Raw genomic sequence first — 72,089 nt, 5'->3', positions numbered from 1 at the left:
TCTTTGCTTTACAGGGGTTTTGTTAACAAAGGGATGCTCTTTCCAAAATACTCTGTCATAAGCTACTTCACTTAAGCCCCATGTTTCATGTTTCATTTTTTTAGTAAACTGGCACATTTTGGTGTTCAGTTTTTATTTTGATTGTTTCCAGTGACTTTCCTCCTGTATGAAAAATTGGCCTATGAATTTGAGAAAAAACAAACTAGGATGAAAAATGTTAAAAATTATGAAAGCTCTAATTAGAATTAATAGGAAATTTTGAACATACTGGTTGTTCATACAAATCTTACGATGTTTATAAGACCTCCTGAGCAAGGAACCTATAAAAGGGTATTATGGATTGTTATTAGTAATGGTAATGAATTTTAGATGCTATGAATTCTTCTGTGAATTCAACACTGTCTTGGCATACTTGTAAACTACATTGGCTTGGGCTACAAGCACCTGTGATAATAACTAGAGTGCATTAATAGAAAGACACACTAATTATTTCTTCTGAAGATGAAATACTCTCTGACTGAGCCTCACAGTCTCACACGTCTGTTACCTGTGACTGCATAAATACTCATGAAAGGGGAAAATCAAGCTCTTACACACACTGGAGAGCAAATTTTTTCCAGAATAAAGCATTTTTTCTCTTGCTAGGCTTTTACATAGAAGAATATGTGAGGCAGAGTAATGTACCAATATGACGTGCCTGTAATATTACTCCCTAGGCATCAGCTGCAACAGCAGTCCACCATGTCTTGTATGTTGTAACAATTAGCTGTAAGAAATTGATATTAAATAAATAGTTTTCAAAATACTTATATTCCCGTGGTATCTGCCTTTTATCAAAGTACCACCCGATGTCATCACTTCTTCCTTCTGAATTGTTCTGTGTTGCATAGTCTAGCTGGCTGGCCAAGCCTTGCTGATTTATCACCCATTGCTGGTTCGTGCAATGCAATTTACAGCTTTTGTAACAATGTTTGATTTGATACACCTTTTGGCATGAGATTTGCTGTTGTGTCACTGGCATTTTTGCTTTCATCTTCAGAAGCAGTGCATGCCTTCCAGCACGTGGACACATTGCCTTTATGGCCCTTCTGTTTCTCAGAATGGCTTAGTAAGTGTTAACTTTAAGCAGTCTCTATATCGTGTCAGTTCATCCTCATTTTTTTTTAATTTAAAGATTATATATTAGGTTAGATGTTAGGAAGAATTTCTTTACTGAAAGGGTTGTGAGGCACTGGAACGGGCTGCCCAGGGAGGTGGTGGAGTCACCATCCCTGGAAGTCTTCAAAAGACGTTTAGATGTAGAGCTTAGGGATATGGTTTAGTGGGGACTGTTAGTGTTAGGTTAGAGGTTGGACTCGATGATCTTGAGGTCTCTTCCAACCTAGAAATTCTGTGTGTAATATTACATTACATTACATTATATTATATTTATTATATAAATACATGTATCTACTGTCAAGCATTATATCATTTTAACTCAGTCTGTTCATTGTCTCTGCTTATCTCCTATAATGTGCTATTTTATAGCTCATCTTGGCATTCCATCCTCCTATTCTCACTATAAGTATTAAAACATGAGAGGACAATATTCATAGCCAACAAGATTCAGGGTTTTGCATAAAATTCTGCTGCTTTCAATATATTGCACAATTTATTTTGTCTTACAGTCTAGTTTTGATAATAAAAGTTTGTTCCATTGTCTACCAGTTCAGCGACAATTTTTTCCACTATTTTCAATGAGTTTTAGACCTTTAACAGTTTGAAGCAGAGACCTTTGTTCACACCTGTCAAGTACTTTGTAAGAGACATGCATGATCTCTAAAAACAAATGTGCTTATCTCCAGACAGTCTTTTGAGTCTAATGCTTTCTTTTCTTTGAAATATTGCTTTCAAGAAGAGAATTATGAACTGGAGGCAAGGTTCACAGGTAAAGATATGAAAATGAGTCTTTTTTTTTCTTTTTTGATCTTTTGATGAGAGAAGAGCCTAAGGATCCCTGCCAGCAATCTAGTTGACAGCAAAATTATAGAGGCAGTTCAGGAACGCAACATATCTTGACCTTGCTAGAAGTTGTCTAATGTTTTTCTTTTTTATTTTTTCCTGTATGAAAGGATGATTCAAATTCTTAATTCTTTTCTAAATGAGATGTCAAATATATGAACAGATGTGATAAAAAACATAAATTAAGTATATTGTTGTTGTGGAATTTTATTATCTGAAGAACAATGTGAAATGAAAAATGAGAATGACCTTTTATTTCATGATTATTTTGTGACTTTTTTTAACTCTGACTCCCAAAAAATGAGTGTGTTATACTAGAATCACATATATGTGACTACAAGTTGTTTTCTTAACAGTATAGGCATTGTAGAAAATAACCTGCAGTTTTGAAGTGTAATTTTTTTAGCATGTCTGAATAGAAAACCAATTGAGAATATGAAAACGTTGATATTTAGCATATGTGGTTATTTTCTAAGTAGCAATAGTTGTGCAGTAAGTAGCATCATAGCTGTGTCTGAGGTGACAGAAAACTTGTTGTGTGCCACAGTTAAAAAGAACTTGTGAAAGGTGAAATCTGCAGAAGTAATTCCCCCACTGCTATATACCTACAGTTCAGCAAATCTATGGAAAAGGTACTAGCTGTTGGTTGGTTTGTCTTGTGTATTTTTACTGTTCTAGTGTAAAACAGTACTTATGCAAGCAAAAGGACACACTTTTTTACTCCTCTAACAAGTTTGTCTCTAAAGGAAAGAAAGGTTATGCAATGACATAAAAGTAAAGGAGGACCTGCTAGAATTACTGGTAAGAGCTGGTTGGGATCATTCATTGAAGATTGGTAATTTCAAGTGACTCCCAAATGATGGCAGATATTTTAGAGGAATATGAATTTCATTTGGGCATTTAGTCTTGGAGTCTTCTTGGGGTACTGCATGTCTAGATGATATGTCTTCTTGCTGGATTTTGAACTTGTGCCGTATTATATTTTGCCTTTTAATGTAAGCTTTTCACTCAGTGTTCTGCAGTCTTGAATTTGCAAACTGCATCTGTTAATAAGACAAGTAAATATTATGTGAGAAGGATCACACATTTAGGAATGAATTTTAAATAATCTTTCATTTCTCTTTTTCTTTTTCCACTGCATATAAAACACAGTTTACCTTGGTGATTATAGTCACCATAATCTCACTTTACTAGTAACAGAAATTAGGATAGCTTAAACTTCCAGGCCATTCAAAGCAGTACTAGCCTGAATCTAATGAGGATGCTTTGGAAGAAAGTTTACTTTAGCTTTACTTTAACTCAATAAATATTTGCCTTGAAAATCACCACTAGTCAGAAAATAATTCTTGTGTTAAATCTGTGATAACATTAATCACCGATAATCAATCTATTTCTTGCTCAACCTGTGAATTTTTATTGGTGTAGCAAAACAAACAATCTTTTAATCCTTTTTTTTTTTTTTTTCTGGGATTTTTTTCCCATGTTTTCCTACCTGCAGCTGGTGAGGGTTTTGATCTGACCATTCATTATTTCATTAGAATATGGTCATTGAGTTTAACTGGCCTCTGTCCCTCATTTGGCCCCTGTGCCAAAATTCTTTTTTAGAGCATGATGATTTAATTTATCAAAATGGTTTGTACTATAGGAAGTTTTCACAATCTCAATGTTATAGCCTTCAATTTTTTTAATAGAATTACCTTAGAATTTAGTACCAATCAAGCATTAAGCAAAACATTTGTAAAACATGACTTTTCTTGACAAAGATTCTCACATTTAGTAACAATTAACTCTGGAAGTAATTGTATGTAGAGCAAAACCATCTTAATTTCAATGTGTAATTCAGTCTACAGGCTTAGGATCTGACTAGCTTGTTTATAAAACCATGGGCCTGGGAAAATGCCAGGAATTCATCTTCTTCTAAGATCTCTCTTGTATTTTCCATCCCTCTTCTTTCAATTATTAGAGTACTGATTGAAGAAGCAAGCCAAACACTTCTTTCCTTCATTAGCAGTGGAAAGAAAATTGAAGTGTCTCTCCTTAACAGCATATTAAAATGAGGAACAAATTGGAGGCAAATGATCCCTTTATTTCCTGAATCTTGAAAGAACAAACACCAGAAAACAAATGCTGCCTTAGCTAGGGGACAGAGTAAAGTAAGAAGTTCACAGGCACAAGATGTGTTTACTAGAGAAGTAACCCAGACTCCTTTGAGACTCCATCTCAGCCTATCCTTATCACTGCCTGATGGGTTTTGGGAGATGTTTGGCTAGCCTTTACTACATGTGTGGGTGAACGAGAAAACACTTTGTGTTTTAATTTGATCTGAAACCCACCTGTCCTGTGGCAAGAAAGGCAAAATTAAACAAAAACCTTTTTCTACTCTTTTGCTTGTTTGGCAAGGGAAGAAGGTTTGACCACCCAGATCTAAACAGCAGCTGTGCTTGCAGGTACTGGGGGTAGCTGTGAATAGCAGCAGGGGCATGGCAGAGCACGACACATCTCCATGGAAATGCCCAGGCCCAAGGTATACTAAGCATTTGTTTAATCACCTGAATTAACTCCAAGCTCTTTCAACTGTAATTGACATAAATGGTTCCTAGTTTCTCATTTTTAATTCAGCAAATTAAATTGAAAAAAAAAATAATTTGCTAGACCAGCAAAATTTCTTCTGCTTCTGTTTGTGTGTTAGCCTGTTTACTAATTCTAGGGATGAGATATGCTCAGTCATTCAGCTCTTTTGATATTTGTGGAGAATCTCATATGAATGTTAAAGCAGCATTGTATGGTACCTGAATTCCCACAGTGTACTTGATATTGTGGTTGAATATTTCTGATAAAATACCAACAAGCCAAAAACTAAAAATAAAAATTAACATTCTCTTCCCAAAAGCCAGACTGAACAGAGAATAAGCAACAGTAGAACTGTTAACTGTTTTACTCTGAAACATGCCATAGTTTTGCACAAATTGACAACATGTGTTTGTTCTTGATACTGAGGTTAGTTTTGCCATTAGATATGGACATAAAATTGTAGCTGATTTCTTTCAACATCAGCACTACACTTACAGGGTGAACTTGGATACTGTCTTATAGAGTATAACATAGTTTTCATGAGAGAAGTGTGCACTAAAGATGTGTAATCATATTCTCATATCTCTTTCAGTTCCCTTTCTATCTCTGTCCATTTTTTTTCTACTTTTAGTAATTTCATACCAAGAAGATGTTCTGAAATCAAGAATTAAAGAGTTAAATTCCTGTTGTTTTTTTTTTTTTTGTTGTTTTTTTTTTTTTTTTTTTTTTTTAATTTATTTATTTATTTTTTTTTTTAAATTTGGGACCATATCTTAAAGTCCAGGGCTCAGACCAAGCCCTAAGCCATGTAACAGCTTCCAATTTCCCTCTGCAGTCCCAATTCTAACCTGTATCAGGACTTGAACATCAATACCAAAGCACCACTGGGTCAACCCATGAATGTTCAGAGGTTCATAGGAGGCATTCTGCACTTTCTGGCATTGGACTGCTCTTTTTTTCTTTCTCTTTCTCTTCCTGTATCCCTTCTTCTATCTGTTCGAAACTGTTTTCATAATGAAGTCAAATAATGATCTCTAAAGGGATCTTAAGCTACCCCACCTGCCCCCACAGGGCAGGTGGGGTAGCTTAAAGGTGGGCAGGTTTAGTCAGTTTCAGTACTCAGTTAATTTAAGTATGAATGGATGCGGTTTAGTGGTGGACTTGTAGTGTTTGGTGAATAGTTGGATTTAGTAATCTTGAAGATGTTTTCCAACTTCAGTGATTCTATGATTTTAAGTTGACTGATTTCATTTAAACAACCATCAATCCAAAGCTCAGTTTAGCATTTGCTTAATGCTAGGCACATGAATAACATAAGAGTTGTAAATAGCCTACCGGAATATACTGATGTGCTACATAGCTTGTTTACACGTGCTCATTCCATGTAATGCTGACTCCTGTGGTTTTATTTGGCTTATCTATTCCTTGACGCAAATGCTGAGTGTTTTATGTCTATACTTGTATTTTTCGTACTATAATAGACAGAGGCAGAAAAGAAGGTTGTGGGACACAGTTATTTGAATACATACAATACATACATATAAAAATGTAAATGTCTAATTCACTCACTTTGTCAAAAAAAATAAAATAAAATCGTCACCATAGTTACAGAATTACAGTGCTAGTTTAATCCAGATACTGAATTGACAGCACTGGTACCAAAATACACCAATGTATTTTGTTCACAAGCATTTCTAATGGTTTGCTGTTGCTGGATGAAAATATAAAAATAAAATCTCCTGAAGTCTTTCACAACCCCCCCCTCCCCCCCCCCCCCCCCGAGGATTTTGAGTTTTGATGTAAATTAAGGTTTTATAGTACACTATAGTTTGATTTTTTTTTTTCAGGTATTTACTATTTTAACTTTCTAATTGTATAAACTCCTGTACTTAAAATTAATTTTCTGAAGTTTGAAGAGTTGGAATAAACTTGTTTGCAAAGAGAACGAGGGATTATTGCTTATGGTACTTGCAAAATAGTTTTACATCTATGTTCAACCTGCTTCAACCATTGTAAGTTCCCATCTAGAAACAAAATATTACTGTGATTTTTTTTTTCCAGTATTTATCTGATTTGCCTTGATACAGGACTATGTTTTCAATGTTCATTTTTTTTTTTCTCCCCACTGCCTTTTGTCCCTATTAACAGGGAACGTGCCACTAATTTTCTCTTTGCAATGTTGGCTGAAACATAAACCTAAAACCATAAACATTATCAGTTGTAATTGAATAATCTAATCTAATTTTAAGATCTAGTTTAATTGTTCTTAATGAGAAATCCACTCAGCTATTCTTGTGCATTATGAGTATAATTACAAAGCCTTGATCTGAAATTGTATTATCTTTTCCACAGAATTTCTAATCTTTATAATTGTTTTTGTTTGTTTGTTTTCTGATTTCCTCTGTCAGTGTGTTTAAATGATTAACATAGGTGGGAAGAAAAAGACTTATTTCAGCTAGCTTGTGTTAAAAAAAAAAAAAAGTAAACAGACAGATCTGTTCTCACTCCAAGATATTCAGATAAAGCACCCATGGCTGCTCTTCTATGCTAACATAGCTTTATTTGGACTTTATTTGGATTCATTATGTATCTAAAGTAAATTTTTTGACAAGATTCAAGACCCTAACATAGCAAACCATTGTCCTTCCTGCATGCGCTAAAGAGACAGGTACTCGGCTCTGGTGAGGCCGCACCTCGAGTACTGTGTTCAGTTCTGGGCCCCTCGCTACAAGAAGGACATCGAGGTGCTTGAGCGGGTCCAGAGAAGGGCGACGAAGCTGGTGAGGGGCCTGGAGAGCAAGTCCTATGAGGAGCGGCTGAAGGAGCTGGGCTTGTTCAGCCTAGAGAAAAGGAGGCTCAGGGGTGACCTTATCACTCTGTATAAGTATATTAAAGGAGGCTCTAGCGAGATGGGGGTTGGCCTGTTCTCCCATGTGCCTGGTGACAGGACGAGGGGGAATGGGCTAAAGTTGCGCCAGGGGAGTTTTAGGTTAGATGTTAGGAAGAATTTCTTTACTGAAAGGGTTGTTAGACATTGGAACAGGCTGCCCAGGGAGGTGGTTGAGTCACCATCCCTGGAAGTCTTCAAAAGACGTTTAGATGTAGAACTTAGGGATATGGTTTAGTGGGGACTGTTAGTGTTAGGTCAGAGGTTGGACTCGATGATCTTGAGGTCTCTTCCAACCTAGAGATTCTGTGATTCTGTGATTTAATAAAGAGACATGCAATAAGCCTCTTTGCTGCTTAAACAATATCTTTCCTGGTGCCCATCAACTGGAGTTCAGTGACATCATTTCTTTTGAACAATAATTCAAGTGGTTTCTTTAGGACGAAAATGCAGAGGCTGGATACACAGCAGGAGTGTGCTGACCTTCTAGTCATCTTTACTGCCAAATTTAGAGTAGGCCCACTGTGCTTCTGCAGCACATCAAAACTGTGAGTGACTGTTTTGCTCAGAGTTATTCTGTGGTTTAAAGGTTGACCTCCTCCTGTTTGATTTCTTGTGCTGCAGGTGGCTCACAGGGATCTAGTGGTCAATGTCCAGCTCTCACCACAGGCAAACGGAGACAATCTGGTTTTTGTTATGTCTGTTAAACAGAAAGATACAAAGCATAGCTGAATAAAATGAAGGGCAAAGTAGGAAGTGAGGAGGATGGGAGAGAACCATGTACAATGGAAAAAAATATTTCTTTGCTCTGAAATGAAAAGAGGATGTGAATGTTTTGAAAAAATCAGAACACAATACCCTGCCAAAGGAAAGCAGGTTACATCTGAATATTATTTTTCTTTATTGATATCACTAGGCACATGCTTAAAAAACAAATGCATTCATGTAGGAGATGTAATCAAACAACAATGAAAAAAGAATTATCCTGGAACTGTTTTTTTTTTTTTCTTTTAATCAGAGTTATTTTGTAAAGAGGAGGGGGTTGAGCATATTTACCACAGCTAATTTTTGGCTATGTTTCTATAGTATACTCAGTTACTGATTTGTAGTATGTTAATAGTTTTTCTTCCCTGAAGGATAAACTCAGCAGGAGTAGTTCATGTATTCATGCAGTTAATTTTATTATTTGTTTATTTAATTACCCATTTTGTTGGTCTTCAGAGGTGGTTGAGCTATAGCAGGCAGTGACACCCTTCACACATCACGTTAAGCCTTCAAACGTCTTTGACTTTGGCCAATAATTTTGGGGCTGCTGCTTTAGGGTGAGATCTGGAGATAAAATAGTGCTAAATAAAGGCTCTGAATTTCCATTAGGGACAACATGAAAACACTGTTCAGAAACATGGGGGCTGGGATGAACCTTAACTTAGTGGGAACACCTAGAATCCCACTCCCTTTGAGAAGTTTCTGTTTCTGTCTCTTGATTAGAGTCTGCTGTGTACTGGCAGGGCTTCACGTGGATTTGGGTCAGGAAGGCCATGCATAGGCATGTGAAATGCTTCTTCAGAGAGCAAATTTAGGGTTGGCAAGGCAGCATGTCTGGTCTGCATACCTCAGAAAACAACCATGCTATGTTGAGTATTTTACTCAAACCTGATTCCAGGTTTGGAGTCACAGTTATAAATTTGTGAGATGCAAACTGCCTCAGTATACATTGGGAAGTATAACCAGTTAATCCAGCTACAGGATTTCAAATATCTAAAAGCTGATATTATAAACTGATTGTGAGAATAAGTGGTTAAAAAGAGCACAAGGGTTTGAAAAGAGACCATTTTATAAAAAGTTAGACCATGATCTCTGTTTTTTAAGTTTTATTTATTTATTTATTTATGTGCAGTTACAACATCAGGTGTATTAAGATGTCTTCTGATCTTAACAGGCCCCAGAAGTAATCAGAGCGGAGCCTGTCTAATGCAGTTTGGTAAGTACAAGCAGGGGTGGGACCAAAAAAAAACAATAAAAAAACAACCACAAAAAAACAAGCAACTGTGTGCACAGTGGATGTATGTGCACACGTATGCAGATAAACACAAGAACACTGGTTTCAAAGTTTTTGCTGAAGTAACTGTTTCTTCCAGAAGACAAAGAAGCTGTCCCCTCGCCTCTAGTGTGACAGGGATGTGATTAGGTAGAGGGATGAAACTAGATCTGCATAATGTAACACTGAAGTGTTACATTACATATCTACATATGAAACTAATAAGCTCCAATATTATAACCTTTTTTTATTTTGTTTTGTTTTGTCTTTCATCTGAAATTACATGATAGTTTAATCTTTATGGTGTGATTGTTTGTCTTCATGGGTGTAAATCTGATGTGTTGGCTTCTTGGTGGATCTAAGTAAAAGAGATACCTGCTTTGCTCCTTTTCCCACAGATTTATGCCATTGTTCACTGACATGAAGGACAATCACTCTCATTGACACTTTTTTTTCTCTTTATTTTTTGTAACAGTAGAAAATTTATTAGTTGGAAATTAGTTAGAAAAACTTAGTAGTTTCAAATCAAGATGTAAAAGTCTTGTTAAAGGTTAAAGCCAAGTGTCTCTTTCAAAATCATGGCTTTATTTAAATATTTTTTGTTGTTTTATTAAGGAGATGAACATCTCCAAGTTGATGCAAATGGTGCACTTTATTTTGATAACAGAAATCTGATCTTTCCTTTACTTCAGGCTGAGAATAACACGTGTCAGAAACCAGAAACATTCATTTAACTCATCTTTGTGTATAAAGAATAAAACTAGCATATTCTTTGAACATTTGTCAAATACAACCAAAAGAAAACCTGAAAAAAACATGACCACAAACCATACTTACCACCATAATAAATTTATGATATGCATGTATCTATAGCTATAAAATCCAAGACAGGAAATAGAATAAAAATAATTTTAATTTGTTTGTTTGTTTGTTTGTTTTCCTCTAACAAAGATGCTCTAATGAACCTTCTTACATAAATGTGTCTCCCTGCTTAAGAACTAAAGATTTTCCCCCAGCTCTGAGGACTAAAGCATTACCTACCTCTCAGTGAGCATCTTGATAGTGCTTTCAAAATTATATAGCAATATGAAAGAAATTAAACTTCCATGTTTATGGTTTATAGGATGTGATTCTAGGGAGAACAGTTTTGTTAGGCTAGAATGCTGTTTTTGCAGGATAAAAGATGGCTACTCAATTGATTATTTTCCCAAATACACTGAATTTTATTTACATTGCCATTTTCCATTCCCACAGATATACCAATCTGCGACCAAGTGGGGAACCTAAGCTAAAAACAACATTCCCCCTTCCCCCCCCCCCCCCCAATAATTCAAGAATGAAGAGGGATGAAGGAGGCTCCCTGTGTGTATGACAGTGCATTGGATAATATTCTGATCCAAATAAATATTCTCTCCAACTTCAACAGAATCAGTTCTCAAGAGTATTTTAACCTTAGGCTATATATATATAATATTATATATATATAAAATATATATATATATATATTATTTTCTGTAGTAGAGGGATATATAATTACTTTTGTTTGCCATAGAGAACAGTACACAATATTTTTAGTAGCAGGTTAATAATTTAAAAATTAACATTTTTGTTAATTTTTTTAGTACATTTTAGTACATTTAATTAATTTAATTAAATTAATTTTTTTAGTACATTTTAGTACATTTAGTACATTGAGTACATTACTCAAACCCAACTTATTCCTACCAGAATCAATGTTGCTGGCTGACAAGAAGTATATGATTATTTGAGTGTAATGGTTAGCAAAAAGGATATTTTAAGAGGATATTTTAAGGGGAAAAGCAAACAGACAAACAAAAAAGCACCAAACCAAAGCAATAAAAACAAACATTTTCTGTTAAAAATGCTCAACTAAAACATGTTTTTAAAATGCTTAATGGTTTTAAAAGAAAAAGAATAAAATTTTTAATTGACCTTATCCATTATTATTGCATGAGGCTCTAACAAGTATTAACAGTTGATCAGTATTATTAGTTTTGTTGCTTTATTTGAGCTGAAAAATATTTTTATTTTTTTAAAGGCTTTTGAATTAAAATAGAAACATCGCTGATATTTCTATTTTAATCACAGTAGCTGAACTTTGATTTTTAGTTACTAAAATATAAAAATAATAAAAAATATATTGTTATAAGTGTGAAACAGTTTATTCACAGCCTGCCCCATTTAGTTTATACTTACTGAAAACTGTGCACTTTTGAAAAATGCAATTAGACTAATGGAACAATGAGAAATTATGTGATTCTGTGTTTTTTATATCTAGCTGTTGATTCTGGAAAAGGACTCCATGATGGGATCCTCACTGCTGCTGCTTTCATTGGCTTCTCTTAAACTTTTAATCATTAACCCTAAGTACTCTTGCTTATGCTTATATTTTAGAGGAATTTGTGACACTCCCTTTCACATCATGCACAAATGACAAAATATTGTTTAACAGAGCTTTTTAATTGAGCAGTTCATGAGTAAAAAAGAAAAACAACAACAACAACAAAAACTATTCATTAACTCTGAACTTAGATATTAAAGGTTGGAGAATTTCAGGAACTTCCTGTCAATGACTGCTTTAATTGTAGTGTAATTAACATATTAAATGTGAAAAGCATGAGCCTAGGGAAAAGAATTTAGGTTAATCTTTTTATAATAAAGGTTAATATACTTACTATTACCAACAGCTGCACGCAGTCCAGATTAGGAAAAGAATTTATTAAACATAAAAAGAAAACAAAGCAAAGCCAAAAACACATTAAACCAAACCATCTACCCAACCAACTAACCAAAAAATAACAGACAAATTTGATGGTGTTCTACTAAACACAGACCCTATAAAATGTATCTTCAAGAACGTAAGCCACACTATGATGCAGAATAATTAACCACAACTAAGAAATAGTGGAAAACTTGAAAGATATAAAGTGTTCATACAGAACCTATACTTCAGAGAAAAAAGAGAACTCTCAGAACCAAGTACTAATAGAACTAATCTCAACATTTCAAGAAGTAGATTTCCTGAAGCAAATACTTTAAAAGTTGATCTCTAAGTACCTGGAGGTCAAGAACAGATTTTTCTAGTACTGATAATGTTCAGCTAACATATTTCTTGTGACACATTATCAGCAATTCTGGCTAGGGCAGGTGTAACAGATGACAGTTTAATATAATAATTTATATAATTCAGTAATCAGTAATTTAATAAGCTGTAAAATCTTTCACATATTTTCACAAGCAAGCTATGGAAATACAGTTTAAATGAAACAACTGACTGATGGGTAATCAACTCATTGGAAAACTTGATTTAGTTGGTGGCTGTCTGTGGATTTGGAAGGGTAATAAGAGTGAATTTCGTCCTCAGTCCAGCCCTTGGTCAAAGTCAAGATATCAGTCAGAATTCATCACTAAAAGCAGTCCACAAACAAATGTATTTGTGCAACAAAAATATTGTCGTAAAGAATAAGTGCATTGTGAATGCAGTTTACAGGATTACTCATTTACCTGTTTTACCATCACAGCATAGAGAAAGTAAAAGTTTTCCCAACCAGTTATATCCAGACATTATTCAGCAATGCAGCCACATTTTATTTCAGCTCAATTTCAGTGTGATTTGAACTTGTTATACTTACCTCACCTCTGCTTGCTCCCAATAGTATATGCCTGTTCAATGCAGGTAAAATTATGTCCCTTTTGGTTTAGTACAGCAAAGAACATGCAAATCTTCTGTTATATAATGTCTGGAAGATGAACTAATCCAGGCAGAGGAAGAGTGTAACATGAAGACACTTGGATGTTTCTGTAATTCATAAAATTATTTCAATTTTTGGATATCTTCAGTACAGCTTGGAATGCAGAATTAAGACCTATATTTTCTGTTCTATATTTTCCTGTCATAGCATTGGCTAGACAGAAAGCTTATTGTTAATTTTTTTCTTTTCAGGGCTCTGAGAAAACTCAGAACAAAACTGCCCACCAAGCAGTGACTACATATGGTGCTATAAATTAAAAAAATAACATTAATGTTGTCACTTTCTCCCTGTGTAATCTTGTTAACTTGATGCACTTCATCTCTATCAGAAGGGTTAGAAATTGGCTTAATTAATTCAAATGTTAATAACCACACTGAACAATTTGCTGGTGGAACATAGCTATTACATATCATATTTTATCTTACAGCTATCACTACATCTTTTTTTTACAACTTGCAACAAATAACTCTGGTACCTTGTGTTCTAGCTTTTTAATTCTGTATTATCTGCCTTTTTGTGTGCTATAGTGTTGTTCATCTAAACTATTAGAATATTCAGTATATATCACAATTGGACTGTTTTCTCTAAGGTAAGAGTTTGGATGGATCAATACTTACTTCAAAATAGTGTCCAAGTTAAATGATAATCGTCATTTCCTTGAAAGAGCTGGAACTGTCACCTAAAGCTCATAGGAAGCTGGAGCCTTCTGCTGGGACTGTTCCTGAAACAGGGCTGCTTCTTCGTTGACTTCACAAGTACAGTACTTTAGAACTAGATGTAGGCTACAGGGAGTGTAGGGGTGTTGCTTTATGATTACCTGACTGAAGCTAATAACAGCAGCCCTGTTGATGGTCAGTACTAGTAAGAAGCCTGGTTTTGGTCATGTTTTTCTGTGTTGGGATATGCCATTGATATATCAGGGGCTATGTAATTATCCAAGTCTAAATGTGGACACCAGAGTGTGAACTTGTTCTGTTAACCAGTGTATGGTTAACATAAGAATCCAAAATGTCAGAACATATGGAAGCCATGTTTACATTGTTTTTGAGCTACTGATAATTAACTAGGCCTTCCAGAATGGCAGTCATGCCTATTAGTCTGGTCTTGCTGCTTCATTAGCAGGCAAGCTACTAGTATGTAAATGAGATCTACGATGAATATAGATGAACAGATATGCATATATCTCTATATAATATAGATATACAGCATATATACATAGGTTGCAGCTGGGCTGGGATGACTTCTTTGTTCTGTGGTGGCAGGGCAGAGAGAATTGCTGGGTCTAGTTGTGCCAGGTAATGTCCTATATACAGGTCACAGATGAACCTGAACTGACCGTCCTTCTCTTGGTGGTATCTATTCAAATTTTCACTGATGAGTGGCATTATGCATGCAAAGATCATTAGGCAGTAGAAACCCATTTTTAATTATAAGAAGGTACATTTGTGCATGATGAACTTGGCATCATGCAAACACGAAGGGACCTTTTAGGAGGGAGGGGAGCCACAAAGGGCAACTAATGGGTCTGAATTTAATTCACTGCTTTGAAAGTTTAACTCTGAAAAGAAGCAGGGCTACTGAAGAGAAAGCAAGGGCAACATGAGAGAAGCCACCCATATCAAAAACATAGTTCACGGAAGATTTTTTTTATTCATCCAGAGATGGGGTGTTACTTAATTTTAGATAATCTATTCTAGCATTTTTCTTTTTTCTTTTTATTATTTTATTATTTCCTCTTTTTTTTTTTTTTTTTTTTTTTTTTTTTTCATCATGCGTTATAAACCCATTAATTTTTTAGATGTGTTTCTAGGCTTCCAGTCCCCTGTCATGTTCTTCTCCGGACTTTTTACAATTTCTTAATAGTACCTTAATTAGGCCTCAGTCATACAGAGTAGAGAGGAAAGATTTCTTCATGTCTCAGGTATAGAGTTCTCACATATTTTTTCATAGCATCTTCACTTTAGTTTATATCTAGCTTGACATCCAGTATAACTTTAGATTCCTTTTAGGTATCTTGCAGCTTTTTTTCCACACAGTACTTCTGCATTTGATATATATGTATATATATATTATTTATGTTATATATATATATTTAAATATATATATAATAATTTGATAATGTATACTAAATAACTGTCCTCACCTGATTGTATGCTTCTGTTCTGGGCAATTTCTGAAATTTTTCAAGATTGATTTGAAATCCAACAATACATTATCTCCTATTTTGCAAATTAAACAATATATTCACATCATTAGTAAAAGCAGTGGAACTGTTGGATGAGGAGCAGTTTATGTATTATTTCTCAGTGCATCCTGCTGTTGATGACCACCAATGGCTTACAAAACAGTTTGGCATTCATCTTACAGTACTCTTTTGTACAGCACAGGTCACCCACTGTTTCCCTAGAGGAAAGGACCAGCAAGCAAAACTGAGTGATCTCTTTCTGTTCTTGTCTTTGCCTGCATGTTGCTTTTGCATTGCTGTGTGAAGGGAGGGTGGTGCTGAAGTTGTGGCTCCTCCTTGAAGACCACGTGCAACTCAGGGAGAGAGAAGGGAGGAAGAACTCCTGCTGCCCCTCTTGTTGGAGTCTTGTGCACAGTACATCACAGAAAAAATTAGTACTGTTAGATTTTCATCTCCTCGATACTTTCAAGGTACTTTGTTGATCAATCTACATTACATAGGTGGCTGCCATATAAATGAAAGTGTTTGTATGGCACAAAAAAGCAACTTTTGATCTCCTTCCTCTGCTTTTACACAAGCATGGAGCTGTAGTAGTTGCTTTCACCTTGAGAAGAGGAATTCATACAGGTGGCTCACAGGCTCTGGAGGTCAAAAAGAACCTGAAAATCATCTGCATTTAGCCTAGCATGACAGTAGGAAACACTGAAGCAACTATCACTGACAGTGAACTAAATCTGTTATACTCTAGGCTGTATTTCCTATGACTGTATATGACAGTTTTCTCAAGATTGTGTCAAAAGCTGTAATAAAGCTTTAACATGTAGTCCTTTTGGCTTTTCCCTTTCCACAAGGTCTGTTAATCTGATCACTCACCAAGATTTATTCTAGACAGGTTCATTATGGCAATCACACCTTCATATATAGCTGAAATTCACAGACCAATCTACTGTAGTTCTTGGACTTTAATTAATTGTTAACTTGATTAAACATTTGGAAAAAGAGTTACTTTTTGAAAAAAAAATAATTTTGGGGAATATAAAACAAATAACTTGAAAAAAAAAAGTAATATTTCATTCCTATTCATAAGTAGGATAAATCATATGAAATCTTAGGGATAAAGTGTAAGCTGAGGTGATGCAGCTATAGAACTGATTGTATACAGAGGTGATTGGACCAACCTAGGGCCTGGCTGCTATCAGAGAATCATTGTAAAAGACTTTAAATTTGAAGAATTTCTATCATACAATTGACCACCAAATTATTTCCATATCTTCCATCATTTCTGACCACCTAATCAATCTTCATGTTTGTGAAAGACAGCTATGCCTATTTTTTGTTTAATCTGCTTGTCTGATTATGCATTTTGTCTGTGATAAAAAAGAGTTAATTTTTACTGCTGATATTTAAAAAGTAGCAGAAAAAAAAAAGTACAAATGTTTCTAATAGGAATATGTTTACCAATACTTAAAAGAACAGATGTTGCTCCCTTTGGAACTTATTTCTCAGCAAGCTGAACTCATTTCCACTTCAGCAAAAAAGAGGAGGGAATCCAGGTGAGAAAGCAAAGCCAAACCCTTTGATATAGATAAACATAGAGCTGCTGAAGCATAGAGAGAGCGACAACATCAGAATACAGATTGCCTCATTCTTCCCTCCCCCAAAAGTGAATTCCTGTTTTGTGCTGTTTCCTAATGCACTAAATAAGAGGAAAGAACCTTGTGGCAAGTTAATGGTGCAGCTCTCATAAATCCTGGCACAAAAGTAATCCCACAGGAACAGCTTTTCCCTGACAAAATGGAGAGATTCAAGGACGCTCCCAGACTTCAGAAATGTTGCTAGAAAGTTTTCTATCAATTATAAGAGGCCACAATATTTGACAGCTGTATAAAATGTTACAATAGAGATTTAAAAGTTATTTCATATTATTATTTTATTTTTCAAGTAACTAACAAGAATGTGATAACAAGAGGAGATGATAGATCTTTCATGGCTGTGACAGGAATTCTGTCCCAAGAAATGGGAGGTATGATTTTTGTAGATGATTTTGAACTGAGATTTTTATTCAAGTAGCAAATATAGTTTTAGTTGCTACCTGGATGGAGCTGGCAAGTTGTCAGGAAACCAGCTGTCAGGAAACTAGTTGTTAGGAAACATTAGTTATGCAAAATTTGTTGTATTTAACTCCTGCTGGCAGCAGACCTTCTACAAGGGATTTAGGAACATATCTCTCTGTTGCAAATCAAATTTTGAAGACTCACAGAAAATCATTTCCTATCGGTACTGTGTTCCTAGAAGCATAGTCATTTCCCTGTTACAGCGGTAAAATAGTCCTTGACATCTGGATTTGTTGGCTAGGAACTTTATAGAAAATGGAGAGTTTTTGTTTAGTTTAGTTTAGTTTAGTTTTATTTTATTTTATTTTATTTTATTTTATTTTATTTTATTTTATTTTATTTTATTTTATTTACTCCAGCACTGGTCCCCCACGGGTGGGCGGCAGCTCCCCCCAGACTCCCTGCTGCTGCATGGGCTCATCTCCACGGGCTGCAGCTCCAGCCCAGGGCCTGCTCCTGTGGAGGCTCTCCATGGGCTGCAGCCTCCTCCAGGCCACATCCACCTGCTTCACGAGGGGCTCCTCCACGTGCTGCAGCGTGGAGATCTGCTCCATGTGGGACCCATGGGCTGCAGGGGAACATCCCGCTCCACCAGGCCACAGGGGAACTTCTGCTCTGGTGCCTGGAGCACCTTCTGCCCTCCTTCTGTACTGACACTGGTCTCTGCCCACACCTTTTCTGTTTTATTTCAGCTGCCACACTTAACTGTATCCAGACTGTGCCCTTGATACAATGGTTTTACCTTAATTCCTCCAGAAAGAGCTCTAGTATTTTAGATTTTTTCTTTAATAAGATTCATATCCAAGTCATTGTGATTTTATGTTTTCTACTGTTTTCTAGTTGGCACACCTTTTGTTCTAGAAAATGCCTCAGTTGAGATTTTGAATCTTAAAACCTTTTTTGTAGGTTATACTTTTTTTTTTTTTCCTTCTGTCTCAGTCACATAGCAAATCGCACATACGTTTTTTGCATATGCATTTCTGAGAAGCCTGAGTGACTTCAGTGTCTACAGATTTTTTTTTTTTTTTTTCTGGCTACAGCCATGCCTGTGTAGGCAGAGAGCAAGTTTGCTTCTCACTTCAGTTGTGCCCCTTTGAGAATGTGGTAGAGCTACCCAGAGGTGTTTAGCCTGATGAACGAGAGCTGCTGTGAAATCTGCAGACCTCTTCCCACTGGAAGAAAGAAGCTGGTTATCTCTGAAAGATGTAATCCCTATCTTTCAGGCTGTCTCATTAACTCAGTGCTCCCCTAATGACATCTCCTCATCCTTCTGCTCCAGCTCTTGGTAGAAATTGCCTCTTCTGTTTCTGACTCGTGAAAGTTTGTGTTCCTTTTCATCCACTGGGACATAGAGCACATTTGGAAATGTATCAACATCACTCACTCAACTTTCCCTCTGCCCGCTCTATTCAATTAATACTTCCTTATAAGCTTTCAGTGTTTATTATTAATTATTAATTCTTCTTATTATTACTATTACTTCTGAAACATTTCATGATTGTGAAACAGTGTCACTGAACTAAACAGTAAAACAAATCATGTTATTCTTCAGGGACCTTCTTGAAAAATCCAGATTTATTGCACTGTTCCTGTAAACTGCCATGCAACAATATGAATGAATATTGACACAGCCTGTTATACTTTTAAAACACTAAAAAACATTCATAATTCACTTTGAATCCTAGGGATTGGTATATATAATGTTTTCATTACATTCCTTCACTCCTTCTCTATCATGCATGCTTTCCATATTTTTACAATATAAAATATTAGTGTTCTCTAGACCGAATCCTTGTGATATTTCCCATTGTTTACATCACACTGAGTGCCAAAGTTGACATTATTGACTGCTACTCAAAACCCCATCTTTTTTTTATACTATTACATTGGGCAGGAGAGGATCTGTCCCTGATATGTTTGTGTAGTAATTCATCTGGAAGAGTCATTCAGAAAATGAAAGCACATTGGCTAGAGAGCTTTGATTTAACTGGTATTTGAAAAGAAAGTTGTGACCAAGTGTGGTTTTTTTTTTGTTGTTGTTGCGTTGGAGCACCCAGGTGCATTTTGGAAGACCTCTTATTCCACGGTTTGCCTCCTTAAAAGCTGGGCAAAGCGTATTTCAGGAAGGAAACCTTATTGTATTTACTTGGTTTAAGCTCTTGCTGGTTTGCTATCTAATTAAGCTTCAGTCTATTTTTTTCCTTTGTACTTAGTCATATATTTTAATCAGGACTTCACAGAAATTTTGGGTCATGCTGTTTCATCCTTTCATGTATCTTCCTCACAAGAGAATGTTACTTCATTGCAGCACACTAAAATGTGTCTCATTAACCTGTTTTATGTAATGTTTGGCATTCAGAAGTAGTAGCAGTTTCAAATTTTGAAACTCTGCCAAAACATTGAAGCTTAGATGTACAAAGTTGGGTTTCTCGATCTGTAGCTGAAATTTCTAGATCAAAGCAACCTCATTTATAGTAAGTTCAGAGTCTCTATTAATGAAGGTAATAAAAATCTTGTCTTTCCCTTGTAGCAAGTAAGTAGTTTGTACTTTCTGATAAAGTCAGAGCACTGACTGTTTTGAATTATTTATGAGGAGGCTTGTTGAATATTTTTAATTTTTAAAATACAAAAATGCTATGTCAGTGCTGTGTTTAAATTAAAAATTTCAACTCACTGTTGAGAAATTATTATTGGTTTTGATGTAAGTAAACAGCAGTAGGCATGGGAGGGATGTTTACCTACATTACACACTGCATTTCTCTTTGTGCTGCATTTCTCTTATTTACATATATCACATATATCTCTTATTCTGAATCCTGCTAAGATCATGAATAGTCTATTAACAGATCATGAATAGTCTATTAACAGATGACTTTGCTGTACAACCTCCACAAAATATCATTTTAAAACCCTGAATACAGCTTCTGAAAAATGTTTTCTGCATTCTCCAAAGTCTTTATCACAAGGGACCTCAGCCAGACTGCCACTTTGACCTATCATGTTGTGGTGGTTTTACCTGTCTGGGCAGCTGAACTCCACCACAACCATTCACTTACTCCACCTCCTCAAAAGGAAAGGGCTCAACGTTTGAGATAAGGACAGGGATATCACTCACCAGTTATCATCACAGGCAAAACAGACTCAGCATAGGTAGATTAATATAATTCATTACCTATTACTAACAAGCTAGAGCTGTGAGAAACTAAAAGCAAACTAAAAGCACTTTCTCCCCATCCACCCTCTTCTGTGCCACCCCCAGGCAGTACAGGGCAATGGGGGCTGCAGTCAGTCCCTGACGCTTCATCTCTGCCACTCCTTCATGGTCACTCTCTGCCCCTGCTCCACATGGAGTTCCTCCCATGGGATGCTGACCCATGGGCTGCAGGGGGACACCCTACTTCACCAGGGGCCTCTTCACAGGCCTCAGGGGAACTTCTGCTCCAAGCCTGGAGAACTTCCTGCCCTCCTTCTGCAGTAACCTTGAGGTCTGCAGGGCTGATTCTCACTCCTCACTTTCCCAGCTGATGGTATGCAGCCATTTTTTCCCCCTTAATTATATCACAGAGGCACAGACAACACTGCTTGTTAGTTTGACTCTGGCCAGCAGCCATTCCCTTTTGTAGCTGGCTGGAACTGTCTCTGATCTGACATGGGCCAGCTTCTGGACCCTTCTCACAGAAGCCACCCCTGCAGCCCCCCTACTACCAAAACCTTGCCATGTAAACCCAATACACCTGTTCTGGTCCTTTTCACTTATATAGTTTTCCCTAGCAAAATGAAAAGTTTACATAAATTTTAGGACTAACTGGTAAGAGTAAAAATTGAAAGTGATTTATCTGTTGACCTTTCCAAAAGGGAAATGACAATGTAGTGAGAGACTTACACTACTCCTGCATCTTATCAAACATGCTGCTGCTAAGCTTGCCCAGGTCTCAGATCAACAAGGGAAACACTGTGTCTGATGGAACAACTGTCTGAGGATGTGAAGTGAATTTGTACAACAGAGCTCAAAGTTATTGGGAGACAAAGATACGTAAAACGATTGCAGTGGGTTCGATGTCACTAGGAAGGCTGTGTCATTTTTCCCTATTATCAGAGGCAGTAATTACAGTAACAGTAACAGGCAATGAGCACGGATGTTAAATTCTAGATAGAGGACAAGATGTAAGCCACTTTTTAAAGGAATTCTTTAGGATTAAGATTTCAAATGATATTTGGAGGAAAACTTTTAATGTGTATATTCCATTTTAGCTAGAGAGCGAACCTAAGAACCTGTATGGTGTTAGTATAGAAAGTAAATGTCTTTTTTAACTTGACAATAGGGAACATTAAACAGAAGTCCCCAATAATGATTTTGTTTGGAAATGATCTGTAGTTGTGAATATCTTGGGCCATGTTTTCTCCTCCAGTTGATTCCAGCTCTAGCTTCCTATCATCATCACAAACATTTTTTCATGTCCATTCTGTCATTCCCTTGCTTGATAAAAGTAGCAAGTAGCAAAAACCAAAAATGAACAAACAAACCATCAAACAAACAATAACATACATTTTATTGGGCTATCAAAATATGGTGCTTAACAATGACCAGTGTAGCTTTTCAGAAAAATTATAGAAACATTTTTGTGCTTTCAGATCTTTTTCACCCTCTGAAACCACCTGAAATGCAAAATATTTAATAACAAATTAGTGTAAAATTACCATAAACAAAACAGAAAATAGTTAACATTTACCTTTCCCATGCAGCTCTGATAAAACTGAAATAGGTTTCTCCACATAGCTCATTACTGCCTATCAGAAATTCCTTAACCAGTGCCTTTCTTTTTGCATGAATGAGCATATGAAAATCATGTGTTAGAGGTATACTTCAAGTGATTAGATAGAGAAAATGATATTAGGCTTGCTTTGTTTATCAGTTTATAAATCACTGATGTCGTTAATAATCTCAGGAGAAACAAATTTAGAAAGCTTTTAACAAGTGCATTTTGGCTATTTTGATAGAAAGTTTGCATTTGCAATTCTAACAGTACAGAACATTAATAGCAGGCTGTGATCATATTTCTGTGCTGCTGTAGCAATAGCTTTACAGCCAGAGCTTAAAAGTAAACATTTCAGGGTAAATATTATTTTCTTAGTATCATCTGGAGTAAAAACAGCCTTCATGCCCTGTGCGGCCGTTTTAATTCCACCATCCCAATCCCAGATTTTCTTCTTTAAAACAACAGTTAGTGAGAAAACTATTTTGTAAAAACTCTTTTTTTTTGTTTGTTTTCTTTTTTTTTTTTTCTCTTTTCTCTCAATTAGAACACTTCTGTGGCTATATATATATATATATATATAAATAAAAGATGATTCACTGTTCATCTTGAAACTGTTTTTCTCCTACTATTCAGTGAAATTCTGGATGTATCTTTCTTTTTTCTTTTTTTAATCACACCTTTTGTGACTTGTCATTGCTAGTAATGACACTAAGAAGGAAGCAGAATGTTTAACACCTCTAGAGCACAACAGGGATGAAAACAGGTGAGGATATTACATTTAGTGGATTTGCTGAATTCTTCTATGCATCGAGGAAAACACTAAACCCCAAAGAATCATCAGAATACTTATTGCCTCAAAAATTTCAGCTTTTCTAAATGTAAGTTCCTGATTACTATTTTAGTCAGCAAGATCATGTATGTGATTTAACTAGATTCCAGGCTCAAGTCAGTGAAGGCTGTGTTAGCATTAGAAGCCCTTTTCTGAAAAGATGACAGTGAAGGGCAGGAGATATAACAGGGTGAAGACAGGAACAGTCAGATATAACAGAAGTGCATCCATCCATCCAAAGTACTTACAAAAGATATTTGTTTTTAAATAAAAGTTTCTTTTTTTTTTTTTTTCTTCAGAGCCAGTATTTTAAGAAAATTTAAGAAATAAAATTTATTTATTTCCCAAAACAAGGACATCAGTAAAATTAAAATGGGGAGGGGGATTATGATTTTTACAGTGGTCAGAACAGGAGATAGGAAAATGGATGTTGTGGATTTTAGGGCTTTATGGCTCAAGCATGTTGTGAAATTGTTATGATCTCCTCTCATACAGATCAGTCAATGTTGGTGAGATGCCTTCAAATCTTCAGGTGAAACACTAAATATTTTCATTATTCTCCTTTTTATATCCAAAATAGTAAGACTCATGTAGTTAACATGTAATAGTTTTGATATTTTCACTCCACTGAACAGAATACAACTGTATTAATAAAAGAAATCCACAGGGAAACAATTCAGCAACTATCAGCAGTTCCTTTATCAAAAATATCAGCTTCTCATTATGCAGAGATAAATTATGAAAGTAAGCAGAGTACCCAGTAACAATTTGAAGCCAACATTAATCAAAAGAAATTTTACATTTCCTCTGAATTTTGTCCAGCTGTGCTCAGTTTCAGGACTGAAAAAAAAGAACAAAATAATAGTGTACTCAGCAAACCAACTCACAACATTGTCTGCTCTTATTTTCAAAAGGCAGAATGACAGAAATAAAGTCATTTAAAGTCTAACTTGCAGGTTTTTGAACTTCACAGTCTGGAGTTGCCAGTTGTATCTTATCTTAAAATATTAATCCAGGGGTGTGAGGTTTGTCATTATTGATAAGAAATCATTAATTTAAACACAGGATACAATAAATTGTTTTCTCCACATGGTGAATTGTGCACTGTTAGATTCACTCTGAGGGACAAAGATTGACCAACTCAAATGCCCAAGTCACTGAATAGTACTCCCAGATCCTCATCATCCTGAACACTCCTGCCACAGCACCATGCATATGCATCATGTTCCAGGTCTTTTCAGGTCTGAAGCTGTGTTTCCAGCTTTGCAAAGATTGATTTACACCTAACCCATATATTCAGGTTTCTAGAGGAAAAAGATAAGACAAAAAGTTGAGCCTTTGTCAACAGTTTTATAAAACTATCATTACACAATAAGAAAAACCTCACTGAAATAAATACCTTCAGAAAGCTTTCTGAAAATTTTACTGCATTTTTGCTCCTCTCAGACTCTTTGTGTGCCTTTAAGCTGCTTTCCTCATGACATAGCTATCAAGTCCTCTCTTTTCCTATATTTTTCAAACTCTTTTATACCATTTTATTGAAAAGATACAGCAAGCAACCAAAAGGCAGGAAGCAAAGAAAATTACAATGTACGTTTCCACTTTTCATATATTTTTCTCGATTACCGGTTTCATCTAGTTTTAGCTTTTTTTTTTTTTTTTTTTTGGGGGGGGGAGGGGATGTGTGTTTTACATATTGCTTACTGCACTGCAGTTTATTTTGCTAGTCACTGCTATAAGAAACAGAATGCTTTATATTATCAGCAGTTTAGTGCTCTTCTGACGGGGAAAAAATGAACAGGATTTTTATAGAAACATGAGTTTCTTCTAATACTCTGAGTATCTGTATCTTCTAATCAAACAATGTTGATTGATAATCAGAGTTCTGCACAAAGGGCAAATATCTGCCTGGCTTGTATACCACAATTTTCATGTTTTTACAAGCTTTACTACACTTAGTTCCATAAAGTCATTTTTCTAATATTTATTCCTGTTTTTATATCTGAGTGCTGGTATCCCTACAGTTTTACCTGTTTTTGTCTATGTTGCAGTGTTTTGGGATGCTACTGATTTTAAACATGGGAATACCTACTGAGTGAGGGAATGCAAGACTGTTTTCTGTTTTGGTTTGTGTGAACCAGCCTACTAGCTGCTGACAGTACCTGTTGAATCAGCCCGTGGCTTAAATCCAGAAATGAATTATAATGTAAGATCATAGTTATGGACTCAGAAAAAAAAAATGTTACTGCATTGACAACTGTGATCAAAGCTTTTTCTAGTTCTCTCAGAGATAAAAATCCCTAGGTGGCAATCAAAGATTTCATGGATAGAAATTTACAGGCTGAATGCACAATGGGCTCCAGCCAATTAAGAAAAAAAAAAAAAAAGAAAAAACTACTACAAGCAGAATACTCTTTTGGTTAAGGACATGATATATTAAATTAGTTTTCTGCAGTCTAATTTAAAACATCTCCTTGATGGACTTCCCATTTCTGTCTCTCCCTGTGGTGGTTTTACCCATCTGGGCAGCTGAACACCACAACCACTCACTCACTCCACCTCCTCAAAGGGGAAGGGGGAGAATATAAAAATACAAGGGTTCAAGGTTTGAGAGAAGGACAGGAAGATCACTCACCAGTTATCATCACAGGCAAAACAGACTCATCATAGGAAGATTAATATAATTTATTATATATTATATAATTTATATAAATTTATATATTTATATAATTTATTAGCTGTGAGAAACTAAAAGCAAACTAAAAGCACCTTCTTTCCATTCATCCTCTTCTATGTTCTCCCCCTTGAGCAGCACAGGGGAATGGGGAATGGGGGCTGTGGTCAGTTCCTATTGCTTTGTCTCCACCACTTCTTCACGGTCACTCTCTGCACCCGCTCCATATGGGGTCCCTCCCATGGGATGCCATCCTTCCCAAAATGATCCTGTGGGGGCCTCCCACAGGCAGCAGCTTTTCAAGAACTGCTCCCACATGGGTCCAACATGGGGTCTGAAGTAAAGTGCTGGAAATTACGTGTGTGTAGGCTCAGTGCATATGAAGATGAATGGGGGTAGAAGAGAAGTATGGCATCAGTGATTTGTTTTATGGCCACTGTGAATATACTGGAGAAATACATTGCAGAAATACTCCATTAGTAAATCTGATACCACATTTAGATACAAGCTTGTTGGGAATGGCAGGGGACAAAGCAAGAGAGAAAGATCACTTAAATCTTACTGTTGTCCTGACTAATGGTTCAGAAATTATGTGATATTTGATGTAATTTTGCTACTTTTTTTGAATGTGAATAACTTCAATTATTTGAATAGTTTTTGAAAGTCACTGTTCCTGTTGGACTATTAAGGCAATGAGAGAGAAAGTGGGCTTTTTTCTGCCCACTTTCTTCTGTCCCTATATTTCTCACCAATGGGTCTGCCATCTAGATATTCATCTCCCTTGTGATCACCTTGAGCTGATGTAAGCATCTCAAGAAAATTTCTGCAATCATTATGACTTTTCTGGAAACAGATTTGTTTGATTATATAGTTGTACATCTACAAAATAGCATGAGAGAAGACCCAGGAAACTACAGACTGGTTAGTCTAACCTGAGTCCCTGGAAATTACATAGAGAAGATTGTCCTAGGGAATGCTGTAATGTATTTAAAGAACAAAGGTATTATCAGGCATAGTCAACAAGGGAAAGTCTTGCCTTAGTAATTTGATCTCCTTCTATGATAAGGTCATCCTCTTGGAAAAGGCAAAAATTGTCAGATGTAATCTTTCTGGATTTTAATAATGCCTTTGATACTGTCCCTTACAGCATCCTATAGTCCAGAGACACGTGGGATACGTAAGATAAACAGGTTCACACTATACTGGGTGATAAATTAGCTCAATGGTAGGGCTCAAAGTGTTGTAGTGAATGGGTCCACAGCTGGATGATGGATGGTTGCTAGAGGTATTCCCCGGTGATCAATTCTAAGGCCAATCCTACTTAACATTATTATAAATCATCTGGATAAAAGAATGGAGTGCATCCTCAGCAATTTCAATGGTGATACTAAACAGGGAGGTGCTGGTGACTCCCTGGAGGTATGAGACCTTTCAGAGGGAAATACATATATTAGAGCACTGAGTGATCAGCAACAACATGAAGTTCAACAAAGAAAAATGCCAGGTTCCACACTTGTGTAATGGTGTAATGCTGGACGCAGGTAAAGACCAGGAGGGAAGTAGTTGGAGAGCAGCTCAGCAGAAAGGGACTCGGGGGTCCTGGTTTACAGCAGGCTGAACACGAAACAGGAGAGTGCCCTGGCAGCCAAGAGGTAAAAATGCATTTTGAGGTACCTCGAACACAGCATAGCTAGCCAGTCAAAAGAGATGATTTTCCCACTATATTTAGCATTGGTGTAGCCTCACCTATATTGTGAGTTCTGGGCTCCACAATATAAAATAAATAAATAAATAAAGTAATTGAAAGCATCCATAGGAGGGCAACAAAGCTGATAAAAGGGCTGGAAGATGTCCTGTGAGGACAAGCTGAGGACACTTGGGTGGTCTAGTTTGGATAAAAGAAGCTTTTTCTCCTCCCCTCCCCTCCCCTCCCCTCCCCTCCCCTCCCCTCCCCTCCCCTCCCCTCCCCTCCCCTCCCCTCCCCGCTTTCATTTCCACAGTTTTGGGCTGGTTATAGGCACTTAGGTAATCAGCTTTGTGCATGTACAGTGGCAGAAGTTCGGGCATCTAAAGAAAGTTTGGCAGCTCTGATATCCTGAGTGCTAAGTGGGTTACAGTAGATTTTTTTATGTCTTTCTACTGAACTGAGGGGCTCAAAATTTACTTAAGCTGCACACAAGATGCTTCAGTGCTGTTTTGTACCTCATACATAATGCACATAATATCTTTCTTGATATGAAACTAAAAATTGAAGTTATATTATTCCCATGCAGTTCTAGCAATGCAAACAGCTGCTTAGCATGTCTGTGCTAACATGGTTAGTTATATGTTTAGTCCTAAATAGAAGAGATGGCTACAACATTCTAATATCTTGTAGCACATTAGAACTAGCAGAAAGAAAAACTATTTGTTTGAAAACAAAAGACTTATATTAGAGAAAAATACACTACTAAAGAGGAAGTGATGTATTAATCATGAATAACTTGAATAATCATGAATAACTTAATAATTTATAACCTCTGGTTTGTTACCTAAAAAAGTAATCAGTATCTACTACTATTTTACAGAGTGACAGATAAATATTAAGGAAAAATGACCATATTTGCTAAGGTTGCAAATATATTTCTATATTAATATTTTGTGAGTTTTTCTTTTTTCTTTTTTTTTTTTTTTCCACTTGAGTTGGTTTTAAATACACTAGGTTTTATCTATCTTATGAAGCTAAATTATCCTATGAATGATCATTTTGTTTCACAGTGACTAAAAGATATCCTCCATTCTTCTAATTCCTGTACAACAAAATATTGTCCAAGATTTCATCTGGAAGATTTTTTCGCATAGAGTCACTGAAGTGGCTGTAAACTTTGAGAAGCAAGATCAATATAATGCTAATTTTATTCTATGCAGTGCTTTGGGAACAGTGAAAATTACTTCTAATTGTGTGATTTAAATAAATCAAACTGGTTTTTGCCTTTTTTTTTTTTTTTTTGCATGTGTCTCACTAAGTGTCACACCATACAGTATTTGTTCAAATAGAAATGAAGTGTGAAAGATATTAGAAAAAAAAAAATAAATCAAAAATCAAACAAACAGAAAAGACAGCTGAGAAAAAGTAGGTGCAGAGGAAGAAAAGGCTAAAATATATCTGAAGTAAATAAGAAAACATAAGAATGCTGAATGCAGGTGCAAGACCTCAAATGAGGAAAAGGAAAGCCAAAAGTGAGAAGAATTTGGTGATAAGAGTTTTATGTTCATAAACAAGAGTTTTATGTTCATGTGCTTAAAGTGTTTTAACTTGTTTTTCATTCTTTCATGTCCACTTATTCCTAATGATTGATTTAATGTTGTCAACATTTAAAACTGAACAAAACAAAACAAGAAAAAAGAAAGTTTTCCTATTGATGGTAAATTATTTATGAAAGTCAAACAGGTGTTTTCTTTGTTGTTGTTGTTATTGATGTTGGTTTTATTTGTTTGTTTGTTTTATTTTGCTTTGTTTTCCCTCCTTTTTTCAGATTTGGAAATAATTCATAGTTTACGTTTCTAATATTTGTTCCTTTGGTTCCCTAGTTACTAAAACATACTGGTCGAAAACCCTGGGGGAATTCCTGCCCAGGCAGTTCCCAGATTTAGTGGATATTTACTATCTTTCTAAAGAGCTAGGATTGAGCTTCATATTATCAAGAAATCCACGGTAAGGGAAGACTTTTCCTAATTTAACAAAGCACAGAAACATTTTCAATAGTTTTAAAGATTTTAATGCCTTACAAAAACCTAAGGAAACTTAGGCACATACATAAAATTTCAGAAATCCTTAAACAATTTGGTGTATGATCAAAAATAAAATAATAAAAATAATAATAATAATAATAAAAAAAATGTAAGCATATTCTAAATTTAGTTCTGTTACTGTTGGCATTTTGGGACTTACTGCAATAAAAATTTATGCCTGCATCTTTAGCTTGATCCTTAAAAATGCTAGGATCAGAGGTGAACAGTGGAGAACACAGAGCACCATATGGTCCATCAAAGCATACTGGATGAGCAACGCTTTTATCCTGAAAAATGAAACATTAAGGATTCATACAGCTTGGGATTGCTAATATGTCCTTAGGGTTCTGTTGTCCTGTCAATATGTACATGTTATTCCTGTTAATGCTAATGGAAAGCAAGCAAATATATTGAGATGAGACTAAATGTTTGAAAAACAGTAGCATTTTAATTTTAAGTCCACTTCAAACTTAAATTATTTAAAGAATGACAATGAGAATGTTCTGAAGGCAAAAATACATGTTTTCAGCCCTTGCTTTCTACTGTTTTACATGTTTTTATGGCTTTATTTTATTCTAATGTTCAAAAATTCAGTGTCAAATCTCTGTAAGTGAAGGAAGCATTATTCTTCTTATGTGTAGCAAATGGAAGGCTGAGAGGATGGGATTCCAAAGAACATCCTGTAGTGAAGGTTTTAAAGAAATAAGTTGTTGCAGAGCAGTGCTTACACCAAGCCAAGGACTTTTTAGCTTCTCACTCTGTCCTGCCAGTGGGAAGACTAGGGGTGCAGCAAGAGCTGGGAGGGGTGTGGTGGTTTTACCGTGCTGGGCAGCTAAACCACACAACTGCTCTCTCACTCCCCCTCCTTTAGATGAGGGGGAGAAGTAAAGCAAAGAACAACTCACGGGTTGAGATAAGGATAATTTAATTAAAGGGAAATAATTATAATAATTAAATAAAGACTACTATGAACTAAACAATTTAACTAAGGGGAAATAAAAGGGAAAGGGGAAAAGGGAGGGGAAAAGGAAAAATAAAAAGAAAGGAGGAAAACAAACAAACAAAATAAATGAAAGCTATATGGAAGTGTAAAGGAAAGAAATTACTCTCTACTTCCCACAAATGAGCGATGATTGACCACGTCCTTGAAGCAAGGCCTCAACGCACGTAGCCGGTGTTGAGAGGAGGACCGACGTCTTCTCAATGAGAGCCCACCCCTCCCCTCTTCTTCCTGTTTCCACCTTTTATTGCTGAGTGTGACATCACATGGTATCCCTTTGGTTGGTTTAGGTCAGCTGCCCTAGTGATGTTTCTCTCCTCACTTTTTGCCCATCCCCTAGGAGGGTTAGAGAAAGGCCCAATACTGTGCCACTGCTGCTCAGCAGTAGACACAACACTGGTGTGATACCACTGCTGTTCCAGCTACAAGTACAGAGTACGGCACTGTATGGGCTGCTGCAGGGAAAGTTAACATTCCAGCCAGACCCAGTACAAGGGGACAAACCCAGAACAGCTGACCCATACTGGCCAAAAGAGTATTCCATAACATCTGACGTCACGCTAAACAATAGATAGGGGTGGCTAGCCGGGGTGGGAGGGTGGGACTGCTCAGGGATAGGCTGGGCATCGGTCAGCGGGTGGTGAGCAATTGCATTGTGCATCACTTGCTTCGTACACACAATTAGTAGTACTACTATTATCATCATTATTGTTATTACTATTATTGTTATTACTATTTTTATAATAATAATTAGTATTATGTCTTTATCTCAACTCACAGGCTTCACTTTCCTGTTTCTCTCCCCCATCCCAGAGAGGGAGGGGGAAGGGTGAGTGAACGGCTGTGTGGTGTTTAGCTGCCAGCCGGGTTAACCCGGGTTAAACTGGGTTAAACAAAACAAAACAAAAAAACAAACACAACTAAGTGGTACGGTTTTCTTAAAGAAAGTATTCCCAGTAGAAATGGGTTTGATGAAGAACTGGCAAAAACTATTTAAATATTGTAATACTCCTTAAAGGAGAAGCTAAAGTAGCTAGATGCCCTTGGGTTTAAGGAGGCTAGCAGTCTGCTGCTGTTCTGACATTCATTCATTATATTCAGAAACTCAAAGCTCAGATGGAAAATTATTTTATTTATGACATTTTGATTGTAAACCATGGCATCATAGCAAGATACCACTTCTCTGCTTGTATGTGATAACTGTTAATGTAAAATTCTGTAATGTACCATAATCCTATTTTATTGCATAACAAATTAAAGAGCACTATTTTCACATAAGAGCATAAAAACATGCTGTTATCGTGGAATAACTGATATGAGGAAACTCATGAAGCAAAATTGACGTGTTCATGCCTCTTTACCCTCAGTGACTTTTTCATGTCTGTTAGAGGGGGTAATAGTACTTTAAACTCTTCAGAATAACTATTACAATCTCTTAATTTATAAAATGCTGTACTTTGGTGACTCCTATCAGAGAGCAAGGGGAATCAGATTTACCTTATTGATTTGGCATGTTTCTTGCAGATATCTAGAACCCATCATGTTAGGTTTTGATGAACAACACTATAAAAAATTATCATAAAATCCATGGCTGTTTAGCCAAGTAGTTTTTGATGCTGATAGACTTGAAGAACTTATCCTTCAATCTCCAGGCCAGCCTTATCACTGTGAAATAACTTCTTCAGGCCTCCAAACTGCAAGGAGACAAGCTGTATCTATCAACTGTGCAGTGATGGGTAGAAAAAAAAACATTTTCTTTCCTCTCCAGAACACAGAATAGTTGATCATCATTTTAGTTACTCAAGTGGGCAGTTAAATTTATTACTATTATTTCAGCTAATGTAATAAAACTACTGGAAGAAGCATGAATGAAATTTAGGCTTATTTGTGATGTTGCCTACACAGACCTCTCAGGAAACACCGGTGGTAGGAAGAGTAGAGCTTTTCTCATAAATACCCTGGAATAGATTCCCTGTAAAACGTTTGCACCATCTGGCTCTTTCGACTGTGGCCTTAAATTTGTTAGAAGTGACAGTAAAGATTCATTTTTAACAAATACTTTTTTTAGGTCTCAGTAATTACAAAATAGTCTTTACTAAGGAGTTATTTGCGAACTTGGTCAATGGGAAACACCAAGTCTTAGAGGGTGTACATACTTCAAATGCATCTGTGGACATATGTTTCATCCATAAATGTCTAAAATGTAAGAGTAGTTGTTAATTAAATGGACCACTTTAAAATAGAGTTGGCTGACCTAATAATAAACCAGGAACAGACATATATAGGCTTCTGCTAACTGGGCATATCTAAAGGGCAGAACCCTGCCTCATTAATTACTCAGCACAGCTAAATTCACCTGGTTAGCTAGATGCACATGTCTTAGACTTTCTGACTTTAAAGAATTCTGGGTTTAAATTTACACTTTTGGATCCCTGGTTTGGTTTAAGTTATTTGCCAAAAGTTTACAAGTAAGAATTTAAAAGGATAGATTGCAGGTAAGCATTTAAAAGAGAGTACTAACTGTACAGCTACTGTGCTCCACACTGTCATGAACGTAAGATAAGCCTCGGCCAAAATACCCAAAGATATTAAAAGAGATTTGGATTTAATATTAGTGAGGGGAATCTATTTAGCTGAATGTATAACTTTTGCAACCCAACATTGGTGAAACTGGGAGTATGTTTCTATGGCATTTTCCATCCAAAAATAGTCACTATTTTTGTTCTCTTAATTCAACAGGAAGCTGTGTAGCTGTAATTAACAGCATACTGATTTCAGTGATTTAAACCTTATTGCATATTCAGCAGGTAGAAAAAAAAATAAGAAAAAAGAAGAATAGTACAGTCAATGCTCAGAAAATATCATCTACCAGCTGCATGAGATTAAGATGCTGTTTCATTTCTGAACAGTTTACTTCACAGCTGCTGATTACAGGCTTTATCCTTCCCAATGTCTTGCATCAGCTTTTGTCTCAAACAGGACATGGGATTGAGGAACTACTGCTGTGATCAGATGAGGTGATGGAGACGTTATGAGGCACAATCTGATCAGCCCCCTCCAGTCCCTGAGGTAATTCAACAGGACATTTCTTTGAGCATAATAAACAGAACTTCAGTGTGTATTTTCCAAATTATCCAAATTCCCTGGATTCAGATAAAATATGTCTCACCCAACTAAGAGTCTTTGAAAACATTTGCTGATGTTGTGGCATACGGAGTCTGCCTGAAAGGTGTGATTGCTACAATTTTAATAAGAAATTATAATATTTTAGTGTTTATTGGCCATAGCAAAAAGTACAGGTAAAGTGCAATTTACTTTCACAGCTACTATGCCTACCTGAGTTATCTGAATCTTCTAAATTTTAAATGAAAAAATGAAGGTTTCTAAATCATAAATTCAATTATATTGACATTAATTATAATTAATGCCACCCTATTTTTGTGAGTATTTATTACAAATTAAGGTGACAAGAATTTTCAGTTTTATCATAGGATTTTTAAAAGTACTTTCTCTTTTAATAGTTTATTAGGATGTTAAAATGTTTTGGGAGCTTTTTCCTTGAGCAATTCTCTCTATTCTCACTTTTATTTCAATTGAAAATGCCCATTTTAAACTATCATAGAAAGAATACTGCAGGTAAAAATGGATAACTATGACCTCCTCCATTTTAAAAATACTTAAAAAAATGAACTGGATATTCATTAATTAATAACACAGTACACCATCACTTTGACTATGGTTCTGAAAATTTCTAGTGCATAAACAACCATTAGAATGTAGCGAAATCTATTTTGAGCCAATGACTATTTTCTACAACTTGTCAAAGGCAGGATATGATCCTAACCCATAACTAATATTGATGGGCTGATAAAAGTTACTGAGGATCATTACCAAAGCCATGTTGTTGAAAATTATTAGTGCAGATGTAGGGAAGACTTTAAATGGATTCCATTTTTATGGGTTTGAAATATACATTCTTTAAATGTTATTGAAAGCACTATCAAAGTTCTTACCAAAACCAGTCTCAAAATATATAAAATAGATTGCCCACATTCAACAGTTCTTACACTACTAATTGCATGGTTTATGTAGCCAAAACAACAACAACAACAACAAAAAAAAACAATCAAAAAACACTTTATATGGAAAGTTAAAAAACTTTTGAGAGTCTAATCAAGTGTTTAAAAATCCATTTAAATGACACAAAGACTCCGTATTCAAATTATCCAGTTTTCAGAGTTTGGCTCCTTAATGAATCAGTTTTGATATTCGAAAGTACCATTTTCCCCAATAAACTCTTTGGTTACATTTTAAAGTCACACTGTAAAGCAAAACAAAGCAAAGCATAGCAAAACAGACAAACAACAACACTCACATGCAAAAACACTCACAACAACAGCAAACATACTGTCTTTGGGGATTTAATTTAATAGGTTTTCTATTTTTACCTTTTTCCTCTTCCCCAGAAAACCTTGCATTTCCTCAGAACTGCAAGATGCATACATAACCCCTGAGAATTATCTATTGTTTTTCTCACCTACATAGCAGAAGGAAATCCTCATCCCAAGATAATTTGGATACATACCAAGTAAATAGTAAATGGTTCACATGGTAAATAGTCACATGGTTCATATGAATGTAGTATATTTTCAAAGGATTATGACTTTGCTAAGTCTTTGTCAACTGTATTTCACATGTCCATTTACTCATGAAGAACAAATGATGTCTGAAAGTTGTAGTTTTTTAATTATTTTTCTCTTGATTTCTAAATTAAAATCGCTATGAAAACACCTCAGGATAAAAAATGCTGCTGAAATATATTTTCTTTAGGGTCTTCAACTTCAACTATTTAAAAAATAATGCAAATTACATACACTGAAAGTGTATGTTTTGGTCTTTGTTCACTGATTCCTCTTGGCAAAATAATGACAACTAAAGTGTCTTCAAAATACTTTTTGCAATCTTCCAGTGCTGTTTGCCATCCTCACTCTAGTGGGGCTCAGCTGTCACAGAAAGTCATTGCTGTGTATTACAGGGACAGCACTGCAATGACCAAAATAACAATGAGCAGTTTTGCACAGCACCAAGATGGGTGAAAACAACATCACCTCTGTGGCGCAGACTGCCTGGTAATGTGTTTTAGATTCATGCCACTAATTTAAAACCACAGTGAAATATTGCTCAGTAGTTGAGGTAATTGAATAGTCTTTTCCATCAAACTTCCATCAAATGAGTATAACTTGGCTTACTTCCACCTTCTTAGCCCGTTGTGTTTATAGTGATGTTGATCTCTTTTATTTCTTTTGTAAAAACTTGTTTTGTAATATGATAAAACATTAATTGTAGGTATGATTAAGGAGATCAGTCTGAGTGTTATCAATTTTGATTTTCATATCAATTTCAAATTGTTTCATAGAAGTTAGCCAACTCCTCCAGTGATTAACATCCACAATTTTAGTAAAATAAATAATTAAATAATTAAATAATTAAATAATTAAATAATTAAATAATTAAATAATAATATTCACTTTTTTTTTTTGCTTCTAAAATACTAGAAAGCATTGAGATCTTTCAAAGTAGATAAGAAAATAAGAAAATTAGATTTAATTCAATTTAAATACCTTGAAGAAACACCTGTAAGTATTCCTTAATGATATATGAGTCAGATTCTTTCTAATAGCTATGGGATATATAATACTAGGCCTTTTTTGTTGTTGTTTTCTTCCCTCCTGCTGTTTTGCTCTTCTGCCTTTTGAACTTCTATTTACCTAGACAATGTCAATGTTTTTAGATCTTCACAATCAGAAGGAGAATCAAGAATCAAAGGCTTTAATTCTGTAACAGTAGCCTGAAAGACTTAACAAAAGTGTCAGTCATAGAATGATTATGGTCATTGTCAGGACCTTGAGTGTAACAAGAGAACCATTTGAATGGTAGTAGGTTTGGAAGGACAGGAGGAGGTTGTTGAGTGCTCGCAGGTGAGAAAGACAGCTCAAAATTGAAGGGTTCTAGTACAAAAATATTTCAGGATTTTCATATGGCTTTTTCCTATCCTCAGAAGCACCCTGTGTCAGCTGCTGTCCTGTCCTTTCCATTCCTCTTGGAAACATAATATTTCCTAGGGGCTAGTTCATTATTGTGTATATGAAAAAGATATTTCTGTCAGGGATCACTTTCTCCCTGTGTACCTAAAAGTCTAGTGAAGCTGTATTTCTTAAATTCTGTGTTAATGAGTGTCACAAGGAGAATCTGATCATTCAGTCAGATTAAAACAAATAAGGAATTAATTTATTGATTTATGAATGACATAATTAACTGGAAATAAGTTAATTATACACTCAAAATCAGTAACAGAAATACAACAGACAAACCACAATATCAGATACTTACAAAAATAAATACAATAAATGAATAAATAAAAGGCCACAGGTTTCTAAGCATCCTTTCATAACTAAATCCAGAAGGTTTTATTCACGCCTTCTCCTACACAGAGAGCTACATGCATGCATCACCCTTCTCCCCACAGAAGAGTGGGTTACAAGCACATGCACATACACACGCACCTTTCTGTAAGTGTCTGTTCCCCTGTTTGAACACCACACCCACAGGAGATGTGATGCTCCAGCTTCATGCATACCTGTGTAGCACCCTGTTTATATCTTAATCCATGTGACGGTTATCTTCATTTTAGGATTATCAGCATTGGTGAATGCTTAGACTGTTAGACTACTTTGGGTGTCCCATTTGTACACATTGTTACACTTACACTCCCTTGTTCCCAGCAGCACTTATCTGGCCATTCTGCCAAGAATGTGAGCATGTCCACAAATAAGAAATAATTAAACTTGTCAGTTTAAGTGTTATTTTTCATTGTGACTTTTTCATCCATTACAGTAACAATCTAATACATTGTTGATCTAATTCATCTAGCTGAATAATTGATCTAATACATCTAACTGAAACCAGGACACTTTCTTAAAGATGACTTTAAAGAGGCATAACTAGTTTCACTAATTGGCTCAGCTTTGGCCAGCAGTGAGTTCTTCTGGAACTGGCCCTTATCTGATATGGGGCAGTTTCTGGGCTCTTCTCACAGAGGCCACGCCTGAAGCCCCCTTTCCACCAAAATCTTGCCATGCAATACCAATACAATATATTATACTATTATTTAATATTACATAAACTAAAGCCTACATCTAAAGATGTTGTGGTATAATAATTCATTTTACTTTCTTTTTTTACTCATGGTCATGGTCATTACATGGTAATTACATGATCATCTTTACCAGATATATATACCAGATATATATACTTTGTCTTTCTTTTGGACAGCTAGTTTTTCAGTCATACATTTATTTTTAACCATCTCTGACATTATTACCATTATAATCATTTCTGAGTACCATGCAATATTATGTCACTTTAGGTGATTATATTTTGACACACACAAAAAAGGTATCCTGCATCACAGATTGTTTAACTTTATATTTTCATCTGACATAGCCATTACCTACATTTTAAGCCCCTTTGTCTGGATTTAGGGTAGAAAGAGTCTGCATATCACTGATATTATCAGAATCTGAGGGGTAGTTTTTCAGCTTAAAAACTATCTGCTTGTCCTTCAACATTCTTCATGGTTTCCTTGTTACTTTTTTTTTTTAACTATTATTATTATTATTATTTTAATTTGTCTTTAGCTGTATTATTAATCAACCAAATGGTGTGCAAAAGGTGATTTTATTTCCTATTAAAACAGGATGCATTTTTGAGGATGTTATGCTTTGTCATTTTAGCAGATGCTTCATCACTGTATCCCAATTCTATAGTACATTTGCATTTTGCTTCAGTAACTGAAGTAAATAATAAATCTCTACTGTGGATTGGCTGAGAAATGATGAATAAAAATGGAAAATATTTCCCATTGAAATGCGAGGCACACAGTGCCAGTGAGGCAGATACACTACTTTTTATGACATAGAATAACTAATATTGTAAATCAGAATACATTCTCACTCTTTTGCATCTTTGCAAAGAAAGGTGAAGAGGATATTGTCTTGTTTCTTTTAATCAGACTGAAAATCTTTATTTATGTAATAAATATTAAAAAAATGTTAATTTTTAACAAAAATTGTCAATGGAAATGTTTTCTTTCAAGTGATGTTAGACATATATTCAGAGACAGAGATGTACTTTCCCAGAGATAGGATTTTGAATTGATAAAGGTATGAAAAAGGCAAGTTTTCACTAGGTTATAAATGTCAAACTCTCTTTAAATTAAAGGTCATTTCAATTTATTTGTTAAAAGAAAATACTGGTTTCCTAGAATGGTTTTCCAAGAATACTACCTAGCTAGTAACAACAAAAAGATGGCAATGACAAATCAATTTACATTTTAGTCTCTGTTTTTCTGTTTCAGTAGAGAGTATTAGGCTTTGCACATATTTTATGTAGTTTAAATTGATTTCTGCCATAACATCCACTGGAAGGATTGTTGTTTAGGACCTTAGAGAAAATTCTCATTACATTTGATGATATATTGCCATTACTGAACTGCTCTGGCACAAAATGAGTATCTTTTGTTTGTGATACCATAATTAACAGTAATTCATTTTATAGCATAGCTCTTATGCAGTAGAATTATAAATAGTTATTACTCTTTAGAGAGTTAAGTCTTTACAGTCTGAATGCTTTGTGTAGTGAATGTTCTCTTTCTGTTCACAGACATATAATACAGGCAGCAGTAAAATATGTAAGTTTAATCTTGTAGACATTAACTTTGTAAAGCTCTTAATACAGATTCCCAAGGCAATAAATTGTGGTTTAGAGATTGCCTCCATGACATATTGGCAGAGAAAGAACCAACATGAGAATTAGGTGAGTAAGTATATTGCTACACTGGGTTTGAAATGCTGATTTCACAAAATCACAGAATCACAGAATGGGTGAAGTTGGAAGGGACTTCTGAAGATCATTTAGTCCAACCCTCCTGCTGAGCAGAGCATGTTCTGCAGGAAGGCATTCAAGTGGGTTTTGAATACCTCCAGAGAAGGAGACTCCACAACCTTTCTGGGCAACCTGTTCCAGTGCTCTGTTACCCTCACAGTAAATAAGTGTCCCCTTATATTCAGCAGGAACTTCCTGTGCTTCAGTTTGTACCCATTGCCTCTTGTCCTGTCACTGCACACAACTGAAAAAAGACTAGCTCCATGCTGTCAACATCGTCTCATCAGAAGGGAGCCTGACATTCAAGTATTGGGGTCTACTTGGCCATCATATTCCTCAGGCTGACAAGTAAGGTTCATGATGAAAAGTATCTAATGTTATTTGTTTGGAAGATTATCTGAGCCAATATTTCAGACTGGAAGGAAACTCTGTATGTCAGTAGTTCAATCCACTGCCCAAAGCAGGTCCAGCTAGGTCCTGAGCTGATTTGGTTTCTGATTTTTTCAGTTTACAGCAGCTACAGCTAAAGCATATTGGGTTTTTCATATTTTTTACTGGTAGGTAAACTTGTTCTCATGTTTGGCTTAAACTGTACTTTTAAGTTTGTGAAAGTGATAGAGTTAGAATCATAGAATCATAGAATATCCTGAGTTGGAAGGGACCCTTAAGGATCATCAAGTCCAACTCTTGACACCGCACAGGTCTACCCAAAAGTTCAGACCATGTGACTAAGCGCACAGTCCAATCTCTTCTTAAATTCAGTCAGGCTCGGTGCAGTGACCACTTCCCTGGGGAGCCTGTTCCAGTGTGCAACCACTCTCTCTGTGAAGAACTTCCTCCTGATGTCAAGCCTAAACTTCCCCTGCCTCAGCTTAACCCCGTTCCCGCGGGTCCTGTCGCTGATGTTAATGGAGAAAAGGTCTCCTGCCTCTCGACACCCCCTTACGAGGAAGTTGTAGACTGCGATGAGGTCTCCCCTCAGCCTCCTCTTCTCTAGGCTGAACAGGCCCAGTGCCCTCAGCCGTTCCTCGTACGTCTTCCCCTCCAGGCCTTTCACCATCTTCGTAGCCCTCCTCTGGACACTCTCCAACAGTTTCATGTCCTTTTTATACTGTGGTGCCCAGAACTGCACACAGTACTCGAGGTGAGGTCGCACCAGCGCAGAGTAGAGCGGGACAATCACCTCCCTCGACCTACTAGCGATGCCGTGCTTGATGCACCCCAGGACACGGTTGGCCCTCCTGGCTGCCAGGGCACACTGCTGGCTCATATTCAACTTGCTGTCCACCACGACCCCCAGATCCCTCTCCCCTAGGCTGCTCTCCAGCGTCTCATCGCCCAGTCTGTATGTGCAGCCAGGGTTTCCCCGTCCCAGGTGCAGGACCCGGCACTTGCTCTTATTGAACTTCATGCGGTTAGCGATCGCCCAGCTCTCCAACCTATCCAGATCCCTCTGCAAGGCCTTTCCACCCTCATTCGAGTCCACAACTCCTCCAAGTTTGGTGTCATCGGCAAACTTGCTCAAAATACCTTCTATTTCTACATCCAGATCGTTTATAAAAATATTGAAAAGTATCGGCCCTAAAATGGAGCCTTGAGGGACCCCACTAGTGACCGTCCGCCAGCCTGACGCAGCGCCATTCACCATAACCCTTTGGGCCCTGCCCGTTAGCCAATTGCTCACCCATCGTATGATGTTTTTATTTAGCTGTATGCTGGACATTTTGTCCAGTAGGATCCTATGGGAAACCGTGTCAAAAGCCTTGCTGAAGTCCAAAAAAATCACATCAGCTGGTTTCCCTTGGTCCACCATACGGGTGATCTTATCATAAAAGGAAATCAGGTTAGTTAGGCAGGACCTACCCTTCACAAACCCATGCTGGCTGGGACCAATGACTGCTTTGTCCCCCAGGTGCGCCTCAATACGTTCGAGAACCATCTTCTCCATGATTTTACCAGGCACTGACGTGAGACTGAGAGGCCTGTAATTGCTAGGGTCTTCTTTCTGACCCTTCTTGAAAATCGGCACAACATTTGCCAGCTTCCAGTCTACTGGGACCTCTCCAGACTCCCAGGATCATTGAAAAATAATTGAGAGAGGTTCCGCGATGACGTCCGCCAGCTCTTTCAGCACCCGGGGATGAATCCCATCCGGACCATGGACTTGTAGGGATCCAGGTGGAGTAGCAAATCCCGCACACGTTCAGGAGTTGTTTAAGATAGTCTTTATATTAATATTTTTTATCATTTTATCTTGCCATACTTCTACAAAATTACATTTATTATGTTATTGCATAATCATTGTTACAAAAATTGATGATTACAACTATTCCACTGGTACAGTGGCATCCATAAGGAGGGAACAATTCCTGTACCATTGTTGTACAGAACATTTATTGAGAATTACTTAGGGCCTACTTATTCAGGAGTACAATAATTTTCATACTAGTGGGATACATTTGGCTAAATGAATAAAGTTTTTAGTCCATTTAATGTACCAATATAGATTTTGTTCTGATTTTTTTCTGAGGTCATAAGGGAGCCTCACAAATTTCTAAAATTAATTATCATAGAATACAAATACTTCAAACTATGGTAATTCTGGGAGAGAGGAAATGATCAGCTAGGTTTCTAACATTAATATAGCAAGAAGTTAGAGGTTACATTTTAAAGGAAAAATTTGATGTGAAAATGGAAGTAAAATTGCTTTCAGAGACAAACAGCCATTTTTCTTGATAGGTATAACAAATGCAGTAAAAGCATACACATTTACTGAATAATCCAAAGTTTTCTTTGCTTCAACAGTTGTAGAGCTTTCATGTCTTGTGTAATTTATATCATGATATTTTATGAGTGTTTGATTTTTGTTTTGTCAGCTTTCAAGAGTCTCAAACAGCTGAAAAGCACTGTCAGTGCTCAACTATTCCCTGAAATATATCATGTACCATAGTATACATGATTTTAATAAGACAAAACTCAAAAGATAATAAATAGAATAGATATTGTGATGGCAGTAAGTCTAGAAAGAGACTCCCATAAAGTCTGTTATTTCTCTGATTTTCCTCTTTCTTATTTCAACCTGGCTCAGAGATTTTCACTAGGTTGTTGAAAATCGTTGTGGCATAGCATTTAAAACCAACATAATTTCGACAACTTACATTAACTTACATGCTGCACAGAATTATTCAGTTTGGTCCACAGTGAAGATAATCAGTGGCCAGACAAGTATGCGTGGAGGTGCTGAGAGCTGACATTAGCATAAAAATTTTAAATAAATAAATAAATAAATAAATAAATAAATAAATAAATATATTTTTCCCAGCCCTGCCTGTATTTGTGGATCACAAAAAACACAAGTGACTTTTGACTTTATGAAAAAACCCAAGTGTGCAAGTTGGAAAGAGCATAAAGATTCCTTGAAGAACATGTAGACAATCATCACTTGCAGTGAAGAAGGAGGAGGAGGAAGGACTCCAAGCACCAGAGTAGACAACCTCCCCTACAACTCTTGGAGAGGCCTATGGTGGCTGTTACCCTGCAGCCCATGGGGTAAAATGGCAGAGCAGATCTCCACACCATGGAGAAGCCCATGGTGAAGCAGGTGCATCTAGCCTGGAGAAGTTTTGAGCCCGTGAAGACCACCTGTAGGAGTAGAATCCAGGCCAGACCTGTAGCCTGTGGAAAGCCCACAGTGCAGCAGGAGATCTGGTGCAAGCTGCTGCCCAAGAGGGACCCATGCTGGAACTATTCTTTCCTGCAGGACTGCATCCCATGATATGGACACATGCTGGAGCAGTTCTTGAACTGATGGGGAAGACACATATTGGAAAAATGTTCTTGAAGAATGTATTCCATGGAGTAGATCCCACAATGGAGCAGGGAATCAGGTTTTGGGGGAAAGAGTTGCAGACATCAAGGATTATGAACTGATTGCAACCCTCATTCCCTATAACCCTGCGCTGCTCAGGGCAGGGAAGAGGTAGAGGTGTCAGGAGTGAAGCTGAGTGGGGGGAAAAGGGAGGTATGTGGTATTTGTGTTTTAATTCTGTTTTTATTGATCACTATCCTACTCTGTTTTTAATTGGCAACAGATTATATTAATCTTCTCCGAGGCAAGTCTGCTTTGCATGTGATGGCAATTGTACAGTGATCTCCCTGTCTTTATTTCAACCCATGAGCTTTTCATCTTATATTGTCCCTTTGTCCTGCTAAGGAAGAGGAGGGAGAGAGTGTCTGGGGTGCCCACCCACCCACCCACTTGATCTGGCACCCAGTTATGGTTAACCCACCATGATGAAACAATAGAAAGAATTTGGTAAAATGTAACTCAAGATATTCTACGATTCCATGATGGGAATCTGTTGCAAGTGTGTTGCAAGCTTATACCTTAGTTATAATAGAGTGACCCTCCTTTGTTAATATATAATATTAAATACCAGAGAAAGAAAAATATATCTGAAGGGAATATTAATCTCTTGAACATTTCTGTATTTCATTTCTTGATTAATTTTGTTAAGCAAGCAAAGCTTTGCCCCCTAATGGAATGAATGACCTGTCACAATCGATAAGCTGTTCTACTAATGCATTGATAGATATCTAAGGCTGAAGCCTAGAATCTATCCAGATTCTCTCTCAATCCCTTCTAATAGCAGTTTTAGAATTAGGTTTGAGGTGTTTCTTTTTAGTAATGAAAGAAAAATATTTTGACTGTATAATGAAAAATAATGATTGAAATACCACCTGAATTTATAGCTGTGATTTATGGGACTAAAAAATTGAAGACTTCTATCTCAGAATAAAGTCAGCCAAAACTAGCTTGTTGTAGCAGGAAATTGAGACAAAATTGAGCTGAGAACCCATTTTGTTACAAAAACATAAAGACTAACCATTTCAAAAAAACTGTCAAAGAGGAGAGAAGCAAAATGTATTTTTGTGAAGTTCCATATCTTTCTGAAATTGTTGATTAACATTTAATGTAATTTGTTCGTAAAGGTACAGCTGGGAGAATTGCTTTCTTGAAATATCTGTAGAAAATATAGTACTGTAGATTAGCAAATTTACTAAAGCTTGATTCACATCCAGAAAAAAAAAAAAAAGTTGTCTGTAGTTTTACCAGAATCTTTCATGTGAGTGGGATCAGTCTTCTAAGCTGATGATCAGCCTAAAAGACCTTTCTAATATAATTGTAGTGCATTCAGATTTCCTTTTATTTCAGTTATGTCTTTTGTAAAACAGTTCCTGTCTATTTGGATGTTATAAATAGATCCCTGTATGAGCATTTTTCTTAATCTGGGTTGAGCTGAAAGTAGTTTATGGTAAGTGGAGAACTGTGTAGCATTCTTTACCCACAATGTAGTGAGCTTATAATCTAGAGCCCTAGAAAAAAACAAGTGCTACCTCCTCAGCATGTTCTCTGGTCCGTTTAAAAGGTAAAAGTGATTCCTTATTTTGACTTATACTGGGAAGACTCACATTCTTATATACTTGCTTTGAGAACTGGAGCCAACAGAAGTCACTATCAGTTGTTATACATTCAACCTAGAAAAAGAGCTTTCCCCCATGCAACAGTGCATCGACATGTAGATTTTATTTGGGATACTTTAGATACAGAGTAAATTTCCAAAACATCTTTCTGCCTGTGTTTCCATACAAAATGCGTTGACAGGAAAAAACAACACCACAAACACACACACACATAGAAAACAAAAAACTAATGGTAAGTTTTTCAGATTTTTGATCAGGAGCAGAAAAGCACTAAAAAGAATAGACAAAATGGAGTTAACCTGTGCATTGGAGACTTTAGAAGCTTGGTCTTCATTTTGCTATTGCCTCTTACCTTATGTGTATATATATATAAATATGTACATATATATATATATATATATATATATACATATATACATATGTATATGTGCATATTTATATGTAGATATATACATGTATATACATATGTAAATAAGTATACACATGCATATTATATGCATGTGTATATATAGCTTTCCTAATTGGGTAGATCTTCATCTTGCAAAAAGTTATATTATATCAGTTATATCATATTTGATGCATAATAGTTTATAAGCTGTTTATAAGCTAAAGGATTTAACCTCAAAGTATGCTTTTTTTTTTTTTTTTTTTTTTTTCACAGTCTTATAAACAATACTGGTTCCCTTCTGGAAGAATAGGCTGTCTAATATTGAATTTAGTTTCCTGTTTGTGGAAGACCTTGAAACAGCAAATAACTTTGCTTGTGAAAGTATTACGCTTTAAACAAGACTGTAGGGCTTTAGCATGGACTATTTCATGCTTAGAAGGTTATAATGCCTATGAAAGACTTGTTTTGTAGTGACAACAAAGCTGAAGTTTTGAGAGCTTTTTATTGTTTTTATTGTGCTGAAAGGCTTAAGGGAGCATACAAAATAGCACCTTTGGGAGGACAGGGTCAAGCTGAAATGTTTTTAGGTCTGTTCAACGTGACCCATGGTTGCTGAATGTAAGCTAATCTAATTGTACCTTAATATTTCTATTTATTAACAAAATAAAAATGTATCTGCAGCTGACCAGAGCTGAACCAATAAGCTATGTTGTAGAGCAGGGTTCCCTATGTAGTGGATAAGGGACAACCCGTGGAGGAGACCCCGGTGGAGCAGGTGGACCTGCACTGATGGAGGCTGAGGCCTGTGGAAGACCCCTGCTGTAGCAGATTCTGGGCCGGACCTGTAGCCCGTGGAGAGGAGACCACGCAGAAGCAGGTGACCTGTCAAGAGCTGCTGCCCATGGGGGACCCAGGTTAGAGTGTTTGCTCCTGAGGAGTGGACCCCATGGTACAGAGCCATGTGAGAGCAGTTCTTGAAGAGCTGCTACCTGTGGGAAACCCATGCCGGATCAGTTTAGCAAGGACTGCATCCTGTGGGAAGGACCCTACAGCACAGGGGACAAGAGTGACCTAGAAGGAGCAGCAGCAAAGAAGTGCTATAGACTGACCATAACCCCCATTCCCCTGTGCCTCTCGGGGGGAGGAGGTGGAAGAGGGTGGATGGAGGGGGAAGGTGCTTTTGGTTTCTTTCCATTGTTTCTCACTTCTCTAGCTTGTTCGTAATAAGCAATAAATCTTAATGTCTCCCCATGCTGAGTCTGTTTTGCCCATCACAATAATTACTGTGCTATCTCCTTGTCCTTATCTCAGCTCTTGAGCTCTTTGCATCATATTTTTCTCCCCCTTCTCCTTTGAGGAGGGGAAGTGAGTGAGTGAGTGGTTGTGGTGGAGCTTGGCCGCCCACCTGAGTCAAACTACCACATGAGGAGATTAGAATTAATTTGTGATACTTATAGTGAAAGCATCAAGAAGATTTCTGAAGGTCAAAAGCCAAGAAATATGTATTTCTTCATGAACCAGTGCTGTAGTTTTATATTTACAGCACATTATTATCCATCAAATTATACCCATTAAAATATTTTCTATGTAGAAAAACCAACAAATAAACAAACAGAAGAAGGTAAGGTTCTGTTTCTAACAGCTTTACATGTGTTTTTGTAAACTATATGACACATTTGTGAACTTGTGTCTGGCACTATTTAAATAACATATAATTCCTGGTACAAGTGAGGGAATAGTTTTAACAGGCCTTTTTGTTGTTCAGTTTCAACTTGTAATTCAGTTTCAATTTAATTGTAATTCAGTTTCACTTATTTGTAACTGCCTGCATAGTTGTAATTAGGCAAACATGGATTAAAAATGCAGTTTTGCTTTATTCTTTACTAGTTTACTAATGAAAATACAGAGGGAGAGTAGGACTGGACAGTGCAGCACTGGGATGCAGTCTTAAGATTAAAATTTAATTTTAAATGATAGTATTTATCAGTCTTTTGCATCTCATGCCTTCAAAGGCTGTTCTGTGCTGGATGATTAAATGTCTTCTAGCCACAAACCAGCAAATAAAACAGCTTAATTGTCTCTAGTTTAACCCTTAGGTGTTGAAACATATTTAAAATTCTGTCTTGTTTTCTACATGGAAGAATTTTGCATAATCTCTTAGTGCATGGTAAGGGCATTAACTATAATCAGTGTTATCTGACTTTCTTTCTTTAGAATGTAAATAATAATAATAATAAAGTAACAGCAAAAAACAGACCCTCACATCTGCAATAATCAGCAGAAAGAGTTATGATCATGCTTCTGTAGAGTTAAGAGCATGCTTCCATACTGCTTCCAAGAGTTATGAGCATGCTTCCACACTTCTTCCTATTGTTAAACTTCTGGTTTTGCTCCTTCAAAGCCAGAAAACCTTGAAGGCAAAAGACATTCACGTGAAACATTGATGAGAAAATACAAGTATCTTTTCAAGTTTCATTACAGATTCACTATGAATATATGAAGAAATTATTCCTTCTGTTTAAACTGCTGATTAAATTAAACAACTAACAATCCTATAGGTGAGAGCAAGTGTTCTGGTTGCAGAGAGGGAGTACTGTACCTGAACATAAATTATTATAGTAATGATTAGCCCTTTTCCTGCTGATTTACTCAGTTTGAATCTCTACAACCTCTGAAACGGGCAAACAATAATAGCTTGTGTAAAAGATGCTAAGACTTCAGTGGTAGGCTCCCGTTTATACTATGAATACATCTGTTTTTAATGATATCTTTGTATGCCATAAAATGTGGTATAAGGAAATAAAAGGAAATAAAGAAGGTCCATAAAGGAAAAAAAAAAAAAAAAAGGATGGGGGGAGACAATTTTAACAGTGGATCCTGTGTATTGAACTTACATAACAAAGTTTTTGCATCAAGAGTCTGTAGGTGTGCAGAAATTTTATTTCTGAAAATATAAGGCAAAATACTGATAGAGAACGTATGACATATTGTAAAGCAGATAATAAAGGTAGTGAAGGTAGGAGTGCTTTAAGCAAATTGTCAGATGTTTGTTTTGATTCTAGATTTTTTTCATACTGATAGTTTTAATTACTTGAACAAAGTTATGAAAGTAATGAACTATGTGAAACAATTTTAATTATAAATAAGATGTGGAAACTACTGTTTGAAAACTTATTTCAACATAAGGCAACCCAAAATACTATCTGAAACAAAGTCATAAAATAGGAGTGTTAAAATTAATAAATAATGTGAAAGTAATTAAAACATATTTAGCATGAAAACAAATGATACCCTTAACATATTTACATTCTCTGTTTTTTGTTTGTTTGTTTGTTTGTGTTTTTCTTTAGCTTCATCATAACTGTTCAAACTGACTAGTATTCAGGACCAATCTATAATTCATTTGTATTACTTATTTATGTGTAGTCTGCTGACTAGATTTTGGTATGAAAATCCTGGAGAATTCATTACCCCACAATACGCTCTCTTTGGCTCAGGTGCTCTGCAACAAGGGCGACAACATCCAGTGAGTCTAGCCTGATATCTTAAAAGCAAACTGCTCCCAGGGTTATTACAACTACAGCAAAGAATGATGTGAAAAATTTGTCAAGATTGCTGCAAAGATCTGCTGCATAGTCTGGAATGGAAGAAGCAGTTGGAATATCTAATTCCCAAGTAAGTTTTTTTTTTTTGTTTGTTTGTTTGTTTGTTTTTTAAGCTGAAATTGCTATTTTACATGTTTTCCCATGTTAATATTATATATTGTGGCAAAATGTATAGTTCTGTTTAAATAATTTTAGCTTTAAAATGTTATAGTTTTGATGTCAAATACCTTGTTAAAAAGGCTTGTATTCAACATTCATGTTTTTTTCTACATATTAAAAAATATTTTTCTGCATATTAAAAAACAAAACAAAACAAAACAAAAAAAAACAAAAACACAAAACACACACACACAAAATCTGAAAATATAGTTTATATATACATATATATTTGGTAATTGAGAAAATTACCCAATTTTGGTAATTTTCTGAATTTGCTGAAGTTTCTCTACCAAAGTAAATATCCTAATTTGAATTTATTTTCACTGTTTACTTTCTATTAGAAGTCTGAAACTATCCTAGTTGAATTTCTTTAAACATTAACTACAGCAGAAGAATATAGCTTACATTTAATGGAGTTAATAATAATCATTCGCAACTGTGATGATTATGAATATTATGAATATTATTCAATATTATATAATATAATATATTTTGCCTATATTATTATTTTATATTATTATTATATATTTATTAATTGCCTATACTTATTGCCTATAATTATATATAATATAATTATATAATATTGAAGGAGTGATTTGTCCTCTGGAAGCAGCTCAGAAAGAATATAATATCTGCAGATACTTTAGAATTACAAATGACTTTTCTCCTACCTCAAGGCCACAGACTTTGGAACTACATGACCTAGGCTGAATTCTCAGTGTTTTAATGTCATGTAGCTACCTATTTTGCAAAATAACTCCCAACTGAGTTTATGCATGTTTTCATTTTGTTTTTCTAAGTGAGACAATATGTCAAGCTGTTTTTGAGTTGCAGGACATTACCCTTACGAGGCTACCCTATATGAGGCTATTCTGTAAACATACTGATTGGCATAGTAAATACTTTATGCTGATTACAAGGGTTACAAGGGTAGGACCCTAATGACGCTCTACAGAAGTGTCAAGATGGTGGAATAGCTCTGAAGCTCAACCTTGAGCTGAAAGAGAAAAAGAAGTAAAGTGTCAAGTATGTTGTACATCTCCAGCTGAAAGAGGTATGAGCAGAAGATGTTGTGAAGCATGTGGTCTTCTCCAAAGCATTTTAACTGAAGCTGTGAGCCTTACATGGCTCAGTAAGTTAGGGTAGAATTTGGGAAGTGAACAACATGTTAAGAGCTAAGATGGTTGTCACTTGTTCTTTTCTGCAGCTGAAAGAGTTGTAATATTGTCAGAGATTTCCATACCTCTGCACATTCCTGCTTCCTTTACACTGGTTTGAACTGATAGTCAACCAGCATTTGGGGTCAGAACTAGGGGACAGAAAATTCAAATAGATAATTCTGTTCCTGGTTTCTGTAGATCTATTCTTACGATTCGTAGCTTTTTGGAAGAAGATACATCAATCCTGAATCAGGAGAGCTTTTCAAGGGAAGATTTGCCTGACAAATCTGTTGGCTTTCTACAGAGCCACATTTCTGCAACATTGGTGGATAGTGGAAGAGAATCTGACATGATCTACCTGGACTTTTGCAAAGCATTTAACACTGTCCCACGTGATATCCTTGTCTAAATTGGAGAGACATGGATTTGACAGTTGGATCACTTGGTGAGTAAAGACTTATCTGGATGGTTGCACTCAAAGAATTGCAGTCAATGGCTCAATGTCTACATGGAGATCAGTAATGAGTGGTGTTTCTCAGAGGTCAGCATTGGAACCAGCACTGTTTGACCTCTGTTGGTGACATGGACAGTGGGATCAAGTGCACCCTCAGAAAGGTTGCCGATAACACCGAGCTGTGTGGTCTAGTTGACACACTGGAAGGAAGGGATGCCATCGAGAGGGACATGGACAAGCTTCAGAGGTGGGCCTGTGCAAACCTCATGAAGTTCAACAAGGCCAAGTGCAAGGTCCTGCATCTAGATCAGGGCAATCCCAAGCACAAATAAAGGCTGGGAAGAAAATAGATTGAAAGCAGTCCTGAGGAGAAGGACCTGTGGATTTTGGTTGATGAGAAGTTCAACATGAGTGAGCAATGTGTGCTTGCAGCCCAGGAAGCCAACTGTATCCTGGGCTGCAGCAAAAGTTGTCCTCACTCTTGTAAGGTACCCCACCTGTACCCCACCTGGAGTACTGCATTCAGCTCTGGGGTCCCTAACACAAGGACACAGACCTATTAGAACAAGTCTAAAGGAGGGCCACAAAGATGATCAAAGGTGTTGGAGTACCTCTTCTAAGAAGATAGGCTAAGAGAGTTGGGATTGTTCAGCCTGGAGAAGAGGAGGCTCCAGGGAGACTTATAGCAGCCTTCCAGTACCTAAAGGGGGCCTACAGGAGAGCTGAGGAGAAGCTTTCTCAGGGATTACAGTGATAGGTGTTTTAAAACTTAAAGAGGGTAGATTTAGACTAGATATCTAAAAAAAATTCTTCACTCAGAGGGTGGTGAGGCACTGGAATTTTTTGCCCAGAGAAGCTGTGGATATCTCATCACTGAAAGTGTTTAAGGCCAAGTTTGATCACTCTGAGCAACTGGGTCTCGTGGAAGATGTCCCTGCCCATGGTAGGGGAGTTTGAACTAGGTGATCTTTAAGGTCCCTTCCAAACCAAACCATTCTATGATTCTACGTAGGATGTGGACAGCCCCAGATTATATTCCAAAAAGTACCCACCTCACTTGTATGTGGTTTGGGACCCTAAATTACTCTAGCCCCATTTTTAAATGATCCTCCTCCATCCAAGCTGTATCTAATCTGCTGTATACCTGCTTTCATGGGATTTATTTCACACAGCTGTGCAGCCTACCAACTCTGCAAACATCCAGTGTTATATAAGGAGCAGGGTTTATTTTCTGACCCTAGCAAAAAGGTTAGAAATATTTACTATTATTCTTGAGATGGTTTAGAGTGTGAAAAACTGTCACCTTGATATGAGCAGAAATCTGAAAGATGTCTTCAAGATGTCCCAGAGGAAAATTCATGTTAACCAGTGAGAAGCTGGAACTATTTGAAGCAAGATACACCAGCAAAACCTTACAGTTAACTTTGGAGAAAGAAAACTATAAAAGGGAAAACTGAACTGTTTTTTGAGACAGTTTTCATTATAATGAACTAAAGGAAGGAGATGTTTATGTTGTTAATATTAAAACAAAAACTTTTTATATGTATATATATATATGATTATGCAAAAAGTAGGAAGGAAAAAGAAAAGTGCATCTTTTAGTTAGACAAGGTACTGTTTTTCTTCTTACCCAAATCACGACGTTCAAATCCATAAACCTGAACTTTAAAAACTGCAAAAAACCTTCAGGTCCCAAGATTTTTATCTGTAATTAACATGTGCACACTTTCTTGAGAAGAAATTTCAGAAATTACTTTAGAATCATTCTGTCCATCTCTGAAGTCATGCTGTAAGGGAGCTGCAGGGAGCATACAGGGAGCACATTTTTTCTGTGGATTTCTTAAAGACTTCTATGATGTTAGCCACTATATGTGCATAAGATTACTCAACTAAAATAAATTTTGTGAAGTGTTTGAGTTGAGACTGCTTATGCCTCCCAGATTTTTTAACCTTTCTTTTATTAACATAGCTATATATTATTTTGCCTATTTTACTTGGTGTTATCCATCTCTATTTGTGCAACTGTCATCCCTAACTTGAAATTTCAGTGTCCTTACTCCTGGTATATTTGTCCTTGCCCTGCTTTAGAGTACTAGTTTCTCACAAATTGTTCTGTAACAGTAGAAAGACAAGCTTGAGAGACTGTCTTATGGCATAAAGTTAAATATAGATTCTAACTCAAAAGCAAGACTGAAAACAATTTTATGGCTTGACTGTAACACTAAAGTTTGCTATGAGCTGTGGAATTCTGACTTTCTGCAAATGGCTTTGAAGACATTATTTTCATTAATAATGAATCATTAATCATTAATCGATCTTTAATAGAATGAATATATTAAGGCAATGTTTGGCAATGCAGTATAGCTCATACTATGTAAAAATTAAATTTTCCTTAGTCAGCAACAAACTGAGTGCTGGGGGCACTTCATCTATTCCACAGATACTTGAGGAAAGCGGAAAGGAAAGGAAAGGAAAGGAAAGGAAAGGAAAGGAAAGGAAAGGAAAGGAAAGGAAAGGAAAGGAAAGGAAAGGAAAGGAAAGGAAAGGAAAGGAAAGGAAAGGAAAGGAAAGGAAAGGAAAGGAAAGGAAAGGAAAGGAAAGGAAAGGAAAGGAAAGGAAAGGAAAGGAAAGGAAAGGAAAGACATATATTTCAAATACCTTAGAATCTCAATTTGAGAACTTAATATGAAAATTCCATCTGGAAATTCTAATGCCAGATGGAGGTATAAATCCCAGCAGAAAATATACATCTGTCACTTTTTTGTATAACTGGTTCTATTTGAAGAAGGATTCATTTAATCTGTTTGGCACATAGTTTAGTGTGTCATTGCTGTCAGTCTGTGGCCTGTAGCTCTCTTTGTATCAAGTCCTCTTTCATTTGTCGAATGACTTTGGTAATCATTTTTCTAACTGGATGCAAGATGAGAATGGATTTAAATTATTTTATGCAGAAGTGTTATGAAAAACAGTAGATGAATGTAATTGAATAAAATTTACCAGTAAAGATTCTTGCTATCTACTTGCTATTAGCAAGTAGATTCTTGCTAATCTACTTAAATTATAAGTTTACCTGTCATAACTCTTTACACCATGTAAAGATGTTAAAAAAAAAGCTATAGCAAGGTAATGGAAATGAGCAAGTTTACTTTATGGAAGAATACCCTACTCCATAAATCAGAAGAAAGACCTTTGAATACAAAGTTTATCAAAATTTGAACTCATGCAACTATCTGATTTGACTGTCTTCCTAAAATATCCGTAAGCCAATACTTCAGAGCAGGCTGTTAAGATATACAGAAATATTTGTGAAAAAGAACATGAGGCTTCTAGTAATGACTGTAGGCTTTATTATAATCTATATGACAAGTGACTGAAAATGCAGTCTGTAGGCATTTTCTGTTTATACAAATTTATGTTTACATTGGATCTATATCTGTAGGTAAACCCACACTCACACATATATACGTCAATACTGAGTTTTATAACTCTGGACAATGGAGCTTTACCAGTGTCTCTTATAAACCGTGCTTGGGTGTAATATTATTGCTCACAATACTTAGCGGTTTTCTTCTGATACAATTCTTTGATACAGACTTTGATCTCATCTGAAGAACAGAGAATCATGACTTCATTACTGTATCCTCTTTGCCACTCACTGCAACACACAATCATTTAGTATGGTCCCTGCATAAGAAAGTATAAGAAGTGATGTTACACTTACGAGAAATTTATATTACAAAGATATACAAGACCAAATTTTTTGGGGGTACTTTTACATTAGTTTTTTAGTTTGGATCAGCATTTTTGAGGCTGTCTCCTAGATGTTCTTGATTACCTTGGTTTGATTCACATGATGGAACAGTCTTGTTGATCAGGAGCTGAATTTTTCAATGAAATAAACCTAAAGACGAAAACCAGGAATGCACTGAATGAGTCCCAGCCAGAATGGTTCATTGGTCAAGACTAGATCTTGCTCAGAATTATCCATTCCTTCCTGAAATGAAGATCATCCGGTCCTCAGTACAATCCGTTTTCTTTCACATATGTGCTTCTCCTACTGAGCTACTCCATTTGCTAGTGTAGATATAAATTTAGCCTTTGAAAACACTTTTTACAGTAATTCTTCATGGAGATGACAGACATTTTTGGACCTTATCTAAAAGAATTATCCATGCCAGCAACTCCTCAGGAAAATGTACTGGTTTTGGTTCTGTCTCAAAGCTTATCTAAATTAGGCATAATGAATATGGCATGTGCTGCTAAAATTCCTTCCATCAAGAAGAGTCACAATGTCACATAACTAGGTCCCAACACACAAAGTTTTTTTGTTTTATCAACTGTTATTAAGAAATAATAATTAACAACATAGAATCAGCTGAAGAGATGTAAGGATTAATTTAACAGAATTAATAGTATATTACATATAAATAATAACAGAACAGACCAAAATCTGTATGGATTAATTACACTAATTTTTAAATCAATAATAACAGTGCTGTCCTTTGATCCCTAAACTGTAAGTCATCAGCATTACACAAGAAAATTGACGTTCATATTTTAGTTCTATTCTCCCGAAGTGATTATGGGGATGATGCTGAGAGAATGAATTCTCTCTAAGATTCAAAATCTGCTATACATTTAATTATGTTAGATGTCCTCGAACCTTTCCAAGGAACAATAAAAGAGTCCAGTGACCTCATTTTTAGAAGAGGCTGATCACTGTGAGCCAAAAGTACATAATGTACTTTATATAACAGGTGTAAATTATATTGTATGTATGTGAATTACCTAGTTTATTTGCACAGTATTTTTGAATTGAAAATTTTTATTTATTAGTACAAGTAATTTAAGGAGACTCCTCTCAGGATAGTGAAATAGCAAGCTTTAAATGACTTGGTACAGTTAAAACTCTTCCATTTAATAGTGTATAAATTAGCTCTTTTAATGATGTAAGTTTTAACCTGCAAGCAGAGTGAAAGCTTTCAAATTATCTTTGTCTTTATTTCACCTGTTCTCACCTGATTAAAGTGAAATAAATCATTTCTGGATACATCGTACTAATCTCAGTAAATGAAACAGTAATGCAATTAGAAAATTAAGAGCAAAATTTCAAGGAAATTACTTACAATGGAACATACAGATAAAATAAAAAGCTCATATGAAGGTGCAATTAATAAATTAAAGGTTCCAATGAACAAATTAGTGCAGATGTTGTTGAAAGAAGACTGAAGTTTCTGTCTGAGAAAAGATGTTTGTTACTGTTATTTTTAATTATAAAATTTCAGGAGGTGTTCATGCTGGTCAAAGACTTCAGACTGTTCAGCCAGCATGATGAATCTGCATTCTTGCCAAGGGAAGGATATTAAAGGATGACCAATAGTTTCACTTATTCTTTCAGAGGTATCAACATTACCTTGTTTCTTTGCAGCATATTAATCTGGATCCACTTTCACTACTTTTCTAAATATTTTTTTTTCTGCAGTTCTTGGTTTTATTAGTCAGCTTGCAGAGCAGCAGAGCTATTTGTTTGCAAGGAAATCTGTGTCCATTTAGTGGAGCCACTTTAAGATACTTAAAAATATAAAAGTATTAGTAGAATTTCACCACCAGATTGACTTTACCTGAAAATAGTGAATTTTATATACATGCTAACAATTTGTTTATTCAGCAGTAACAGCTACATTCAGTTTTCATATAAGTTTAAATTTTTTATTCATTATTTCCCTCATTGTGTTTTCATGATTTGTATTTTTCACACAGAACAGGAGCCGAAGGTGTTTGTAATCAATGTAGGCTCTTGTTCCAAAAAAACAATTGTAAGCAATTATTATTATTATTAGTGAAAAAAATAGAAATATCAAAGAAATTACTTCACATATGCAGTGAATAGCCTGCATAATAAAATAAATGATCATGAGTTCAGTAGGTTGTCATTTTGCCTGTAGTAGTCTCCTGGGAAAAAAAAAAAGTCTATGTTTCTAACAGTTTTCATATTTTTTAGCATACTGATATTTTTTATTTTATTTTCATGTGTTGGGAAGGTGATGTGACAAATTATGTAGCACACATAAACATATTGAAAAATTATATCTTTTATTAGAATACCTTTCAACAATGAAGTATGGAACAGTTTTGTCCATCTTTTTTGGCTTTCTACAGTCAAAAAATAGTTTTGATCAAATGTAAAATATTGTTAAATCAAATGCAAATAAATAAAATATCTTTATTAATAAAATATCTAATATAGCTATTGATCACAACATAACTGCAGCATGAAGCACATCTCTAAGGTAAAATATATGCTTTAGTATTTGTAACACATAGAAACTATTCAGATGAAATTCAATAGACATCTGCATTTTTTTTTTAAATATAATTTAACATTTTTAGAGAAAGGGTTAACATTAATTACAATGTTTGCACACTCTAGGATATGTGGACAGTTTAGAACGTTATCATGAACCTCAGAATAAATGTTCTACTGCAGGTAGAGACAGTTTCAGTGCAGTTTTGTACTGAAATGAGCAGAACAAAGGACCTGAGCAGGTATTTCTAGGTGAAGCAGTCTACATATATACAGTCAGTAAAAAGAGGCATAAACACACACAAAATAATGTTTTTCCTTCCTTTTTTTTTTTTTTTTTTTTTTTAATCCTTCAATTTATCCACATCGTTTGTGCGCAGAAACTGTCATCAAAAAAAAAAATAATCTCATATTTTCTTCTACTTTAGCTAGAGGTCATATGATATTAAGAACAGAGATGCTGGTACTCATTTACTTTCAGTTGGTTATTAGTTTCATTAAAACACTTTTTTTTTTTTTTTTTTTTTTTTTTGCTTTTAGCTATTTTATAAATCTGATTAATACCTTAGCAATTCTCACGGCATTGAAATTGTAAATTCATTGTTTGTAGTCTGTAATAAGCTAAAATAAACAACTGGTGCTGGTTGTTTATTTTAGCTTATTACGTTGTTCACAACTTTAACAACTTGTGAACAATGACTAACTCCAGTCTCCTGCTTGTCATTCTAAGCAACCAATGCCAATTTAAATTCATAGTCATTATATTTAACTCACTGGAGTATATTGAGAAGTTAGGAAATCAGTCTTAACAACAGTCTTGTATTAGTCATACATATTATTCTTTTTATTAACTTAATTTCATGATTAGGAGTTTCTGTTTACACAGATTCTACCTTTTTTACTTTAGGCATATCTTTAATTTTTCACATGTAGCTTATATGAGTGTTGATCTAGTAAATAATTCCTCTACAGTAATCAAAGTTATATGTTATGGGAAATATAAACATATATAAAAAGAGATTGTTTTGGGCCTTATTCACAAATAGCATAAATCAACCTCGGCTTTTTCAAGACAGCTATCACAATGGTCTTCCTGAGTTTAAAACAATGGTTGTTCTTGTTCATGTAATTGTAAGCCAGGATGCTCAGGTTAGTTATTGATTTCTGTGAGTAACAGAGTGAGAAGCTGAGATGGATGAACTTTGTTGAATGACTTGCATCAGTGCAACAAGATGTAGTGTCACTGTTCAAGCAAACTCGTTTTTCAGTAACAGTTAAATATAAGTAAAGGTAAAAGTCTTCAAGGTGGTCCCTTACCAACAAATGAAGGAAGACACTAATGCAACTGTTACCAGAGCTGACCAGAAGTCAGAACTTAAATCTCTGTCCCTAATTATCATCTCCTTTTATTGATAGATAACATGTAATCCTTTCCTTGCAACTGTTATCAGCTGTGACTTTAATTTGCCATTCATAATCCTGATTTCCAGATGCAGTGATAGGCATATTTCAGTAAAATGGACATACTGTATTCCACATTTGCAAAACATTGCATTTGCCATACCAGGTCTCTAATTTATGTGGTCTGTACTGATTCCTTCCTCACGAGATGATAATCAGAAGTAGATTACAAAGCATAATGGAAAGTACATGGACTGAGATTGGCTGTGAAGGTGTAGTTGCGGCTCCACCATTCTAACAGCTCAAAAATTGTTTTGTATTGTAGGAAGACTTCCTACTGTCTATGGAAAGACTTCCATACAGTAACATATAGGAAAGCATAAAACAGAAAAAGCTAAAGGCAAACAAAGGCAAACAAAATTCAAAGAATATTTTTTTTCTGGATATCTAACCAACCAGTGCATATAGCATACAATTGTGACTTCAACCTTAATGTGCTGTGCTCACCGTTAAGCTGATTTGGATTGTAGATATATTTCCAGGTAAGATCGTTTGTCTTTCAACAAATTTTCTATAATTTATGTGGATAATTTTGTAAGAATTTTAATTCTGTATAGAACCTGAGATGCAAATTTTCCCTGTCACCCTGGCTCCATGTCACTAAGGTTAACCAGAAGTAAACCAGAGGCAGAACGCAGAAATTTAAAGCCTGATTGCCTTTCTCAGAGCAATCCCTTGGGATGATTTTAGTGTGAAGAACTTTTGGAAATAACATTTTTTTAAGCCATCTGTTAACTATTTTGAACGGCTAGAAGGAAGTGAAGTACTCAGAATTTAAATGCAATTTCTACACCTTGGATAATAATAATAAAAAAATGCTTCTCTAAAATTTAAGGACTGTTTTTGACCTGATTGGGATTTATTTCAGGTCTGATCATCTTTATTTCAGGTTATTATGATTTCATTCTTGAATAATAATGGTTATCTCAGAGCCCACTGTTTTATAGGCAGTTATATGCAGTTTATATGCAGTTTCTTCTTATGTGCATAGCTTTATTAACTTCAAATTCAATTTAGCAAGTATAAGATCTTTTCAAATTCTTCATAAACCCATAATAAGCTCTTTCCTTTACTTCCTTGGATAAATGCTACCCCACTTTTCATTCTTTTCTTTATACTCTTTATAAATCTATCGAACAATACTTAACATAGTGAAATAGCAAAGACCTAATTGCAAATACCTACTGCCTTTTTCTTATGTTCTAATTATATATTTATTCTGGGACCTTCCCAGTGACTGAGTAGTTTCCTTAGGAACCTCTGAAGGATTTTGAACACCTTTGAGTAGTCACGTAGAGTTCAAAGTAGGTAAGGTTTATCTGTTTGATAAATACTTCCTTGTCATAAACCAGCTCTTGTCATAAACCAGAAAGTCTCTTTATTTTCGATGTGTCCATTTTAGAAAATTTGTACATTTATCTTAACTTTTCCAAGATGTCACTAATTATAATGTTATATATGTTATATGGTAGCAATTCTATAATCACAAAAATGTAAGTGGAGAATGATGAGATTTTGAAAGGTTAAATTTGACAAAGCAGATCAATGTATTTAAAAAAAAAAAAAAAAAAGGAATATGTTGAATTTATTTATATAGTTAGAAAAAGCTTAGAAAATATTTAAAGAAGACTAAGGAAATAAAAAAGAAGGAAATTTAAAGAAAAAAAAATATATTTTTTTTTTTTTAGAGAAATGTGATGCCTTGATTTTTAGCAAGAAGGAATATTAATTCTAGCTCTTGATTTCTGCTGAAATGTTAATTAGGTCATAGCTGTGATTCAAATTACTCATTTTTGCTTTGTTTTCTTTTAATTTCTTTGGTAGTATGTACTACTTTTCTTAGTAGTTTTTGTTTCTTGTGCTTCAGTCATGAGACATTTTTTGTTTACTTGTGCTTTCAGTTAAAGGAAATATATATATATATATATATATTATATATATATATATATTTAATCTGAATGATAAAAAAACTATAAAACTTTCCTAACTATATATCGGAATACAGTTCAAGGCACAGTGACTTGACAATCAAAAAAATTAGAAAAACCTTCTCAGGAAAATTATTTCTAGGACCTCAATAATATATTAATGACATTTCTGACGTAACAGAATTGCATGACATTACTTTGAAGTTCCAAAAAGTTTTCATCTTATGTAAAAATAGTTTAGGGAGATGAACACCATTTTGAACTGCTTCTCCAATTTTTCTTTTATTCTTATTGTAATTTTAAAATTTTTCTTGTGAAACCTGTCGTTTAGATGCTACTTCTATTCTTCCGGTACTTAGTTTTTATTTTAGACACCAATACAAAACAAAACAAAACAAAACTATAAAAGTTCAACTGGTGGAAGAAGTAGTCATTAAGTGATGTTCAAGACTTCTCACTTTGCTTCCAAAGTTAGGCTTAACACAGCTCTGAAGGAGCAGGTTTGTTTTTTTTTATTAATTTCCTCTACATTCCTTTCAGCTTATGGGAGTATTGTGAAGTGTAGACACATTCAACTAGACTCTTCAAATGCATCTGTCACTCCTTAAGAAACTATAATTTCTCATTACATCATCATTTTTTCTGCAATAAGCTGAGAGCTTGAATGGTACAGAAATGTAAATTATACCTGATTATAATATTTCCTCGAACTGCCCACTTATAGTTGATGCTGTTGCTTCCAAGTAAAAGATGAGTCTAAACAATTATATTTTGTAGAATTACATTTTTTTAGAAGATAATTTTAAGGCATGCTGAAAATATTGCTTTCCTTTCTTACCAGTGGTCAGCTTTTACTTAAAAGAAGCATTAACTGATTCATATAAATTTAATTAAATTAAAATTTTAGTGGAAGTAATATCTAGTCTACTGTAATTAGGAAAAATAGCAATTATGTTCTAGTGTTTATGAGGTATTGCACAATTTTATCTTATGCAAGAAGTAACCATGAAAGCATTTACCTGAAATAGTGCAATAATACATAGTATGTGTTTAATTAGACATAAAAAAAACAACTTTATTTGAAAGCCTTCCTCTTTGGCTCATTGAGGAGGATTTTGCATTTTTATTGCTCTGTCTGTAGGCAATAAATGTTTGTGCTTTGTAATTCTCTGGAGATTCCTGTTTTAAATTTTAAAAATACCTTTATTGTGTTTCATTTTATTTTTATGACAATGGAGCACAGACGGTCCTTTAGGAAGTGTTTGGTTCAGAGCATTTGAAAACAAGTGGTGAGTATAGCTAGAATTTTTTACTTTTTAGTCGTATGATACTGTCACTTTGAATGGTTAGTGATGAACTAATTTGGATGCATGTGGCTTTTTATTTTTATTTATTTTATTTTATTTTATTTATTTATTTATTTATTATTGAGTGATATTGGGGGAAAAGGTTAATTTCTAAATTCTGCCAAGATTGAAATCAATTCGAGTGTCATGTGTAACCTGAAAGAAGATCTGGCTAATCAAACCTCAGTTTGATTAAAAAGACCACAAGAATTAGAAATTGAATTGAGCCTGTGAAGAAGGAGATAGACTCCTCATGCATATCCATGAAGCTGAATTTGTGCAAGTGAATGACGGTAAATAGCTTTTTGATCTTTTATCTCCCACCCAGGCTTTGCCTCATACATGTTCTTAGGTGTCAAGCAGGTGTCCTTACTGAGATAAGTAAACAGAGACAACACCTGAGTTGAGAATGCTGTATGTACAGAGACAACTAATGCATAAGAAAAAGTGTTTGACTTGTGCAAGGTTAAGATTCTTTGGACATATGTGAAGAACATATCTCAGCAGGAGTCAGGATAATATCAGCTACACAGTTTCTCAGATATGAGAACAGATTTTCACCAAGAAAATGTTATTACCAATATAATCCCTATTATTTTCAAAACATCCAGTGAAATTCCTTGTAAGTGAAATATGAAAATATGTGTCTAATGAACTTGCTGTGTTCTATGCCTATATTATAATACAATATATTTAATATGGGTGGATATTATTATTATTATTATTTTTAACTTGAGAGTTGATAAACAGCTGGTAGAGAACAAATAGGTTAGTGGTGTATTCTACATTGTCAAGGATGACATCCGATTTAGTAAGAGATCTAATTTTTCCTGTCGCTTTTCTTGCCTTTCAGTCAAGGCCAATAACGTTTTAGGTTTCCTAATTTCCACCCCCAGATTGCACTAAAAGGCCAGTGATATTTTCAACACTTCACTATATTAATGCAGCATACTCTACACCTGCAAGTCTTTCAGGGGGAGGAGATTAATTTTCTTTTGCATGCAAGACAAGAAAGCCGACAATACTGTACAAACAATTCCTTTGATTCACTTCTACATTGTTCTATCTGGTTCACTTCTACATTGTTCTATCTGCTATGTCACTTTGTCCTCATCTTTCTAAAATTTTTGAGCCCATTGTATTCCTGCTTTGGATGATGCACACCTATTTTTGTAGCAATTAATTAATGGCAATCCTGCTGACTATGCCAATTTGTCACATTAAAGGGGACTTACCAGAGTCAAACACTTGTCTGTTTTAGAGCCCTGTTAAGGGCTTTCACTGAGAGAGTTTCACAATGTTGAAAATATTTAATAAGGCAATAGATAGAATACATTCAGAATTGCTGTTTATAAATATACTTACTGCAACAGCAGTAATAGCAGTAGTAAAATGCTGCCCTGGGTATTCCTCATCAAATAGTGAAGATGCAGTGCTTACCAAGAAGGCATCCCTGTCTTGGTGGAAGAGAAGGAGCAGACTGTCAGCTGCCTTTTCTAGGTCTCCAATTTCTTCCCCTTCCCCCCCCCGCCCCCCGATATTTTTTCCTCTCTTTATTATTTTTTTTCCCTCCAGTACTAACTTTCTTTTTTTTCTTTTTCTTTTTCTTTTTCTTTTTCTTTTTCTTTTTCTTTTTCTTTTTCTTTTTCTTTTTCTTTCTTCTCCTTTTCCTTTTCCTTTTCCTTTTCCTTTTCCTTTTCCTTTTCCTTTTCATTTTCCTTTTCCTTTTCCTTTTCCTTTTCCTTTTCCTTTTCCTTTTCCTTTTCCTTTTTATTTTCCTTTTCCTTTTTTCTTTTTCGAATAACTCCTAACATTCTTTTATATTCTAACTTTATGTATCCCCTCCCTGAGGTGATGTTCAGTATGATTTGGGTCAAGAATTGGGTATTATAGTCATATAAGTTTAGCATTAAGTTCATTATCATATTCAGGAGTGTTAACTTTAATATTCATTTTACACATAATGAAGCAAAAGGTTTCACTCAGGCACTGTGGCCCTCAAGACTCTGTTCCGCCAGCAAAACAGGGACTTCCCACCAACACAAGGCTCTCTCCTTCAGCAGCCTCTCATACCAACCTTGCAGATCTCCATCCACAAAGTCTGTGTAAGAAATAAAAAAGGACAAGATTCTCAACTCCACTTTGCCCAAGGCTGGTGCTTATCATTGATACTTACAAGTCTGACTATTCTCCACAATCATGTTGTGATCATTATATAGACACTGTAAAGTTTTTAATTTATTCTTCTTGGTAATTAAACCAAAATTGTTTTTTAGGGAGTTGATAATCCAAAGCCTAGGAACTAGATAGGTGAACAGAACACAATGGCAAACTGCGTGAATGAAAAACATGCATCCTAGCATCAAAGCCAGGTCCTTCCTCCCAAATTTCATAGTGCAATTCATCTCAAATGAAACGTTTTCTGTTTTCAACTATATTCAGTGAATTTCAAGTGTGGATATTAATGTGAGAATTATTTCATAGAATCATTGAATTTTTGGGGTTGGAAGGGAACTTAAAGATCACCTAGTTTTAACCCCACTGCCATGGGCAGGGACACCTTCCACTAGACCACATTGGTCAAAGCCCCATCCAACCTGGCCTTGAACACCTCCAGGGGTGGGACATCCACAACTTGTTCCAGTGTCTCATCGCCCTCATAGTAAATAATTTCTTCCTTATATCTAATCTCAGTCAACCCTCTTTTAGTTTAAAACCATTCCCTCTTGTCCTATTGCTGCATTCTAAGAGGGACAAAGAGTCCCTCCACTCTCTTCCCATTTCTCTTCCTTATCCCAGAGAGGAAGGGGGGAAGGTGAATGAACAGCTGTGTGGTGTTTAGCTGCCAGCCAGGTTAAATCACAACAGCTGGTCGCTAGTGGAATCCCCCAGGACTCCACTCCAGCTTTCCTGTAGGCCCCCTTTAGGTAAAGTCACTATAAGGATTTCTGAAATCTTCTTAATATGTATGGATTTGGAAGAAGGAATATGCAAAAAAACTTAGTCTTTGGTAGCAGGAAGAAAGGTATATAAGCAATATATCATATCAGTTTGTAAACGATTAATTCATTTAGGATATGTTCTGTATCATCTTCATAATCATCCTTTTTCCATCATCTTTGAATGACTGACAATGATGTATTCTTTCATCTACTGTTTTGCCTGTCTTCTCATTGTTTCACAAGTCAGTGTCGATACCTGATCTGATCTGTCAGCCTTTGAAAAACACTCATACTTTTATATGAAATATCACTAGTCAAATCAAATAAGAAGCTACTATTCAGTGACTATTGCCTGTATTTTGGAATTTGAAATACCATATGATGCCTGGATAGGCAGACAGACATACGCAGATTAACAAGAGATCATTCAGAAGCTTTTTTTGAGGGAACTACTTACTTCGCCATACATCATAAACTATTTCTTTTTGTTAGTGAGACATAATATTAAAACCAGGAAGGTTTTCTTTTCTGTGATTAGCCTTTTTCACTTTTAAGATCAAAGGAGGAATGAGAGAAGCAGGGAGTGCTACCTATTAGTTATAAACAGTCTATGATGTCTTATTATGTGAATTAAAAGTACCTTCTAAGATGGTGTAAACATGATGTCCATCTACAAGAAGGGCCAGAGGGTAGACCTGGGAAACTATAGGCCTGTTAGTTTGACTTCAGTGCCAGGGAAGTTCATGGAGCGGATTATCTTGAGCGTCATCATGTGGCACTAGCAGGGCAGCCAGGTGATCAGGCCCAGTCAGCATGGATTTATGAAAGGCAGGTCCTGCTTGACAAACCTGATCTCCTTCCATGACAAAGTGACACGCTCAACGTATGAGGGAAAGGCTGTGGATGTGGTCTACCTTGATTTCAGTAAGGCTTTTGACACTGTTTCCCACAGCATTCTCCTCAAGAAACTGGCTACTCATGGTTTGAACTGGTGTACGCTTTGTTGGGTTAAAAACTGGCTGGATAGCTGGGCCCAAAGAGTCGTGGTAAATGGAGTCAAATCCAGTTGGAAGCTGGTGTCCTGGTTTCAGTTAGGACAGAGTTAATTTTCTTCCTGGTAGCTGGTAGGGTGCTATGTCTTGGCTTAGGATGAGAAGAGTGCTGATAACATGCTGATGTTTTAATTGTTGCAGAGCAGTGCTTACACCAAGTCAAGGACGTCTCAGCTTCTCACTCTGTCCTGCTAACCAGCAGGCTGGGGGTGCAGCAAGAGCTTGGAGGGGACAGAACAGCTGACCCAAACTGTACAAAAGTGTATTCCATACCATCTGATGCCATGCTAAACAATGTATAGGGGTGGCTAGCCAGGGTGGGAGGGCGGGACTGCTCGGGGTTAGGCTGGGCATCATTTAGCAATTACATTGTGCATCACTTGTTTGATACACCTGATTAGTAGTAGTACTATTATAATCATTATTGTTATTATTATTATTTTTCTGTCTTAATAAACTGTCTTTATCTCAACTCACAGGCTTCACTTTCCTGTTTCTTTCCCCCATCCCAGAGAGGGAGGGGGGAGGGTGAGTGAACGGCTGTGTGGTGTTTAGCTGCTGGCTGGGTTAAACCACAACAGCTGGTCACTAGTTGAGTCCTCCAGGGCTCAGTACTAGGGCCAGTTCTCTTTAATATCCTTATTGATGATCTGGATGAGGGGATCGAGTGCACCCTCAGTAAGTTTGCAGACAACACCAAGTTAGTGATGTAACACCAAGTTAGTAGTGCATGTGTGTGGAGGAATTGTTAAGTGAGGCAGGACATGTGAATGTTGAGCAGTTGGGAGACAATGGGCTGGCGAAGCACCGTACTCAACTCACATGAGCCTTGGCACGTATGCAGCTGGCTGAGAGCCAATCAGGCTCAAGGACACGATGCCCTTGGGCGATCGGGAAAGTCCCTAAGGTGGGACAGGTAGCCAAAAGAAGGAGGACCAGACTGAAAAGCCTGGGAAGTGTTAACCAATCCTGAGCTTAGTTTCTGCAATATGTATGAGTTGATTATGTTCGAACTAGATAAAAGATGACTGAGCTATCCATTAAAGTGGAAGTTCACTGTTCACTCATATTGATGTGCTGGGTCTTCCTTCCGTCGGCAACACATGTGTTGATCTGCTTAAGGGTAGGAAGGCTCTGCAGGAGGATCTGGATAGGCTGGACCAATGGGATGAGGCCAACTGTATGAAGTTCAACAAGGCCAAATGCTGGGTCCTGCACCTGGGGCACAACAACCCCAAGTAGTACTACACGCTGGGAGATGAGTGGTAAGAAAGCTGCCTGGCGGAGAAGGACCTGGGAGTATTGGTTTATAGCTGGCTGAATATGAGCCAGCAGTGTGCTCAGGTGGCCAAGAAGGCCAACAGCATCCTGGCTTGCATAAGAAGGACTGTGGCCAGCAGGGCTAGGGAGATGATTGTCCCCCTGTACTCGGCTCTGGTGAGGCTACACCTTGAGTACTGTGTTCAGTTTTGAACCCCTCACTACAAGAAGGACATCGAGGTGCTTGAGCGAGTCCAGAGAAAGGCAACAAAGCTGGTGAGGGGTCTGGAGAACAAGTCTTATGAGGAGCAGCTGAGGGAGCTGGGATTGTTCAGCCTGGAGAAGAGGAGGCTCAGGGGCAACCTATAGGTACCTCAAAGGAGGCTGTAGCGAGGTGGGGGTTGGTCTGTTCTCCCACGTGCCTGGTGACAGGACGAGGGGGAATGGGCTTAAGTTGCACCAGGGGAGGTTTAGGTTGGATATTAGGAAAAATTTCTTTACCAAAAGGGTTGTTAGGCATTGAAATGGGCTGCCCAGGGAGGTGGTAGAGTCACTATCACTGGAGGTCTTTAAAAGACATTTAGATGTTGAACTTAGCAATATGGTTTAGTGGAGGACTTAGTGTTAGGTCAGAGGTTGGACTTGGTGATCTTGGAGGTCTCTTCGAACCTAGACAATTCTGTGATTCTGTGAGTCATCACTTGTAGGAGGGCAAGTTCATTGCTACAGCAGCAGACTCATTTGAACATTTTCCCATCAAGACAATAGACACATTGAAATGTTAAGGCTTGCTTTGCTGCACTTGTATGTTTTTCATTCAAGTCTTGGGAAAACAGTTGTGGTATTTGAGACAATGATGTTGTTTCCATAGGACTGAACTTTAGGAAGTATTGTGAAATTGCAATCTATTCCTTTAATGTGGGACACTGCTGCAAATATTTAGATAAATAAATGCTCCTACAAGGGAAATTTGAAATTTAATGTAAGTGTTATTAAGCTTAAATGAGAACAGAGAATACTTGGACCAAAACAGAATCTTGAATGTCAAAGCTAAAAACTACTTGATTAACATGCTTTGGACTTTACAGAATAATAATAAATAAACGAATAAATAAAATTTTCATGCTAGAATTCCGTTTTTAGAGAACCAAGCTTTCACACTTCTGCAACATATTTCCCGTCTTAAGTAGGAAAACTACAAAGGACAGCATACTTGTCAGTAAAACATTTGTTTCTCTGCAAAGAAATGATGGCTAACTCTAACCTCCTGAGTTTTCATAAGGAAGATAAAATAAAGATTTATTATAAGACCCAGTCACAGGCTCCTGACATTGTTAGCTTCACAGCACTTGGGTTTCTAAATGGCCCCAGGAGCCTTCATTGAAGAAAAGCACATTTTGATTATCGTATAGTATGATTAAACTATTTTACTTTGTTTTGTTAATAGCCATGAGACACCTATTCTCCTCCTATTCTGCAGCTACTCCTTTAATTTAGCCATTTTTACATGTCAAATGCAGAAAATACTGTATTTGTAAAGATGCACAGGCTGACATTGTCTGTACCATAAGTTCATGTCAGGTTTCAAAACAAAACTACAACACCAAGGACAGCACAAAAGGAACAATTACAACGTATATTGTAACTACATATGATAAAATGTATAGTACATGTGCCTGTACTTTTCCAGTAGAATGTGGCTGTCCAATAGTTTAGTAGAATTCTCAGAATTTCAAATTATAATGAAGAAAGCAGAAATAATGGAACTATTCCTTCCTCAGACTTTCTTTTGACACTTTTTTTTTTTCCTTTTTTTTGGGGCTCTTCAGAAACAGAATGATTCTGAAGGGATATTCCATGCTTATTCAGACAGTTATAAAAAATATATATATTGAGATCTATGACTTTTTTATTTATTATTTATTTTTATTTTTATTTATTTTTTTTTTTGAGCATCCATTGTTAGGCTTTTTTATGGTGCTGGCCACTTCATCCTGATGTTTGTTCAAGTTTCTTAAACAGATGTACTTAGTACTTAATACAAATGATCACAATGTGATCTCTTGTCTTATTGTTCTTTTGTAATGCTATGGCTATTGTAACACCATGTTCTTTCAACAAATACATTGAAACTGTTGGGTTTAATTGTAGGTATTAGACTCTAACATTGTCAGAGACATCATAATGCTGCCTTTTACATTGCTTGTACAGCTCTCTGGCACTTGACCTACAGAATTAAGCAGTATCCATTGAAAGAGATAACTTTTCCTTGAAGAAATAACCAGTGGTTTTCTGACTGTCTGCAAGATAATAAGAGAATGATGTGGCCAAGAATTATGAAATTCATTTATTATTTCTGATGTTAGATTAAGCATTTACAGGACAGCTATTGCATAATAGGCACAGACAGCATGCATTATTAGAAATGCCATAGCTGAGTATGTATGAACTCTGTTTCACACCTGGTAATCAAAGTCTTGGTTTTGGTCTGTGCTTTAGTTGGGAAACAAACAAAACAAAACAAACAAACAAAAAAAAGTACAGGCAGCTTCCTATATGACAGGAGCATCAGAGCATAAAATTGTCATTCCATTTATATATTTATTTATTTATTTATTCATTCAAGGTAGGGCTTCAGCTCTTTCTTAGTCAATTCTAGATAAAAATGCCCCCCAGTGCTTTTGGAACAGTGTTCCACTTCCACTGTTTTTTGTTTGTTTGTTTGCTTGTTTGTTTTAAATCCCTTCTCACCCTGCTTCCCAGGACTCCGGGAAGGACTCCCAGGGGGTCTGTCTAATGAACTACTGAATTGCTGTAGTTCAGTAATTTTTTTCTCAAGAACCTCTCTGAGCTGGGGCATTTGTGAATTTTTCATATTCCACTGTGCATGTGCAGCTTCTTTCCCTGACACACTTCTACTGAAGAACTGCATTAACTGCTGGAATTCACAGCTTTCACAGACTTAGAAAGAGTTTGAAACTCAGAAATTAATTGCAAATATATAGAGCTCTTCTAATCTTTGTGATAACCAGAAACATTAAAAAAAATAAAAATAAATTAAATTAAATTAAATGAGAAAACCAGAAATGTTTCGAGTAATCTAGGACACTAGAAGAGAGGTTTAAAACTGTCATAAATAAAATTCATGTTTCAGAATGCAAATACTCTGAAAACGTATCTAAGTAAAGAACTAAACCACATAAACTTGGAACTTGGAGCAGTCAAGTAATAAGTGCTTCTGACACTAAAAGTTTAACAATAATCTCAGCATTATTTCATTATGACGCTTTTCGCTTTCTTTGCTGAAAGGGAGAAGGGAAGCATATCCCTTCCTGGCCTTAGCTATCAGATCTATCTACCTTTGTGGTCAGTAAAAAATTGGTAATTAAATAGTAATTTCTAAATGTGTTAGTATGGAAAGGATGTGAATACATTATCGAAAAAACTCTCAAACAGCAAAAATTTCCACCAAACTCATTTAGTATAATGATTAGGAATTATTTTTATTCTTTGTCCCTTAACATTCTCACATTCATCTATCTGCAAACTCAGTATGCAACTGGCAGGCAGTATTATAACAGCTCAATATCTGAATGATTGCACTAGTGCAGAAATATATTTAAAACAAATCAAAACATCATTAAATTGGTTTGTTCCCATTTGAGCCATGAAAAGATTTTATTATACATAAAATAAGATTTGTTACCATAGTTATCACAAAGTGTATACAACTTCTAATTCTAAGTAGTGCTGTGGTGGAAGCTGTTGAACCATAGAACAGCTTGATTTTGCTGTTAAGAGCACTAAAGTCTAAAAGATAATCCGCTATTTGGTGTAATATAGTAAATGGTCATTACTGCTGTGCAGATTCATTCATCAGTATTTATTCTGTTCCAGCATATTTTCATATAAGGATATGATAAAGGGAAAACATGATAAGAATTTTCTTATGTGGGTGTTAGAGTTATGTGCAAGGTTTCAGTAATATACAGTCTTTTAGTAATATAGACTTCAAAATCTGCAGTAGAGAGTAGAAATTCCTATTCCAGGTTTCTCTTTAAGAAAAAAAGTTGTATGTGTCTTGTCTCAGAGGCACAGTGCTCTGTCAAATTATAACATCCATCAGAAAACTAATTGTCGTTAGAGCAAACCTACTGTTGTTCCCCTTTTAAGTATGAACAGTGTATGTGAACAGAATGCACAGTTGCACTGAGTTGTATTACACTGTTATATGTACCTGTAAAATAATATTCTCCAAAGAGAATTTCATTTATTCACTTCAGTCTAGATTTTAATTATATTCTGATATATCAGAAAACACTATATGTTTTTGAAGCCCATTAGGGATCTTCCTTACCCAGATTTTGGAAACGGAGTGCCTTGTCTTCATGCATTCGCCTTGCATTTGATCAGGTCCCACCAGCTCAGATTAATGGCCTGCCTTTCCTTGTTAGATATGCTGTGGCTCCTTACAGACAGAAAATGACCAGCACTCCCTTCTGCCATATGAACATAAAATCACATATATTTTTGTCTATTTTTAGTGTTTTTTGTTTGTTTGGGTTAAAAGTTCTTCACTCAATTCTTGACAAAGGTTCACTTCATAAGTGTAGAGCTTCTAATTAGTTTAAACTAATAATTTTGTGAGGTCTAATATTGACGTTTCTGCTAAAGCAAGCAGCCAGCATCCTTTCTCCTAAATGTGATTTATCTGAGAAGAACAGTTAAAATATTTTGTTGTTGTTGTTTGTTTTTGTTTTTGTTTGGGGGAGACAGGGACAATAACTGTAATTATTAAATGGAAGGACTACAGATGTCTTGTGGGATCTACTGAAGGTCATTTCTGTCAAGACCAAATTATTTGACTGTCTTTAATTTTCAGACTCTAAGACTGCCTGTTTTGAAAAGAAGTGAGCTGAGTTACAAGTGTCTTATGATCACAACTATTTTTTATGCCTTTTCTTTTTCATAAGCATTTCAGTTTCAGAGACAATTCTCTAAAA

The sequence above is a fragment of the Anas platyrhynchos genome, chromosome 2 (genome assembly GCF_047663525.1).
Source record: "Anas platyrhynchos isolate ZD024472 breed Pekin duck chromosome 2, IASCAAS_PekinDuck_T2T, whole genome shotgun sequence".
NCBI classification, from domain to species: Eukaryota; Metazoa; Chordata; class Aves; order Anseriformes; family Anatidae; genus Anas; species Anas platyrhynchos.
Note: the sequence above shows the minus strand (reverse complement) of the source record.